Genomic DNA, 62,003 nt, shown 5'->3' on the forward strand with positions numbered 1-62,003 from the left:
CCCACAGAGGCAAACGCGCATCTGGCCTCTGCCACCACACACCACACTGGGGTCACCACCAGCCTCGCTACCCACACTGAGCAAACCCCACAGTCACCTGGGGGTCGCCTCACGCGCAGCAACTCGGTCCTCCACAGCAACAGGGCTACAACCCACAGGGCACCAGGATGCCCAGGGGCACAGAGAGGGTGCTCAGGAAATACCAGCCCCTTCCACAGAGCCAGCATAGGATGAACCCTCTCTCTGTTGTCTGTATCTGCCTGCCCGCTCAGCCCTCTCAGCAAATACGAACGCCAAACATATCAGTGAGTCTCTTAAGAAAGAATGAAGAGGGGTTGGGGTGCGGCTCTGTCAGGAGGGTGCTTGTTTAATACGGACTAAGCCTTGGGGCTGACTCCCGGCACTGCATAAACTAGGTGCCATAGCACGTGCCTATGATCCCAGCATGCAGAAAGTGCAGACAGGAGGCCATCCTGGGCTACATGAGACTCTCAAAATTAATAAATAGGGCCTCTAAAGGTGGCTTGGTTAAGGGCACTTTCTGCTCTTCCAGAAGACCTAAGTTTGATTCCCAGCACCCATGTCAGGCAGCTCACAAACCCCTCTAAGTCCGTGCCATAGGATCTGCTGCCCTCTTCTGGTCTCCTCAGGCAGTGCACTCATGTGCACGCACACACAGATTGGCCTGTGCAAACACCGGACAAAATAAAACAAAATCTTTAAAAATATATATGTAAGTAAATAAAGGAATAAAAAGGCTGCCTTGCTGTATCCCAACCTCTGTTGTCTGTCTACCTCTCCTGATGAAGGATGGGCCCTGATGCTCTGGCCTAAATACAGCAAGTAAGCCCCCCATGGGGAAGAACTAAGCCAGACCATTCCTGAGCTGGAAGAACAGGCAGGCAGCAGGTGCCACTGGTGCTGCCAATCTCTTCAGCAGCCCTTAACCTTGAGGGTCAGATCCAGACCATTAAAGTCAAGCTCAGTTGCCCCAGTTGACACCAGCACTTGCCACCACCTCCTAGTAGTGTCAGGGAGAGGCCAGTTCACGCTGGACCCTTCCCGCCCTGCCCTGAAGCCTGCCCGCCCTGCAGCCCAGGGGCCTAGCTGTGGCAAGCTGAGTCCCACTGTGGCCGGCGTCTCTGAGGATGAAAGATTCCCTGGCTCCTCCAGAAACCAGGGCTAAATATACCCCTCGCCTGCTTTCTAGAGCCTAACTGGAACCAGCTGGGCAAGACTCACCCTTCCTCCTGCAGGACAGGCCATGGGCCATCCCTGGACAGACAGGCATGCCACGCCATGCCACACCTAATCGCCCCAGACCCAAGGAACAGAGTCTGGAAATAGACCGGGAAGAGACCAAACTCTGAAGACCTTTCTTCCTCTAGCATCATCAAAGACAGGGATGAGAGAGTCAATCATGTAAGACCAAGCCCAGCCCATGGCAACGAAACACTTGACAGCCTTGGTTTTCCTACCTTTAAAATGGGAATAAAATAATCCTGACCTCAGAATGTTGTCCACAGTGAATTAACACAGGGAAAGGGCTGGGACAGCTTCCGGCACACAGTAAGTGACAGTGAAGCCTGGTCGTAGGGACTGGGGAGATGGCTCAGGAAGGACAATGCTGGCTGCAGGAACAGAAGGACAGACTTTGGACCTCCAGCACCCCCACAGAAGGCTGGGCATGGCAGCATGCTCTTGGGTTCCTGGGGGGGGGGCGCTGAGTCGGGAGGATCTTGGGGAGACGGTGTGAACAATCAGGGGGTTCAAAAAGTAAGCTGAGGCCGGGAGATGGCTCAGTAGATATCCTTGCAAGCGTGGGCCCTGAGTTTGTCCCTATGAGCCAACTGTGAAGGAAGCAAACTGACTCCAAAAGCTGCTCCGTGGCCTACACACACACTGTGACAGGGAGGTAGCTAAACTCAGACACTGATATCACACACACACACACACACACACACACACACCCCAAAACAAAACAGTAATAATGAAGTTAAAAGTACTTTTTTAAAGGGCCGAACGGCCCAGGCATGGTGGGGTTCACCTTCGATTCTGGTCCTCAGGACACAGAGGCAGGTGGATCTCTGAATCTCTTCGACCGCTGGGGCTAGAGAGGAAGATGTTGAACCCTGGCCTCTGCATGGGCACATGTGAGTGTGCATGCCAGCACAGACATGCGCACCCACATATAAAACAGCAAACGTTACTGAGGACCCTCGGTGCCCTCCCAAGGGCACCGTTGGTGAACCCTTCACCGTTCTGAAGATAATGGGTACCCAACCTTAGACTCAAAGACTGAGGCTCAGCGCTAACTGTTTCAGACCAGCAGGGCAGGGTAGAGGGGTGGGCCACCTTGGCGAAGATCAGTGAGGGGTCCGTGAGCCGGGACACGCCCCCTCCCCCAGCCCTGCTCTGGCCACGTCTTGAGCTCCTTGGACCAGGACCCCGCCCACCTGTGGTCGGCACTGTGGCTGGAGCTCCCACGCCTCGGCTTACTTTAGCGGCTCCAGGCCCGAGGCCCCAGGACAGCCCACTCTCCAGCCTCTTCCAGAGGCCTGAAATGGGAAGGAAGAGAGGCCTAAAAATAGCCCTAATTACAGAGGGACCCTGGATGGGGGGTGGCGGCCACTCTCTGGCTTCTCCTGGGCGCTGCCACAGCCTGCTCAGGATACAGCTGAGGCCCAGGGAAGGACTCCACCCTTGCCCTCTGTCCCCCCAGTCCGCAGGGGCCTCCCAGTGGGACCGAGAGCCAGGAGGTGGGGGTGGGGCGAGCAGGGCTTCGGCAGCCGGGCCTCCTCTGCTTCCCATACGTACCTGAAGGTCACCGAATACCCCCCCCCACACACACACACACAGGGTGTTACAAAGGGACACTGCCCTCACCTGGCCTGATGCCCACCTCCTCCGGGGAGCCTGCCTAGACGCCTTTCCCCAGCTCAGCCATCACGCACCAGCAGACCAAGGGCAGGAGAAGCACCGGCTGATGCTCAGGTTTCTGGATCTGAAGGGGCGGTGGCAGAGGCTTCCTATGAGAGAGATCTGATCTGGGGACCCCCGACACTCAGAAATACCCAGCGTTTTGGAACCCTCAAAGCTTAGATTTAAGTCCCTTCCGCAACACAGGTTCATTTCTCTGTCCTGGACTCACTTGGTAGACCAGGCTGGCTGGCCTGGAACACACAGAGCTCCGCCTGCCTCTGCCTCCCTGAGTGCTGGGATCACAGGCTTGTGCCACCACGCCCTGCTCTTCTTGACTTCTCGACGGGAGTGTCCCAACGGAGCCACCCTGGGCCTGGGAGCTCCTGCCTTCCAGGTGCCTGGAGCTTCAAAGAAGCACAGGACATGGTGGGAGTGCTGTGTGTGAGAGGCTAAGAACGGTGGGTTCACTCCGGGTCCCGCGCTAGAGATGTGCCATGAGAGAACACATGATGCGCTTTCGCCATCTGCTGGCCACAAGTGGCAATGGCGGCCACCTAGTTGGAGGGGGAGTGAGGTGTCTGAAAAGTGGACGCCCAGGAACGCAAGAAAAAGACTGAAGGGGGGGGGGGGAATGTCAAAAGCAAGAGAGGCCTGAAGCCCCAGTGAGAGGCAGGTTCTGTAGAAGACCCTGACCCCTGTCATGTTTCAGTGGCCCAGACAGGATGGAGGAGCAATAGACCGTGGATATTTTCCTGTGGCACCTCAAGGACTCCCAGAGGCCACAAGGCACCCGTAGGGTGGAGATCCAGGTAAAACAAAGTATTACTCCATGATGGGCCACCCGTCCTAGGATGGGCTCAGTGTATCTTCAGCTGCCGGACCCTAGCCTCTCCGGGAGCCCCATCCTCTCCCAGTCCTCCAAAGGCTGGCTGTGGGGCACGTCACAGATACACGAAATCAACGGTCACCCACACAAGAGCTCACGACACACCGACTAGTCCTGGGGGGGGGATCCACGGCATGCACCTGGGTGGCACAAGCCGCCGGGTGCACTGCCACGGGGGGGGGGGGGGGGATTCCCCCTGTTCTTCCCTTCTTCCCGGGGGGGGGGGGGTGGAAGGTGAACTTGTTTACCACTTCTGCTCCGGGCAGTGGAGATGAGCTCAGACTGGCCCTGTGCCTTCCACGGGCAGGGCCAGGCCTGAGTCACGGGGGTCAGATGACTGCTGAGGCTAAATGGGTCCTGTCCTGCAGTCCCAGGAGCCACTGCACACCCCACCCTTCCAGAGCAGTCAGGCACCTCTGGGAGGGCGGGTGGAGAGGGCACAAGGGTCAGGCGACCTCCTCTAGGCTGAGGGCACCAGAGGAGGTGCCCTGCTTCCTCTGTGTCCAGCCTGGCTTGCTTTGCAGAACTGTTCTCAGGCCCCCAGGGGCAGCCTGGCTCAAGCCAGTGCCCTCCTAGAATGCCACAAACTCCCGCAGTTACAAGCCCCAAACATACTTTTGACCTGAATGGGATATGGTGGTCATGTGACTTCTCTCTGGGCCTTAGTCTGCTCCAAGTCCTCCAGGGGGCACATCCCACCTGATTCTCTGCCCTCCACTCCAGTGCCTGCTCCTGGGGCCACAGTGGACAAAACCCCGAGAGAAGCCCTTAGCTCTGTCCTAGGGCTGGTACAGGGGCCTCAAGGAATCTCTGCTCCTCAGAGAACCAAGTCCTGGCTCACTTGGGACAGCCTGAGTAACAAGCTCATCTTCTCAGTGTGTCTTCCCTTCCAAAGTCTGTCCTGGCATCATGGAGCATTTGGTTTCCATAAATAAAATAAAATAAAATAGAACAAAACAAAACAAAAAACGATTCTGGGGCTGGAGAGATGGCTCAGTGGTTAAGAGCACTGGTTGTTATCCCAGAGGGCCCACGTGACAACACGCAACTATCCATGACTACAGCTCCAGAAGGCATGACACCCTCTTCTGGTCTCAGTGGGCACCGCACACTTGTAATACACAAAAATACATACATGAACAGATACACGTGTGATATACAAACATACATGTACATGTACATGCAGGTAACACATCTATACACATAAAATAAAAATAAAAGTTTTTTTTAAAGTCTTTGTTTTCAAATAGTTGTTTTTTGTTTTTTGGTTTTTTGGTTTGTTTTGTTTTGAAGTTTTAAAGGAAGGTTTCATGTAGCCCAGGCTAGCCTCAAATCAAATTCACTGTGTAGTGAAGGATGACCTTGATCCTCCCATCTCCACTTCCTGATGGCTGGGATTACAGACATGCACTTCCTTTTTCCTGTGCTACTAGGAATCAAACCCAGGGCTTGGTATACACTGGCAAACAATCTATCAACTGACCCCCCAAGCAAATGTTGGCTTTTTGTTGTTTGCTTTGTGTTGTTGAATAGTTATACATAGCACAGGCTAGCCTCAAATTCATAACAAGCTTTGTGTCTCAGGTTTCTGAGTCCTGGGATTAACACTCAGCTCTGAAAATGAATTCTCCCCCCACCCTAGCGCCCCCCCTACCAACAGGGTTTCTCCGTGTAGCCTTGGTATGTCCTGGACTAGCTTTGTAGACCAGGCCGGCCTCAAACTCACAGAGATCTGCCTGCCTCTGCTTCCCAAGTTGCTGGCATTAAAGGTGTGCACCACCACGCCTGGCTTGAAAATAAATTCTTAAAGTGGACATGGTGGCACATGCCTGTAATCTGGAAGCAGAGGCAGGTGGATCTCTGTGAGTTCACGGACAGTTCCAGGACAGCCAGAGCTACATATGGAGACCCTGTCTCAAAAATAAATAAACAAACAAGTTCTTATTGTAGCTAAAAGCTTCTAATTCTTTGCTACTCTGTAAAAGCTACAGATTCTGTGGGGATCCTCTTCCCTAAGACTGAGAATCACCCCACTGTTGGTCCTGAACAAGTACCCAGTAAGTATTCATGGCCTTCCGTCTGTCCCGTTTGGAAGGATTTGGGCCCCGCAGGGCTTTTGGCCCCAGTCAGAATGGCCTTCCCAAGGGGCCCCTCAGAAACACCCCTCACCGTGCAACCCCAGGGTTTGCACAGATCCAAACACACAGGTAGCTTCAGTCCAGGTCTTGCCACTAGGCTCACAGGGTGGCCTTACCTAGGCCAATCCTCCACCCCTGGGCATGGCTGTCCTTTTCTGTATGGAGGGACCTTGAAACTCCAGGATACTACAATATGGTAGTAGCAAAACTGTGTATATTACAAAATTGAATAGCTGAGGGAGACTTAGGGGAGACTAGGCCCAGGGTACCTACCCCTGCCCTCTGCCCCACAGCCCTGAGCTGGCACCAACTGCTTCCCACCACACTCTTGGCAATGCCCACTTCCTCTTGGCCTCCCCCAAGCTTTGCTGCTCCCCCACACTCCACCCCCGTCAGCCTCCTGGTTCAAGCCCTGACAGTGCCCCGGCACCCCCATCCGCTCCTCTGATCTTCTACCCTGGCAGCCCCTCTGCCCAGCTTGGCACTGTATCCTTTGCCCTGCTGCCTGCCAAACCCAGGCGAAACCCACTCTCATGCCCAGGCACCGGGGCTTGACTCCCCAATCTTCAAGTCTCAACACTGTCCTTGCCCACCAGCCCTTGGGCACTGGAGACTCACCGACTCCTGTAGAATTCAGCACGGTCATCCCCCTGCCTCAGGGCTAACGACCCCGCAACTCCCCAGCTCCACTGGCTAGTGAGGTCACTGACACTGCCTTAAGTCCTGAGACATCAGCCCCTCCCACCCCTGCTCAGTGCTTGGGGTTTGAACCCATGACCTCAGGCATGCCAGGCAAGCACTGTATCACAGCCACATTTGAAGCTCTCCTCCAGGGTTCTCAAGACTCCCACCGCAGTCCTCTTTTCCAGAATCTGCTCATTGCCCAAGGCACACCAAAGTGTGCTAATGAGAATCACAGCCCAGCTCAGAACACCACAGCTTGGGCTGGTCAGCCAGTCGCCAGAGACGACCCAAGGTCAGTCTCTGGGGCTTACAGGATGGAGGGAGAGAACAAACCCCCACAGTTGTTCCCTGACCACACACGCTGTAGCCTGTCATCCCAGCACTCTGGGAGGCAGAGGCAGGCGGATCTCTGTGAGTTCGAGGCTAGCCTGGTCTACAAAGCGAGTCTGGGACAGGCAAGGCAACACAGACAAATCCTTGTCTCGAATAAAAAATAAAACAAACAGACAAACAAAACAAAAAAAAAATATTTTCCTGGCATCTGAGTGCATCCATTTATAAACGGACATGTTCATCAATGTTATTAAACACATGGAATCACATTACAAGCATCCTACTGTGCCTGGCCCCTTTCTTTTAGTTTTATCTAACTGCTGTGTGTACCTCTTCTTGATCCGTTTCACTCGTTTGTGGTATCCCACAGTCTTCCTCCTCAGTCCACTCATCTACAGTTCTCTGGGTGTCCTCTGCCCCCCCCCCCACGCGTTCCTCACAGAGGTCAAAGGCCACCCTTATTGGTCAGCTCTTGCCTTCCACCCTGATTGAGGCTGGGCATGCCGGGCTTCTGCCCTTGAACGTCTTTAGTACTTCTCCTGTCTCTGACTCCCATCTCCCCTTAGGAGCGTGGGACTCACAGGCTCATGCTAACCCCATCTGGCTTTTATGTGGGTTCTCGGGGTTTGCGCTCAGGTCCTCACACTGAGCCATCTCCCCAGCATTTTGTGTGTGTGTGTGGGGGGGGTGTTCCCTATCAGCCCCACGCACTAGCCTCCGCCCACGCACCTCCTTCTGGACGGTCACAGGCATTTCGGGCTGCTAAACCGTCCAGAGTAACACTCAGGCATCCCATTTCCTTGAGCCAAGCTGCCTTTCATCGTTCCCAGTTCCCGTGTTTCCCATTTCCTGTCTGCCAGACCTCAAGCCCAGGACACCCTCTGTTTTCACGGAGCTCAGCCCTCCCTTCTCTAGCTCAGGACTGGCCTCAACCAGCCCCACTCCGGGTCACCCCTGGGCTATTGCAACGATCCTCTCTCCACCTCACCTTGAAGGCACACACATTCTCTGGACAAAGTTCTACCACACCCGTGGTGGAAGAGCCCTAGCCCAGTTTGGCTGGACGTCCCAGATCCTTGTTTGTGAATTTTTTTTTTTTTAAGAGAGGCTCAGCTGGGCATGGTAGAACATACTTAAAGTCCTAGTGATAGAGAGACAGAAACAGAAAGATTCAGAGTTCAAGGCCAGCCTGGGGTCTGTAGAGATGACCCAGCAATTACGAGCACGGGCTGCACTTCCAAAGGACTATGGTTGGATTCTCAGCACCAACATGGTGGCCCACAACCTTCTGCAGTTTCAGTCCCAGGACACCTGATACTTGTTCTGGCCTCCGTGTGCATACAGGTGCTGCACAGGGACGCAGGGGAAACACCCGTACACGGAAAATAAAATACAATTTTTCTAAAAGGTAAGACAGATTTAGACTTTGTAGTCTCTTAAGGACTGAGCAGAGATGGGATGTGAAATGACCCTTGGCTGTCTGCATCTTCGGGGGTCAGAACTGTAGGAACAGGGATCAGACCCACCAGGAGTGGCAGAGCCTAGGTCCCAGCGCCAGGCCTGGTAGGCCCAGGGAACGCCGGCCCTCTTGACTTTGACTTCCACATCCCTCTCTGCCCTCATCCTAAGTGCTCGAACATTGGGCCAGAAATGGAGTTCTCTCCTAACCCCAAGGTGTCCCCAGTTGCCCCACAGAAGGGTTTGGCAGATCCAGGAAGGGGACCAGGAGGACATGGGAGTCTTTCACATCCAGCTGTGGTGGCTCAGGAGTCTGTGTAGTGGTCCAGGAAAGCAGGACAATATATGTCCTGCAAGGATAGCCCCAGGTGCTCCCTGAGTCAGCCAGCCAGACTCCCACTCCAAGATACTGTTTCTACACTGGAGTCTTTTTTTTCAGGGGAGAGCGGCAGGCTGCTCTGCAGACAGTGGGAATCGGAGGCTCCATTCGGTAGACCAGAGGCAATCTCCTCCAGCACTGAGAGCAGGCTCCAGGAAGAGAGGGCTGGTTTTAAACACAGCTTCCCTCCCCCGGCTAACGGGGTCAGACCGGAGGGTTTCCTGCTTGCAGGCCCTGGAGAGGTGAGCAGTTTCCTCGGTTCTCCCCCAGGCAAGGGGCAGTTCTAGAACCCAAAACTCCTGATACGCAACTTCACCGGTCTCCCTGGGCCCACCCTTTAAGATCTAGGATGCTAAATGTTCTCTAAGGAAGAGACTCCACACAGCAAGATCCAGCCTGAGAGCAGGCACCCAGTCGCCATCCTTAAGCAACTGGATGGTGAAACATCGGGGGACTGCCCCATGGCTTTCCTTAATCCGGGCTTTCCCAGGGAATGTAGATAGAGGCTGTTGTTTAATTATATTATTAACGGCAATAATTGCTGCCATTTATTATATGCCGACAGGGAGCTAAACAAAGGCTGCACAGAGTTTTCTTATCTTCTTAGCCCCTACAATCAATCAATCTCCTTTCTCTTTCTCCCCTCCCCCCCCACCTGAGCCTGTGTTTTTGATAAGGTAGGGAAGGGACTGGTGATGGGGTGCTGGAGAACAGGGGTGCTCTCCTGATCATTCTCAAAACTCTGATCTGGGGGCTGGAGAGATGGCTCAGCAGTCAAGAACACTGATTGTTCTTCCGGAGGACCCTGGTTCCGTTTCCAGAATCCGTATTGTGGCTCGCAACCTAACTCCGGGCCCAAGGAATGCGACGCCCTCTTCTGGCCTCCACAGGCAGAGAACACTTGCAGGACAGAGGCAAACATGGAGACAAAACGCCATACACATAAAATAAAAGGTTAAAAGAACAAACAAAACAAAACAACTCTGATCTGCTAGCAGTAGACTTGGCAACACTTTCAGGCCCTTTCTAGACTCTAGACCCTTCCAGAAAATGGGGGTGGCAGGAATAGAGGCCAACAGCCTAACAAGGCTAGAGATGCCAAGAACACAGAGATTTGGGTTAAAGCCTTCCAAAAGTGGGTAAGTATCTGCCCACCCGAACTCTGGGCGCAAGGACCAGATCACGTCCCAGTGTGGCCAGAGATGGGGCATTCTGCCCATCTCGCTCTTGCTCTTCTGTGGATGCCCTGCTGTGTCAAGGTGAGTGAGTGAGTGTTCAGTAAGTCCACGGCCAATCTTCGAAGGGGAGCAGTAAGGTAACCGTGAGCAAGAGTGACATGTCCAAGCTATTGCAATAGGAGTCTAAGCAGAGAGTTTGTGTTTGTCGGCCTAGGTCTGGGTTCGGGGGAGTAACCTGGGCCACTTCCCTTCCAAATGGAAGGAACCCATTGTCCCTCCATGCAAAGAACTGCTCATCAGAGCCCATTAACGCAGCTACTGACAAGCTGCGGTGACTGGTCGGAAGTTTCCACGTGGGGGCGCTGGAAGGGCGTGAGAAGGCCGGAAGCAGGGTCCGGCAGCATCCTTCAAGCGTTCTCTAACCGCTGGCCTTCTTCGCAAGTGTCCCTACGAGGCAGCCGAGACCTCTCACCCGAGCCCCTCCCAGCCCCGCTACTCATTCCTCCCCTGTTCCGGTTCCTTCGTCTAGGAAGGAAAGGAACAAAACAAGCCACATGAGGTTCGAATCCAGACTCCGCCACCCATGGCGCCTGGCCTCCAGGAGCCTGTCTGTGCCACCGGGCCCACGGTCCCCCTCCTCTGGCCGAGTGGGCGCTCGGAAGCGTCGGCTTCCTGCCCGCAGCTCGCCCGCGGGATCTAGGGTTTCCCTTTTCTCCCTCGGCTTTTTCTTTTTCTTTTTTTTTTTTTTTTTTCATCCCTCCGCGCTTGCATCTTTTCCTTCCCGGCTCCGCAATCCTGGCCAAACCGCAGCCTTTAGCAATCCTTCGCGCCCACCCGGCGCCCAGCGGACCTCACCGCTGCCGCAACCCGCCCCGCGGCCAGAGCGCCGCCCGGCACCGGGTCGCCCACGCGCGGTCGTTCCGGAGCGGAACCTGCGCTAGTGGGTCGGCGAGGGCTGCTGCCGGCCTCGGCCGATAGGGGGCGCTTTCCAGCTCACCCGGCCAGGAGGGGCACTACCCAGCTCGGCCGCTGGAGGGCGCTGCTCTCCCGGGCGTGCTCGACCTCCGTGGCTAATGCCGGGGCCCCGCCCACTCCTGGGTCCACCCCAGACCGGAACCTTCCAGGGCCCCGCCCACCCCGCGTCTTCCCGGGAACCTCGCCCTACCAGGCCCGCTCGGGGCTCTGCTGTGACTTTGTCCCTTCGGCGCTCTAACCCAGCCACCTCCCGGGCCTCAACGCTGCAAGCGAAGGGACTCACCGGCCAGGACCTCGCCCGGGTGGCCGAGGGCACCGGGCGGGGCTGCGAAGCGGGTCGCCGGGCCTTCCAGCCTGTGCCTGACCGCAAACCGAGGGCGACGCTGCAAATAGCCGCGGTTTGCAGCTGGTGCCCTGCCTCCCTCTGGGCCTTCCGGGCCTTTGGGGTTTCTCTCTCTTCCCTCCGCCTTTTCATCTGCCCCGTGCCTCCCGCCGCGTCCACACAGTGCGCCCACCACATCCTGCCCCACATGCACTGTGGTTCCCTTGCAGGCGACGTGGGGAGCCTCAAGACCAGTGCCGAGGTCCAGGCTTCCCCTGTGCCTGTGAACAACTTAACCGGTCATTCTTGAACTGCTTGCCCTACCCTGGCAAGTTTGCAGACGGGTAAACCGAGGCTTACGGACTAAAGTCATTCTGTTCGCGCCTGCACTGTGGAAGGCCACCTCCCGCTGGGATCAATGCTGGGGTTCCCCCGGCCAGCCTGCAAACTCCAGTGATACTGGGGTTCAGCATACTTAAGAACAAGCCTGAGCTGCCTGTTTCCACATCTGCAAAATGAAGTGGGCAAAAGTGATACCCATGAGGAAGAATTTGTTAAGGAGGTTGATGGAAAGCCCAAAACGAGGGTGGGGCCATGAGAGAGTTGAGTAAAAGACAGGTTGAGTTCCTCCCTGTGGCGGGCTGAACCAAGAAATCTGCATTTTAGCTTGTGCTGGCATTCTGAGACAATTCCCATTGCAACCCACCAGAGGTTTCCGGTGTTGGGGTCAGGCACAGTGTCCTCCTCATCCTCCCATCCAGTCCCAATATTAGTAACAAGTTAGCCAGGCATGGTGTCATGTGCCTTTAATCCCAGCACTAGGGAGACAGAGGCAGGTGGCTCTTTGTGAGTTTGAGCCAGCCTGGTCTACAGAGCTAGCTCCAGGACAGCCAGAGCTACACAGAGAAACTGTTACCTCAAAAAAAAAAAAAAAAAGTAACATTAACAATAGTTGATGGACGTTAAATATTTACCACTCCACATTTTGCTGTCATCCTCAGCCCTTGCAGAAGGTCGTTATTGGCCTCGTGTTACCTGGGAAGGTTCTAAGGTGTTAAGTAACAGCCAGAGGTCACATAGTATTCAATAATGAAGCTACAACTGGATCTCTGGTCACCGACCACAGGGCCCTCGTTCTAGGCTGTCAGGTGGATGGGTGGTAGGGCAGAGGGAGAAGCTGAACAGACAGGAAATGAACATAGCCAGCAGTTGAGAGTGACACAGGGCCTACAAGCAGAGAGGTCAAGTGTGGTTCAGTGTTAGAAGGAAAATCACTGATGGTCAGTGGCTGACATTTGGGCTCTGAAGCCATTTTCTGGCAAACTCCAGTTTCCTCTCGCAAGAGGCCTCGCTCCTTTAAGGGCTGGCACCTCATGGGACATGCAGTGTGTTCTAAGCACAGACGGAGACCGAGTTTGGGCAGAGTACAGAGGAAGAAGAGATGGGATGGGAGTGGCTGATCAGCAGTGACCCACTGCTGAACCTCAGAAAGCACAGGAAGAAAGCACCGTACAGCCCCTCTTGCAGCAGGAGAGAGAGTCCCCGGGGTTGTCCCTGGCGAGCTGTAATCTCCAGGCCGCACATACTGTGCCATTGTGCACCTGTCCCAGGAGGGAACTCAGCCAAAGGTAAGGCTGGTGTTGCATCAGCGTTAAGCCTTGGGATCAAGTGTTGGGAGGGGTGGGGACGGGGAGGTCTAGGCTCTTGATGTCAATGGCTCCATCAGCCCGGGAGAGAGGCTGTTACATGAAGCCGCCCAGAGGTGGGATAAACCGCACAGGAAGGAAGCAGAGACGCTAGAAGACCTGGAGAACAAGGGGAGGTTTCCCACCCACATTGGAGCGGCCCTGGGTGCGGACCTGAGCCTGCGGGAGGAGGAGGCCGAGTCAGGCTGAGAGGAGCTCCCTGGACAGAGGGGCGCTCCCTCACCATGCTGCCCCTTCTTGCCCTGTGTCTCCTGATCGGGCCATGGGTGTGCAGTGCAGTGGGAGACACAGAGGAAGCAGAGTCCTGGGTGACCGTGACCCCGAAGGTACCTTTCTGAGATGGTGACACACAGTGGAGGGCTGGGAGACCCCTTCTGAGGCTGCCAGGAGGGCAGAGGGCACTGCCCTAAGCAGTTTGACTGCAAGGTAGGCTCGTTAACTCCCTTGCATGGGGAGGCTCGAGGTCATGGGTCCCAATCTGTCCAACCACCAGAGGGAAGCGCGGCTTGTGCAAGTGAGGGCAATAATGTGTGCTGTGTGTATGGGAAGACTTAGTGGGAACCATCGTGTTCCCAAGACTGTCCCGGCTGCCTCAGAGACGATAACCCACTTCAGCCTCACGGACAAAAACACCATCGTCATCCCCATTTCACAGCTGAGAAAACCAGGGCACGGAGAGGTCAAGTAGCTTGTCCAAGGTGCGCTGCTTCAAAAGCACAGCTTTTTCCGCCTTAGCTATGTTCTGACTCTATGCATCTGTGCGTAAGAGAGTTTCCAGAATTTCTTCTCGAGGGACCAGCTGGAACAGGGTCACTATTTTGTCACGCGTAATGAAACACTTTAGTCTCCTGACGAGCACTGAGCACTGGTGTTTGACTGCGTTGGTGTCTACCCCACCCCACCCCACCCCCGAATGCCGCCACTGGAAAGAAATCTCAAAGCTGGAGCTCCAACCCTATTCTGAGCTCCAATACCTCTGACCTAGGCCAAGACTCTGACCTTGAAGCCCCCAAGCTCTCATCAGGGAACCACAAGAAGAGACTGGCATTCAGAAAAGCTTGCACAGGAGGGTAACTGGAGCCTGTCTCCTCACGGTCCCAGGATGGAAAGGACACTCAGCTGATTTTGATGTATTTCGCTGGGTCATGTGAGGTCCCTGGAAGCTCTTGGAATTGAGGGGTTAGGGATGGGGCTCAGTTGGCAAAGAGCTCGAGTAGCCTATGTGAAGCCCTGGGTTCAATCCCCAACGTCACATGAAACTGCGAGGTGATGCGTGCCTGTAGTCCCGGCCCCTCGGCATTCAGGAGGTAGAGGCAGGGAGATCAGAAGTTCAGGGTCATTCTTGGTTGCACAGGGAGTTCAAGGCTGGCGTAGGGAGGAGGGCAGAACTAAAAATGGGACCCCAGGAAAAGCTGTGCCCAGACAGCCTCTTGGAGGATGGGAGGCTCCCCTCTAGTTTAGGGAAATGTGGACAGAGGGACAAGCCAGCAGGCTTGGCAGACCCTGGGCTCAAGTCTCAGCTTGTCCGTCGACTCCTGTCATTCTTGGCCTCAGTTTCCTTAAACCTGCATGATGGAGGGAGACAGAAAACGGCCCCTAGCTCATTCTGGAGCTATGACACATTCTTTGTTTGAAGTCAGTGACAGACACGCAATGTGTGAAAAGTCCTGTTGGGCTGGAGGGATCTCTGGATACGGCCACATGGACGTGCCATCAGCGTCATACAGCTGGTGTTGGTTTCTACCTGTAGTCAGTGAGCGCACCCTTCAGGAGTGACTCTTGAATCTTGTCCCCTCCTCTCCCAAGACAGGAGGCTTGCAATAGGAAAGAAGAGGCTAGGCTAGAAGAGGGGAAGTACCGACATGCTCTGCGAGTTGCTAAGTGTCACTACAAACGACCGACCGTGCTGATAGCTCCCAGTTCCCAGGCTGTCCCACCTGCAGTCATCACCTCTGGGCTTCCTGGGTAAACTAGAATGGTCTTCCTACTGCCTTCTCTCCCCCTAGCAGAAACCTGGTGGATAGAAGCGGCTGCTCCATTTAATCCGTAAAAGACCGCTCTTTCCAGTTTGCACTTGAAGGATGCCCTTTATTAAGGCAAAGTGGTTTTCATGAGCTTTTCAAAGATAGGCCTAAATCTCCAAGGAGACTTTTCTCTGGTTTCTGGCTAGGCTGGGCGACTCCAGCTGGCGACAGCTGCCCCAGCCACTGACGTCCTAGAGAGACAGATTAGAAGACCAAATTAGGCCAAGGCTTAGAAAACAGTCTACCCCAATCACAAAAATAGGGTGCGACCAGCCCCAAACAGCATGTGGGTCTTCTGAGACTCCCAGCTGGATCCCTAGGCTCCCCAGATCCTGCACAGGCATTAGCGAGAGTTCCTGATCTGACCCAGCTCCCAGCCTCACTGGAGGCTGTGGCCTATCTTCAAGCCTTGTTGGAAAAGGTGGTTCCCACCTGTCTCCGTTCAGAGATGGTCACAGAAAAAAAGGTGATCCCTCAGAGACTCAAGATCAGAGAGGGAGAAGGCTTTGGCCAAGGTCTCAGAGGGAGTGGGGGAAAGAGATTTTGGGTCTACAGCATTTGGGGAAGAATATTGCCAGTTGGGCTGGACGATTAAAATGGCTTTTCCCTGGGTAATAGCTCCACCCAGCCCCCCAGGATGCTGGGCTCTGGGGAGGGTAAGTCTGGGACAACAGGGGAGGGGAGAGAATAGCTATTAGCTCTGTTGCTCTGTCCTATTAAGCGGCAGCCCAACTCTGGTCTTTGTTGGCAATGTGACTCAAGATGAAAAAGAACATTTCTCAAGACTTCTGAATCCTGTTTCAGCTTGTGCGTTACCCTGGTGAAGGTTATTAGCTGCCTCAGTTTCCACATAGGTAAAAATGGGCAAAGGATCACACTCTTTTCGAGACAGTCTCACTGTATATCCCTAGCTGGCCTGGAACCGTATGCATACTAGTCTAATATCTATTTCATTGCAATCCTCCTGCCTCCCCATCTGTGTGTGTGTGGTAGTGTTGGTGGCAGTGTTTTGGCTATGTGGTTCAGGTTGACTTTGTACTCACAATGCTCCTGCCTCAGCCACTCAAGTGCTGGGGCTGCATTCACATGCCAACATAGCCAGTTCCGTAGTCTAATGGTGGTTAATACTGAAATTTTGACTGGAGTATTTGAGAGCCTTCCCTTTGAGCTACATGGCTTGGGTTTAAGTTCTGACTCCATTTCTCACTTAGTTATGTTATTTTTGGACATATTTCATCTCTGTGTACCTGTATGTCTTCATCTGCTAAGTGGTGACAGTAATAGTAATTGGGTACTATTTTCATGAGGTTTGGGTGAGAATTAGTGAGTTACTAAATTAAAGTGCTCAGGGCAGTGCCAGAAACCCAGTCTGTGAGATCGTGTATCATTAATACAGTGTGCTGTTTGGGGTGCCAGGCTGTTGTTGAGATGGCTCTGCACCCCACATCTCCTCCTCTGTGGCACACCCTAACGCTAACTCTCTGCTTCCCCAGGGAATCCCTGTCCCCAGCATCAGGCTCCAGCTTCCGGAGGTGAAGAGAAGCAGGACTCGCCAGTTCTATGGTCTGATGGGGAAGCGGGTGGAGGGTGAGTGTCGAAGGCAGTGGGTGTGGTTCTGAGTGGGTCCTGCCATACTGAGTAGAGGATGCCCGTGGGAGGGTGAGGTACATCCCCCATCAGTCATCACCCAAGCAGGATGCTCCAGGGAGAGCCAATGGCAACAGGTATCTAGGGGCTGTCTGGCATATGAGGGGGGCTGAGGCTTTGCACACTGGTTCCACACCTGGGTGATGGGGAGAATGTTGTGGGGCTGGACAGCAGCCATGAGATAAGGGCAAGGCAGGCTCTCCAGCCAGTTCTGCGCAGATGAGCACAGTTATTGAGGGTACTGAAACAAGGAAGCTGTCCAGCGCAGAGAGAAGTCGGACTGGACAGAGCTCAGGTTCTCTCGGCATGCTCACAGTCATGCTCAGGTGTCGGCATTTGCGCTGTCCATTTGGGGGACACTGGCTGCAGCCATCAAAGTTGGAAATGTATGTGCATTGGACCAATAGTTTCACAATCAGGGAATCTTAAATTTTCATGAGAATGCCATGGGAGCCTTGAGGTGTTCGCACACAGGGTTCATTGTCAAGCTGATCGTTTTCAACGAGATTTTGCAAAACATAAGACCACCAGTGGGGGAAAGGTCAAAATATAGAGCATAAATGGGGGCTGGAGAGATGGCTCAGTGATTAAGAGCACTGTCTGCTCTTCCAGACGTCCTGAGTTCAAGTCCAGGCAACCACATCGTGGCTCATCACAATCAGTTCATATTCTGGCATGCAGGTGTAAATGCAAATAAACACTCAGACATTAAATAACTAAATAAATAGAACATAAATGGGACATGGTGGCACATGCCTATAATCCCTACACTTGGGAGATAGACACAGAATGATTAGAAGTTCAAGGTCATTCTCGGCTACATAGTGAGTTTGAGGCCAGCATGGGTTATATGAGATCCTGTCTTAAAAAACAAAACAACAACAACATAGGGATCAGGGAGATGGCTCAGCACAAACATGAGAGGCTGAATTTAGCACCCAACAGCCACATGAAAAGCTAGGCAGTTCACCTGTAATTCCAGCCCTGGGGAGGTGAAGATGGGACAACATTTGGGACTTGCAGCCAACCAGTGAAACTAAGTCGGTGAGCTTCAGTGAGAAGCCTGCCTCAAAAACCAAGTGGACAGTGATCCAAGAAGACAATCAATATTCACCTCTGGCCTCTATTTACACACACACACACACACACACACACACCACACACACACATTTTGGAGGGGGGAATAACAACTTGAGACCATGTAGAATGAGACATTGAAAACGATGAGGAATTGAGCTAGCCGTGGATCTCAGTGGTAAAAGGGGTGTGCTAGGCCTTTAATCCCCGCCTCCGGCAAAACAAACAAAATGCTTAAGTGGGCTGGGGATGACACCTGCCTTTTATCCTGGCACTCCAGAGGCAGAACTGTCACAAGCTCACTACTTGACTACATGGTGAGACCTTGTCTCAATTTCTTTTTTCCGTGAGCATAGCAGAACCTCACCACGGTCAGCTCTCTAGGGCAATGACACCCCCCATATGCCCAGCAGGTGACTGAGGCTCTGATAGTAAGTGCTTTTCCCAAGGGTGCCTTCCCCAACTGGTGCATAAGCTCCTCTGGGCATGCCCCCACTGTCACGAAAGGACAGTGGGATGGCTAGAGTTCCCATGAAGAACCCTCACACCTCTCCGCAAGCCCCCAGGGAAGGACAGTCTTCATCCCCCTTTCCTTCTCCCAGGAATACGTCCGATCCAGCCAAGGGAGAGAATGGGTGAGTGCTGCCCTGCTTTACCCTCAGCGTCCTCCCTGGGGTGGGGTGCACTGTGCTGGCCATTAGCCACCCTGGAATAAGCAGTGAAGCTCCAGCTGGGGGCGTGCCTGGCTGGCACTGCTGTACCAGGGATGCTGTGACTTGACCAGAAGACAGGCTTTCTGGCTATTTCCCCAGAGGGTGGGATATCCATGCAGGAATGCCTGCAGGGGTAGGAGACGGGGCCAGGGCTGCAGAGTTAAGAAAATGAATCAACCAGAAAGATTAGAGAGCTCAGAGATGCAACCCTTTGCCTCCAGAGGATGTAAGAACTGCAAATCCAGGTAGGCTTTATTCTGCTTAAGCCCTTCATCAGAAAGGCAATCCAAAAAGGAGGTTTGGGTGTGGTAGCTCACATCTGTAATCCCAGCACTTGGAAGGCTGAGGCAGAGGGATTACAGTGGCCAGCCTGGACTACAAAGCAAGAACCTGTCTCAAATGAAACAAAATAAGACAGAAAATAGCAACCTGTTCCCACAACTCCTGAATGCTGTGTGAATCAGGCCTGGCCCCTTCATGCCCTTTGGGGCTGTTACTGATTTCACAGCCCCATCCCTAGCAGCTAATGGACAACTGCAGACAGCTTGTCTCCATGAACTAGGAATGATGCTCTTCTTGGCACACTGCATTGTCCTGCTGTGTCACATAGCTCTTGTTCCCAGCCTGGAAACTCCCCGCAGGAAGAGCCAAGGCCTTGGCCACTTTGCATCCTTAATACTCAGCCTGGTTTCTATACATGGACCAGCAAGAGGAAGGAATCAATGAGTAAGGCCATAGATGAACGAAGGGATCCAGGCATTTCTTCATGCCCCATGATGAGAATGGCTGCATTTGTAGGGCCCTACCGTCCCTGTCCTTCCCCCATGTCCAAGGCAGCCTTCCTTTACTGCTCTTTTACCTCTTCTTTCTCCCTCTCATCAGGATATCAGCTGGGACGAATAGTGCAGGACCTCCTTGGCACCAGTGGTCTGTCCATAGAAGGTAGGCAAGGGCATCATGTGGAAATAGCCAGGCGCTGTACTGCCATCAGATAGAATAGCTGTCTGGCAGAAGGGGCTGTGGGAGGTGAGAGCTGAGGTACAAGGAGAAAAGGCCTCTGATGATTATTTGTGTATGTTTGTGTGTGCTACAGCAGGTGTGTGGGGGTCAAAGGTCAAGTTTCAAGAGTTGGTTTTCTTCTTTCATCATGTGCCAGAGACCCAACTCCGGGTGGTCAGACTTGACAGGCTGAACTGTCTTGCTAGCCCTGATGATCTTGAAAGCTGTATCTTCCCTAGCCCATTCCCTCTTAGTTTCAGTGGGGCCACAAAATATGATGTCCTTATCTTTGTCTATCTGTAAAGTCCTGGTTGTTGATCCCTAGGTCAGGAATTTTGTCTTAAAGAGGCTGTCTTTAACAGCTCTCATTAAGTGAGCAGCCCCATGAGAGAGGATGCCCTAAGCAGCAAACACTACCCCCCCTCCCTGCCCCAAACACTTAAGCAGGAGCTGTATTGTCAACTGGTCCCTAAAGCCAGGGAGGAAAATAAATGATTCAGGCTAGGGGAGGAGCACAGAGCCTGTGAGTCAGAGCAAGGGCAGTGGATGAAGCAGTGATGGGCAGACGCAGGCCACAGGGAGCTCCAGGCTGCTTCCCTATTGTGCTGACTTCTGGCCCCTCCCTCTTTCCTGAAAGAAAGAACAGTGGCTATTGGGAAGACAGGCCACGAATCCTGTTTTCCCAAGACTTTTCTCAAGGCACTTGAGTGTTTCAGAGGAACTCTGGAACTCACCCCAACATTGAGATGAATGCCTTACATGAATGGTGAGGTGGCTGGTTATAGACATTGTTTTCCAGGGACAGCAAGTAATTTGCCCTAGGTCACACAGTGAGCTAGAAACAAAACCAGTTTCCTGGTCAGTGGCAGCTCCATGTGCCCAGGGAGAGCTTTTGGGCTTCAGGATACCATTCCCCTTTCTGTGGAGGATGGCCGAGGGCTGGCTGGGGAGGTGGCAGACGAGCCTGTAATTTAACTGCTCTAGGAACCTGTGGACAGGAGGCACACCACCAGGCTGCAGGGCCCGGAGCAGTAGCCAGAGAAGGCCTCCAGAGTCAAAGAGAAACACCAGACTCCTCTCATCACCAGCAACTCGTAGGGTTGTCCCTAGGCCCAGAAGAGGACGGCCAGGGTTCAAAGTGAGCCTCAAGGAGCACTTCCCAAGTGATGCCACGCCCATCTCTTTCCTGAACATCACAGCCGAAGAGCCTCAAGACCAACAGGCTTGTGTCTTCTGTCCTCAGCTGGGGCATTCATTTCCTGCCACGTCCGCACTGAACTCTGCATTTCTTCCAGGACTCCCAGTATCAGGTATCTATGGCATACACCAGCACCAATGCCTCACAAGCTGGAGTGAGCCAGCTCTCCCTTGCATCCAGGCATTACAGGGTTAGCTTCTCCCCACGCCCAACATACTGTAGCAGGAAGAAGTAGCTTCCTCAGCAACGCAGCGTAGAGGGTGGGATGTCAGAAAAGCAGAGAGCAAGATTACAGGGCTCAAGTCCATCCTCAGGTGGGAAAAGAGCTTGGGGGCCTGGCGAAGAATGGCAATACAAACATGGAAAATGTCCTGGTGGGGAAAGTGCAGCATGCATTTGGGGGTGGGGTCAGGGGCCTTTTCCCCTTTAGATTCCCAGTAATCCTACCAACAGGGGTCACCCTTTGGGCCAATGACATGGCTCAGTGAGTTAAGGTAATTGTTGCCAAGCCTGACAACTTGCAGTCAATCCCTAGGACCCACAACGTGGAAGAAAAAAGTAAAATTCCCCAAGTTGTCATTTGACATGTGTCATGGCATGTGTAAACAAAAAATAAAGTTTTAAAACAAACGTTTTTCAAAGAGGTCACCTCTCTAACCCAGTCCTCCTGAGTGTATAATCTGGTCCCAGGTGACTCATCCATCTTCTTGTATAAGGTGGCCCTTCAACGTCCCCGTTCATAAACCAGGATAGAACTCCAGAGAAAACAGTTCCAGCTGGCCCCATCTAGGAAATCCTTGTGCCTGTGACAAAGGACCTGGTGTTTACAGACATAAGAATCTAGGTACAGCGCTATTTATCTGTAGTGTCAGCCCTCTGGAGGCTGAGGCTTGAGCTCAGGAATTCAGCCTGGATAACATCCTGAAACTATCTCAAGACCAAAAAAAAAAAAAAAAAGTCTTGTTCTAGTGGGATGGCTCAGAGCTTGCTACTCCAGACCCGAGGCAATCCCTCAGACCCATCTGATGAAAGGGAGAACGGACTCCCAAAACTTATCCTCTGAATTCTATGCTTGGTGCGGTGTTCACACGTGTCTGCGCACACACAGGCACAGGTAGGCGTTTGGATGACAGCAGAGGCTACTGAACAGAGACCGAGTCAAGTCAGTCTTTACTTTGTTCCTCCCTCCTTTCTTCTTGAGACAGGGTAACCCAGGATGGCTCTGAACCTGCAAGCCTCCTGCAAGCTGAGCCTCCTGAGTGCTAGGATTCTGCACCCCACCCCCAGGCAGCCTGCAATTACTACAGTGAGCCTGCTCTACGGTGACTCTTCCTGCTTACCGAGATCCAAGCCAATCTCGAGCCTTTCTTCTCCCATGAGGATGAACATGGGAGTGGGGGACAGAATGGACTCCCTCCTTGGAGTCTGTCCTTACAGCAGACTCTCCCAGCTGATACACTTCATCTGCCCACCTCCCAATCCACAGAGCATCAAGGTGCCTTTCACCCCCAGGTCCATCCAGATTGTGGTCCCGGGGTGGTTCCCTGCAGTCAGGCCAGTCAAGACTCAGCAAGGGAGGCGACTTTTATTCTTTTGCTTCAAGCTTGGGAGGTTTAGGAAAAAATAAAATTCACTGACTGGTCCAAGTGCGCTCGATGGGAGCTCAGATGCCGCTGGGGATTTGAAAGCCCTGCCAGCTTTTACGAGAGGCAATAGGTATGCGTTCCGGAAGCCCCCTTCTGGGCACCTGTCAAACCCACCACGTTCCCCCAAGCTCCCATCTCTGCACACATACTAGCTCCTTTCCACTGATTTTTAGTGCATGGCCTGGCCAGTTTCTCTAACAGTTGCTACTCAGGAATCATCAGCTGCCTCCTCAGCGTTCACTTGTTGTCACTCTGCTAAGTGGTTAAGATAACGATGGTGCTCTAAATGCTTAGCTGGTCTTTCAGGAAGGCGGGGTTCCTCAGTCACTGCCTAACTCCAGCTGCAATGGCAGTGTTGAGGTCTTTGGAGAGTATTCTGAAAGACTCGGAATGTCATTTTCAAGGAGTATGTCTCCAGGGAGCTACACAGTACAGCTAACTGAAATAGTGGCCATCCGGAGTAGACAAAAGTTCTGAAACTCGGAGTGTCTCAACTAAATGTGCTGACAGATACCTGAAATCCCAGCATTCAAAGGTGGAGGCAGGTGTTGTTCCAGAGCCTGGGGTTTGCTTCTTCCCCTCAGGGCATCCAGTCACTGATGTGTCCAGATGCAGCTGGACTTAAAGGAATGAAGTTTAGCCAGGTGGGTGGGTTAGCAGGATCTTGATTCTGCATTGAATCCAGGGTCGTGGGGGTGGGTTAACGGGACAGACAGGCGCTCGACACAGGTCTGACACAGCCTTCTTCCACGCTCTTACAGTGATACTGCTATCTTTATTTGGGCGAGGGTGGTAGAAATAAGGGTTCTAATAACCTTAGGAGGTAGGGGTTTTTGGGTGAAGTGAGGTTTTATATCATTGCCTGGGGCTGCGGTGCTGGGAATGGTTCATTTGCATGGAGAGGAATTCCAGGTGCTAGCTGGACATGTTTTTATGAGGAAACCTGAAACCCAGTCACCAGGGTACTTCACTAGCTTAAAGGATGACAGAGGTGGAGGGTTGCAAGACTACTGTGGACCAGAACATTCAGGCCCAGAACAGAGGAATCGGTCCTTGATCCTTACCCCTGCTGGTCTCAAGATGAGATGTCAGGCTTCAGAGAGTCTCTGCCTCACTCTTGCTCCAGGCCTGTTCTCCTGTCCTCAAGTTCAGGCAGGGGGATCAGGAATTCAAGGTCAACCTTGATTTCCTGCATTAGAATGGGAGTTAGAACCCCAAGAGGGTACCTCAGTTGTCTCCATTCTTTACACTGCAGGCCAGCTTCTGCTTCTGGTCCACAAGCATCAATCCATCACTTCTGTAACCTTTCTTTCATTTTCATATTTTTATTTATGTGCACTGGTATTTTGCCTGCATGTCTGTCTGTGTGACAATGCCAGATTCTCTAGAATTGGTGTTATAAACAGTTGTGAGCTGCCACGGGGATACTAGGAATTGCTCTGGAAGAGCAACTAGTGCTCTTAATCATTGAACCATCTCTCTAGTTCCATCTTTTTGTTGTTGTTTTGGTTTTTTTGAGACAGGGTTTCTCTGTATAGTTTTGGCTGTCTTGGACTCACTCTGTACACCATGCTAGTCTGGAACTCAGCGATCCGCCTGCCTCTACCTCCCTGAGTGTTGGGATTACAGGCGTTCACCACCATGTTCAACAGCTTTTGTAACTTTCTATGACTCAAAATCCGAAGTCTGGTCCACACTTAAGGAAGAAAGGGAACCACCACAAGGGGCCTCACTCACATAGAGGGATGCAGCAGGATCTAGAGGGCTCATACTGTAAAATACGAGACAAATCTCCAACAACTTGAGACACAGTGTTAGCGTTTTCCAGAAATAGCCCCTATTGGAACGTGACTTGCCAAGAATAAAGTTATTTCTCTCTAAAACAAAACGCATGGGAGGCACCAAGGAGCCAAAGTGGCCAATAGGCCAGGTTATTTTCTTTACTTCTAGGCACAAGTAAACAAAGCCAGGCGTCCAAACAAATGCCAGAAGGCATTGCACAAGAGGGAAGGAACAAAGTGACTCTTCGCCCAGGGGGTACATTTTCCTCGCCGGTGAGTCTTGTTTCTGGTTTAGTGACATTCGCTGGAATTGCTGAAGATACCACAAAGGAAGTGAGCAATTACACTGCCCCCCATCAGTCTGGGAGAGGCAGTCATTTGCAAGCCTGTGGCCAAAAGACCTGAAGTAAAACCAGTTGCCATCCAATTCCTAGCACACACCACATCCTATTATTAGCAGAGGTGTTCTCATCTTCTAGTCTCAAGACACACACCCTACGAGGGCCAGCAGCTAGTGGGCCAGACCTCACTCAGTACTTCACCACTCCTCAAAGTGGGTTACAAAAACTAGTTCAGAGTCCTGAGCAGAGCAAAGCAGGCAGAATTGTTTCCTGCTTTACCACTGAGGCTTCTCAAATCAGAATGTGGGAAGCACCACTGTGCTCTACGCAAAGTGTATACTACACTGCTAAAAACTACTCAGCAGGACTCGGGACTCTCACGAGAAATGGGAAAACAACAAAGACCTAGGTGACCAGGCTGCACCACCACATGGCTTTTGGAGGCAAGAGAACCAAAGCTCGCTCTCATTCACTACCTGAAAGTTCTCACTAGGTTAAGGAGCACTCTTGCAAAAGAAGTCTCTAAAACAGTGGTTATCAAACCTTTCTAATGCTGAGACACTTTAATATAGTTCCCTGTGTTGTGGTGACCCCAACCATTAAGATTATTTTCACAGATTATTTTCGTGGCAGATGCCTATAATCCCAGTACTCTGGGAGTCGGAGAGGCAGGTGGATCTCTGGGAGTTTGAGGCCAGCCTGGTCTACAAAGTGAATCCAGGACAGCCAAGGCTACACAGAGAAACCCTGTCTTGAAACTGTAATTTTGCTGTTACGAATCACAATGTAAAAGTTTTCCAATGGTACTAGGCAACCCGCGTGACAGGGTTGTGACCCACAGGCTGAGAACCGCTGCTCCAGAAACATGCCTGTTTCTAACAAGTGTCTCTACCTAGAAGAGAAAGGATGATTAAACACTAGGAACTGAAGCCGAGGAGGGCAATGGCGGAGGTGCTACAGATTCTCAAATGGGACAGAGTACAATGGGCGTTCTGGCTTCTTGGCTCACGTGTTGCAGTAGGCTACAGGTTTCCTTCTGTGTGACCCGTGTGTGCAGACTACATATACTAATACAAGGGTCCAGGGAAGTAGTGCTGAGCACACATGCTGCCGCCCCACATGGGCCTCTGCTGAGTGGCTCTCGGGAACCAGACCCACGAACAACTACAGAATATTGCTTCAAACTTCTCCTCTAGGTAGGAAGGGCAAGTGAGTTGTCAAGGGAGGCAAATACTTCCATACCAGTCAGAGTGTCAACTTTAGTGCTGACCAGTATTAGAGACAGCATCAGGGCTGTGCAACATTTCTCTCTCAGCACTCATGTCCTCAGGGTCCATGTCACCTACCTTCAATTTTCAAACTGTGAAAGAAAAAAACTTCCCTTTGCCACAAATGTTTACAACAGACTTGAACAAACCCTGTCCTAAGATGAATAGAAAGGGAGGTTATTTTTCTCCATTCTATTTCCCACCTGGAGTAAGAGGCCCTGCCAGTGAGCAACCCCCTACCCCCACCCCCGCAAACAGCACTCTTTTGACCATACAGATGGCAGTGTCCAATCTCCCTATCCCTGCCAAGCAAACACAAGCAAAATGCAGCTACTTCCAGATGCACAATCTGGCCTGACATGTTTAGAGATGGCATGGCTTTCACTGGTGAACGTACTTGGAGAAAAAGAATACAAGCGTCCATGGTTTTCCCCACCCACCTTAACTTCCCATCGGTTCCTTGATTCCCCCAAACCAGAGGCAGATGAATTGAAGACTGAGTAATAGTAGCTAGTCCCTGTTGTGCATAACTAGTTCCTGGAGCCAAAGGAGGCAGATTCAATTTGTTCTACCAATTATGAGTTGAGAGAAGACACCCAGTCAATAATCCGCTTCACGGGGGGAAAATAATCCACAGCTACAAACCCCACTAACACTTCACCAAACCATTAACCACAGATAAGTCGCACCACTTTCACATATAAACGAGTCTCAGACCAGTAAGCCATGAGCAGAGAACATGCTTTATTGAGTAGATATAGAAGAGCACATTCTACCACCTGTGGGGAAGGGCTTGGCATCTGTAAACGGCCTTTAGCCCTTCAGAAAAACCCCAGGGAAGCGGCTTTTGGATACATTTTAACAGTGACACTGAAACTGGAGGGGAGCTGCCACAGAACATGCTTAAAATCAGCTCCCTCCAACCCACAGTGAATATTAGTAGTGTACAGAGATGACAAGAGAAAGGCACAAATGACCAGAGTTAGGATTGTGGTGAGGGTGCCACGTGAAGACAGCAGTGCTGGAGGAGAACAAGTTGGGAAGGGTGACATGTCAGACATCAAAAGCTGCCCCAAGATAGCAGGTTATATAACGGGACAGGGAGAAATTAGAGGGAACATTTCTTCCTTCACTTAACACCACCAAAAATAGGAAACCAGAAACAGGATGATGGTGGCAAGTCCCAAAAGGGAAATGGAGCTCTTGGAGGGGCAGAAGCACTTCAGCCTGTTGGAGGGGGAGGCACTGTCGAAAAGGGACGCAAACCCTAGCAGTGTGGCCACTCTGTCTTGCTGAGTCATGGGCCAAGAAACAAGTCATTTTCAACCATTTTCCACTTCTCCCAGGAAGCTCTGGACAAAATCAGTGCAACTTATGTGGAAGTACAGCTACCTTATACCAAACTGGCAAAAAGGCAGGCAGAAAGATCTGCAGTGTGATTTATCAATTAACATGTGACATGAACAAATCTGAAAATATTTCGGCAATTGCCAACATAAAAGGGGGCAGAAAATAAAAAGCAAGGTGGGGCCACTCTCTGCTGTGGCAGAAGGATTATCTCCTTCTAGTGAGATGCTGCCCTAGAACCCACCAGTGAATACAAAGGAAAACATGGAGTCGCCACCTTACTCTCCACCCATCTCACTCAGATGGACAATGTGCTGTGGACCCCTGGGAAATGTCAGAAGTTCCTAGCTCTGGTCAGCCTGAGCTTGTCAAAAGGCAAGTCTTTTGACAAAAATGGAGAAAAATAAGTGACTATGAGATGAAATCCAGGGTGAAGAGATGCCTCCCAGTAGACACACATACACTCACAGGTACTGTCTCTTGCCCACCCCTTCACAAAGAATGAGTGAGGAGTACCTGGAAAGGGCCCTTGGATAGCAACCATGTTTGGCGGTCTGGTACCCAGGCAGAAAAGCACGAGCACGAAGTTCAGGACACAACAAACCTCACGGGGCTAAAGAAGACGAGGAGAGAACCAGTGACTGGACAGGTACAGTACCATAACACAACTCCTTGGGTCAGTGCTATGCGGGATCTGTACTCAGCCTGATACAGATCCGTCCAGGCAACCTCACTGAGGCCGAAACAACAGTTCCTCAGAACTAGTGTCTGCAGTGTACATGAAGGTCGGAGCCAGGACAGTCCTGAGGGGGTGGCCTTCCCAAAGGATACTGTACTTGCCAATCACAAGAGCAACAGAAATGACAGACAGATCCCTAGGGTACGGATTCCTACTGCTGGGGCTCGCTGGCTCGGAATGACAGGTCACCTAAGTGCCCTTGGGAGGGGTCCATTTTAAACAGCTTGGATCCATGGTTTTATTGGAGTTGGACCTTTTGGCCTCTTTGGCTATCCATTCATCTATCAGGTCCTGTGAAGAATAAGGGAGCAACTATTACATACATGAACTAACACGCTTTAAGACAGATCCCAAAATGACTATAAACAGGATTCATCCCAGGCCTAATAATATATTAAAGGTACGAGATGATATTATCTTTGAATCTGCAGACTCTTTTCTCTCTAATCTATACCTAGTCTGCCTTCAGTGAGAACTGAAAATCATTATTCATTTATGCTTATGACATGTAACTAAAAATGCAAAATGGGCCTGAGCTGAGGAGGCATTCAACAAAACAATTCCAAACCAGTTGCAAGAGTCCCAGAACTTGCAGCTATGGGCAGAAGTGTAATGCCACACAAAGCTGCTTAGCTTGTGTCATCCAGATCTGACAGAGCTTACCAAAAGCTCTGATAAGGACAAGGGAAAAGATAAGCTTAGCAACAAAGGCTTGTGGACTTTGCTGCCAGCTGGAATGGGCCTAGAAGGAGCTTCCAGTTAAATCCTCTAAGGGCAGTTAACTGTGGGTGTGCGGTCCCACTGGGCTTTGCCAGGCTTCAAGAACAACACAGGTAGTCGAGGAAAATCTCACCTGTCTCTTTAAAACTAGGTGCTTGCCTTTCCAATACTTGAGCATCTGAAGGGCTTGCAGAGTACTGACAATGTCCACGGGATTCACAGCTGTTTCCTGGCTGATTTCTGTAACAGAGGAGCCACTGAGATCCCAGCGGAAGCAGAGACTCCCATACCCCATGTCTCCCAAGGCCTCTTTCATGCCTGTTTCCAGAGGCCAAATCTGTAGTACTTGGGCCAACCTGTTCAGAATGTTTCACCAGTCCAAGTAACTACAAAAAACAAATTTAATGGTAAGAAGCTACTCTCGGCCCCTTAGAAATCAAGGTCAAATATGGAACCCCTAAATTCTTCCCGAGAAAGGAGAAGATGGCTTTCCTAAAATTCACATATTTCTTCTTGAAGTCTTTCTCCTTGATTTTTAAAGAAATGAGAAGCCAGACATAGTGGTGCACACCTTTAATCCCAGCACTTGGGAAGCAGGGATGGGTGGATCTCTGTGAGTTCAAGGCCAGCCAGGTCTACAGAGAAAAACCCTGTCTCAAAAAACAAATCAACAAAGAAATGATATATATGTATGTATGTGTGTGTGCACTTCATGTGTATGGGTGTTTTGCCTGGATGTCTATGCACCATGTGTGCCTGAACTAGAGCTACACATGGTTGCAAACTACAATACAGGTGCCTGTAACTTGAAGCCAGGTCTTCTGGAAGAACAGCCAATGCTCTTGGTTTTTATAAGCTCTTCCTCTTGTTTTTTAATAAGAATTAAGTGTAAACAACTCCAGACAGGAAAAACCACTTTATAACCATTCCCAGGACCCAATGTTCTGGGATGTTCAGGCCTGCAGTGGCGGTCTCTGCAATGTTTCGTGGTCACAGTCAGATTAAACAGAATGGGGCCACTGTAACTGAGTGCAACCTACCTTTGATGGAAATCTCCTTGCCCTGGAAGTTGTGCAGGTACCGAAGAAGCACTTCCTTCCAGTAGCTGCGGTAGCTTATGAGCCCCAGGTCTGACAGTGGGCGCTCTGGAGAGCCGACTTTCTCTTCCACTTTGGAAAGTAAATAACCTACCAAGAAAAACACAGACCTGGATCTTGTTTTTATTTGGAGAGAGGGACCCTAAAACTGTATTTCCTTATTTTGTGTGCGTGTTGGCATGGAGATCAAAGAACAACTTGCAGAAATTAGTTCTTTCTACCATGTGGGTTCTGGGAATTGAACTCAAGACCTTATCCTGGCAGCAAGTGTCTTTACCCACTGAGCTATCTCAGCTCTTGGGTGAGGGGGCTCTGTTGATACAAGATCTCACTAGGTTGTGCTGGTTGGTCTATAATACACTATAGACCAGGCCAGCCTTGAATATGCAGTGGAAATTTCCCCACTGTTTCTGTCTCTCTAGTGTTGGGAAACCCAGCCAGACTTTTTAAAACAACACCAAACCTCATCCTAACAACAAAAACCAGTGTACAGACACAGAAGATTTAAGAAGGACGCCTTCCTTGTAGTACTGAAGAGCCAACTATTCAACAGAGCATGTGCTGTGTGGCTATTAAGGACAGACTGGTTTTGTATAAACAGGAGTGGAAGAATGTGTTCACAGTGTGTCTTATAACAGGCACACAGAAGCAACCCTCGAAGCCATGAGAAGGACCTCTAGCACTGGTTCTCTGGAGGTATTTGCTAAAAAAAGACTTAAAAAACATTTACTTGTATTTTATGTCTGCCCACATGTATGCATTTATGTATGTGTACGATGTGTGGAGGCCAGAAGAGGGTGTCAGGTTCCCTGGAACCGGGGTCACAGCTGGTTGTGAGGCTGCCATGTGGATACAGGAGCCTGAAACCTGGCTTCTCTGAAAGAGCAGTTAAGTCTTCACTGAGCCATCTGTTCCACACCCCCACTCTACTTTGACTAATTCAATGATGGTGGATGCTGACTATGACACTCTTGTTTGCCACAGTGGTTATGCTTCTGCAGCCACTGGGAATGCCAACTTATGGAATACTGACGTAGCAAATACAGGAGTGAAGCTTGCTTCTTGAGAGCTTTTGGCCAGAGAATCATCAACTTTTCTCTGTGTAACGTCCTTTTCTAAATTTCTGTTTAAAAACATCTCACAACACATTCTGTTGATTCAGACACTGTACTCACAGCCCACAGAACTGTAATTCATGTCGGCAGAGAGCTTGTCAGCACAATGCTGATAGCCATTCTAAATCAACAGTTTACGGCAGTGGTTCTTAACCTTCCTAATGCTGACCCTTTCAATACAGTTCATGTTGTAGCGACCCCAAACCATAAAATTAATTTTTCGCTTGCTATTTCATAACTGTAATTTTGCTACTGTTCGGAATCGTAGTGTAAATAACTGATGTGACTCCCATAGGTTGAGAACCAGGTTTAAGCACTTGCCAACAAGCTGATGTTATAGTTCACATCCAGAACCCACAGAGGTGGGAGAACACTTCTGCAATTTGTCCTCTAGTCTCCACAAAATAACACACAAATGTAGTTAGAACTACCGCCCAGTCCATCTGCGAGTTACACGTTAGTGGGTACACAAATTCAAACCTGATACCCATGATTAATGAGGAGAGGATATAATACCCAAAGCCTGAGTCAGGTACATGGATTACCTCCATAAGTGCTTACATAAATGAAATCCCAAGCATCAAAGGAGAGTTTTAAGCCTTGGGCACACAACTGTGCTGTCTCAGTCTCAAATGGTGTAAGCCCACAGAGCTTACTTTATTATTCTCTGCATCTCCTACTAATCCATTAGCAACTCAAGGTTCTGTAGTCATTGATTAAGTGTTCATAGTTCCCCTTTTTGTTCATTCACTAACTAGCTGTCACTGCATGTTAGGAATTGTCAAGACAACAGGACAAAAAACATCCCCAGGGTCCTGGCCTTGAGGAGCTGATGCTCAGCAACATTACTTACTGAAATCAATGAGCATCTTGCCATAGCCCTGTCTCATATACTGAGGCATGGTGAGGATGCAGGATACATTGTAGTTGAGAAATGAATTCTTCTCCTAAAATCAAGAACAGAACAGCAGATAATGAGGCACTGAAACCAGAAGTTTCACCACCAACATCCCAATCCTACACACAAAACGAATCTATAGCAGCGGTTCTCAACCTTCCTAATACTGTGACCCTTTAACAAAGTTCGTGTTGTGATGACCAACCATAAAATTATTTTCGTTGCTACTTCATAACTGAGTTCTGCTAGTTATGAATTGTAAATATCTGTTTTCTGATGGTCTTAGGCAACCCCTGTGAAAGGGTCATTTGAGCCCCACCTCTAAAGGGGTCGAAACCAACAGTTGAGAACCACTGGATTCTAAGGCTGCTTGCAAAATTTTTACTACTAGGAAGAGGCCCAACAGCTGTTACCACTTCATAATGACCAAGCTGTTAACTTGAGGTTCTCTCTAGCTGAGACCTCTAGTGCCAATTTTGGGCTAAAAACTCCAAGAGCATGCTAAAGCCAAGATTGCTGAGTCAACCTACAAGGGCACTCTTTAAGAAGCACTGTTTCAGAAGGCAGCTTGCCTATTAGAAAGATAGGAACCAACAGAACTCCCCCTAGAAGGTCAAAATATAACCAAATCACATATCACATGACTTTATAAATATCCAGACTAAAATTAATCCCAGCACTCCTGAGTTGGAGGCAGCTGGATCTCTGAGTTCGAGAGTTGCCTGGTCTACATAGCAAGTTCCAGGACAGCCAGGGATACACAGAGAATCCCTGACTCAGAAAAAAAAAAAAAAAAAAAAAAAAAAGTGTGTATATGTATGTGTGTGTGTGTGTATATATATATATATACACACACACACACATACATATGTACGTACGTATATAAAATCTTCAGAATCAAAAGGGCCAGGAAGGGTCAATAAAATATGCACAGACTACCAATGTTTTTTCTTGAAAACTGTGAGGACTGCCCTGGTCACAGAACTGTTATATACTACAAGACACTGCCCTGTACAGTTTAAGTGCTGAATTGTATAGTACATTGTATTTTAAGTTGTTACATTACAATAAAAACCCATAACCATAGCTGTGGTGACCTTTAATGCCAGCACAGGGGAGGCAAAAGCAGATGGATCTCTGTGAGCTAGTTATAGGCTAGCCAGGACCAACAGGGAGACCCTGCTTCAACAAAACAAAAGATACCCATAAGCTAGATTTGGCCTTGCATCTTTTAAAGTAAACAGGTACCACCACTGAAGAAATTCACTGTGCTAGAGTGAACCCAGCTGGAGAAGAAGCAACCATAATATGTTCCTGATTTTAACCTAACATGGAGGAAGGCAAAGCCCGAAGAGTTGGCTCGACTACAAGATGTGCTTTAAATTCATAGGAAGAGTCCACGCCAGAAATTAATAGCTCCAACCCACAAGCCCAGAAAATACAGAGTAAACTTCTAATGACAGTGTGAGGCAGGTGTCCCGGAACAAGTCTGTAATCCCAATCTTAGAGGTTGAGACAGGAAGCCTCTCCCAGGTTTGATGCTGGCCTAGCCTGCATGATTCCAGGTGAGCCTGGATATCAGATCCTGAACTGAATATTTTCATGAACTATCTATGGTAGCTGTTCACTTTGCTTTTTTTGCTTATAGGAAGGCTATCACTGTCATCTGCTTCTCCATCAGAGATCTGAGCCCTCTGATGCCAACACCCATAACGCTGTTGTAGTTGTTAAGCTTCTAAAACACCAGATCCTGCTGACCTTAGAAAAATAGCCAATCAGGTGACAGCCAGTATTGTCTGCTTCTGTCATAACGTAGAACAGGAAAGGTTCTACATCATAGTATAACGTCTTATGATCCAGAAAAAGCTTCGCCAAAAGGCAGAGGTTTTGGCAGTAGATCTGGAAGCAGAAAAAGGAGTTTGTGAAGGCCAGTGAACTTCTAAACTCACCCAAACCAAAGCCTAAAAAGAATGGCTATACCAGCACTATTCACAAAACAGAATTAATTTCTACCTCCCTCACAAATGTTTTGTGAAGACAAAACATTCCTTTGGAACCCTATTAAAGCTCACCACTATCACCTCTTTTTCAAGCCACCACTTTTTACCTTATTTTTCTTGCCATCTACTTCAAACACAGAGATGGAGCCTTTGCGATAAATCTCATCACCAGGGGGGTGTTTCCACACACACTTGGCCTACAAGAGAATGGAGTTCAAATGAAGCAGTAAGGTTTTTCCGAAACCCTGTTCCTTTACTGGGAAAAGGAATTGCAGGTTAAATGTGGTTAAACTGAGTTAATGGACAGTTGAACACACTTGAGGACAGTGAAATCAACTGTTTTTAGAAAAGTTAAAGCCTTCTTAAGCTGTTGCAATACATCCATGGCATTTCTATGGCTGTTTGGAGCTCAAGTTTTCTGGATTATTTCTGACATTATCTCAGCCCAAGATATTGAATCACCCACTACGTAAAAGCTAGATAAATAAGAATATCCTTGCTTACAATAAAATGTCTCATGCTAACAGGAAGTTCTTAATCGGCTTAATCTGGCAGCTTAGTGTTGCTAAATAAGTTACGCTCTCCTTTACCAGTCACTTCCCATTACCATCCTACTTTCATCATCTGTTTGCAGACTGGAAAACAGACCCACAATGGTGAAGATCACAGCCACTCACTTTCTGCCCACCTCCTGCCATATGCTAGATAAAGAGAAAATCCTTCTATGGCTTCTTTTAAAGACAGGAGACCTGGCTTAGCAACAGGAAGCTGGAAGGCACTTGGTTCCAAAATAACCTTTTTCCTTATTCTCAAAATGTTCAATTCATGGTGCTGGAGTAGTACCCAGCATCTTGGGCAACAAGCCAAGTTCTCTACCACTAAATTAACCTGGACCTGCAGTGAGAAGCTGAAGCAGGTATAGGTGTTTGTTGCCAAGTCTGATGACTCACACTCAATGCTGGGAACCTACATAGTAGAAGGAAAGAACTAACTCCCACAGGTTCTCTCATCTTCACACATATGCCATTGTGTCTATGCACATGCACGCACACACAGATACCAAGTTTACACATATAAAAAAATTCTCATTAAACAATTCACTACATCTTTTTAACAACTTAAGCATAAACTTCCATTGGACCTAGTGGTTGGTCCACGCTGGTCACGCCAGCACTCAAGAAACAGGAAAACAACTCTAAGTGTGGGGCTAGCCTAGGCTAGAGACCCTATCTGAAACAAACAAAAACCACACAGTCATCCTCCAAGAATTATGTTCCAGGTTTGGAAACACTGCTCAGTGGTGAGTGTGAGGCTGTGTATGTGTGTGCCTGTATGTATATGTGTGTGTACCTGTGTGTGCGTATATATATGCATGCACATCTTTTCCTATTTTAATCCAAAGAATGTTCAGAATATAAACTACCAACCCATTCTGTTACTTTCATCATCCATTACAGGTAGATTTCTCTATATATTCACTCAACACACATTTCACAGATATCTACCATCTAAAATATAAGCCATACTGTCCTATCCACTAAAATATGTTTTCATTGAGTTCGGTACAAACACAAACTGTAGGAAGAAACAGAAGATGTTTGTGGACAGGATGTAATCAAGATGCCATGCAGCACCAGCTCTCGCAGAGGGTTATCCCGAAATGTAACTTTCAGTTCCTTGTATCTCTACCCATTGCTTTGGATACTTGGGAGATGTCATCTCTAGGACACAACTGGGAAATTGTGTAAAATTACCCTCATGGCCATGGTCACAGCAATGGAACTCAAGAGAACATACCATGTGTCGGCGGAGTATTGTCTGGCTCTTCATGTATTTTAAGCAGAATTCACACATGTAGAGACGTCCTAGCCGTGCATATTCTTCAGGATAGGGAGAATGGTACCAAGTATCCAACTCGTAACGGCCAAAAGCAATTGTTTTAATCATGTTGCTTCCCTCTGTAATTTGGCCTTGAAGCCTTAACTTCTCCTATCACCAAGAAGAAACCAAAACAAATAAGAATTAGAATCCCTTATCTTTGGTTTTAAAATTAATTTTTATCTATGTGTATAGATGATTTTACACACACACACACACACACACACACACACACACACACACACACACCCCACATGCATTATCTAGTGCCTACAGAAAGGAAAGGGCACCAGATGTCCTAAAATTAGACTTATAGGTGGCTATGAGCCACCCTGTGGGTGCTGGGAACTCTATGTGGGTTCTCTACCAAAAAAAAACCAGCAAATATTTAATTGTTAAGTCATGTCCAGCCCCTATTATTCTTGTTTTTGGAAGCCTCTACCAGGCCGGCATGTAAGCTATAAAAATAATCAGCTAGATTTGGCCTCTATCAATGAGATGGCCACTAAGGAGAGTCAGCAGAGCATGGAAAAATCAGGCAAGTTCACACAAAACATGCCAGCCATACTGCCCAGGTATCTTTTAAAAAAAAAAAAAGAAAAAAGAAAAGGTTTCTTATATTTTGGCTCAGCCTCAAATGAGGATATAATGAAGATGACCTTGAATTCCTGACTTTTCTGCCTTCATTTCCAGACGCTTCAGTTACAAGCAGGCACCACAGCAGATTTATGTGGTGTTGGAGATGGACCCCAGGGTGTCCTGGACCCCAGGTAAGCACACTGCCAAAAGAACTACAGTACTAGCCCATTTCTGGCTTTGTTTTTAATTTTTTTAATATATGTGCATGTAAATGTGGAGGATATTCAGGCTTGAACTCAGGCTTGTCAGCAGGTGGCCTCCTGGTCCTCCTTCCTCCACCTCACTAGGGCTAGATTACAAGTGCACACTAGGCAATTACTTTTTGTAGTAGCCAGCTGGGGCAATGACCTTCATGATGACAAAGAAAAGCAGGAGGCAACCAATAAATATTCCAGACTGGAGCAGTCACCAAACCCTGCCTCCTGCGACTGATGTAATTAATAAAAGGAATGAGGGGAGGAGATGAAATCAACACTACTGTTTTTCTAGACCAGCAACAGGTGTATAACAAGACTGTATTAGAAGCGAACAAAAAAGAGCATTTCTGCCTGGATATCACACACACCTATAGTCTCAGTGGAAGGACGATATGAACCCAGTATGAACCAAAAGTTCCAATCTTGCTTAGGCAACAAAATGAAACCCGCTTGTCAAAAATAAATACATTCAATTAAATATCTGATTGTAGTCTTCCTTTTCATTTTTCTTCACTGTTATTTTCATTCTTTTAGGGTAAATGATTGAAATAAAAAGAAACCTTACAAAAAGAATGGTGCTGCAGGGGCCCCCAAGTCCTGAGGATCTCAGAATTGTATATTTCACCCAAGAGACAAAAGGGTACCTAGAGCTTAACCACCCCCTACCTCAAGCCAAACTGGATGAGGGAGATAGAGAAGGGAAGGGGATGAGAAGAGGGTGATGTTTTCCATGTAAATGGGAAGGAAGACTATCTCTAAAGATAGCTAGGGTGAAAGGGAAAAGATTTCATCAGTAATGTACTCAATTCCCATCAGACTGGTTGATAATCACTCTTCTTGGAAGTTCTAAGGGCTTTTCACAAGGGTCCTCCCCCCATTGTGGGGGTCTGATACTTACCAAATCCTCAGAAGCCCGGGCTTGCGCTCTACGGAAAAGATCTAAGTCATATTCACTTGTCAGGTTTTCCAAGAGAGGCTCCCGAGTATTCCCATAGGTCTGTCTGTGTTCCTAGGAAAAATAACCAGGGGTTGAGACTGTCTGTGTAGAACTTGGTTAATTTCATCCCAAAGGCTACAAAGCTGAACCAGATGCCATTTACAGAGTACCTATCACTGGGTCTGGAGGACTGAGCTCAGGCACAACTGCAGCAGGTCAGTGCCAGAGCCTGCCCCCTGCTCGCCCTATGAATCTGAGCAACATAAAGGCCAACAGCTCCCACAAGGCACTACAGATCCTAGAATCCTAGAGCTGGCTGAAGGGACTCTGGCCAGCTCAAGCTAGGCAAGCATGGCTCTGACAGGTCTTGCCCTTCTCCCTCATTCTCTCTGCCTTGCTAGAAATCACTAGATTATACTCCCAAAGCTAGCCAGGAAAATCTATTCCCTTATTTGGTTACTTCCTCTTCCTGAGGCTGACTACCAAAGTCCACCTATCAAAGTACTTAAGTCCAGCAATCAAAAGCCCCCTTTGGTTCACTTAATTTAGCATGCCCAATCAAAATGTACTACCACATTCTAGCCCTCTAACAAAGCCCTCCCCCTTGTTCTTTTCTTAAAAATTACACCTGCAAGGCCATTTGCTGCTGTTTTTCTGCCTGAGTCAGAGAGCAGCCACTTTAATTTTTCTTCCCCACTTAATAAAGGATCTCTCTGAGAAAAAAGGTGCTTGGGTATAGTTTGTGCCTAATCCAGGTCTCTGTGTGTGGTGGCGGTCTCCTCCACTGATGACACTCCTGGACAAAGAAGCACATTCTCCAAGCCTTGGTGCTTGAAGATGTTGCCTGGAAGGAAAACGTTAAGCAAGGGAAGGCAGTTGGACTAGTGGGCCTCTGGAAGCTGCTTCTGACATCACTTCACTGTCTGTCTGACTTGTAAGGCTCCCATGTTACAACCCCAGACAAGTACACAAGGAAAGCAGCTCCTGGAATGTTTAACAGTGCCTTATTAAACATCAAGAAAAAATAAAACAATTAAAAACATAAAAGGAATCCAGTTTTCAGTAACTTTCAAATCTTACCAAGCTAGTCACTTCAAGTTTCCTTTCCATGAAAGGAAGGTTGAGGAGGAGGGAGACTTTTCTTTAAAACTGATTCTAGCCCTTCCCTCTCTACTCTAGGCTCCACCTCCCCAAGAAGAGAAGACAATGGGAGAGTAGAAGACTCATCCCAGGAAGATTCAACACTTAACACACATCAGCATCTAAGGAAAACACTCATCCTATGAACATTTCCTATGGCTAATATAGTTCAATCTTTTTGAAATTTGGACTCTGGGACCTAAAATTGAGGTTCTAAGAATTACTGATTTCTTCCACTTCTACAAAAGATAACACACCTTCTCCATTTCTTACATTTTGAGAAAGGATCTCATGTAGCCCCTGCCTCCACTTCCCAATGCTGGGACTACAGGCATGCTAAACCACACTGCTGGGGAATCAATGTGCATGTTCTGCATACAGGCACCCAACTGAACAACTTCTCCAGACAAAAACAAACTAGACAGGGGTAGGGTCACAGGCCTGTAATCCCAGCACTTGGGAGGTATAGAATCAACTTTAGAACAGCCCTAGTGACATATTAGCAAATTCAAGGCCAACCTCTGCCACATGAGACCCTATTTGAAAAGGCAAAAAATAAGCAACAAGAAAAATATCTATCTTGCATTTTAAATCAGGAAGAACCCAAATAACCTATCTCAAGCTAGTGAAAAGCAGATGTCTGCAAGGTTAAACAGCTCAAGAGCTTTTATATGAGATGCTCGTTCTCCCTGTGTTAACTGGAAGGTCTGTTACCTTTTCTAAGCCCTTTCCCAGAGTGAACAGAGAGTGCATCCCAGCCTCTCAGTGAATGACACCCTTGTGTTTCCACAACTATACTATCAACAATGAATAGGCAGGGGCACACTTGCACCCACCACCGGGGACCTCCAACCAGTCCATGAAACCAGCAGACTGGCACTGCATGTATTTAGCTAGATTCTCAGTAAGTTCAGCCAGAACTTAAAAATTGTTCATTTATTGCCTGTTCTAATGACAGAGCAGAATAGCATTAAAATTCTATGAAGAAAAGATACTCAGACCAAAAGACACACATCAACACGTAACATAATATATACCTACATCTCAGATGGGTGATCTTTATAGGGAATATCCTCTACGTTTGGTCTCTCTTCCATCCCAACCACCCCCAAGACAGGGTCTCATTGTCTAATCTAGCATGGCTCTTAGGTCTCAGTTTGTGGCCCATGCTGGCCTCAAGCTCATGGCCTCCCTGCAGGTGAGTCACCATTTCTGACAGGCCTTTCTTCTCTTTTGTTTTTGAAACAGGGTCTTGCAATGTTAGCTACCAGGCACAGACTACCATGGCTGGCTTTATTTCAGTAGAAAACATATACTAATACATTTCCAGGAAAAGTAAATCTTTACCTAAAAAGCTGTATTTTATGCAAAAAAGGTTTGAAGACTTGTTAAAGTCTTGACCTTTAATGAGGACACTGGTTCAAGATCATTACGTGAAAAAAAGGACAACTAGGTAGTATGGTATAATGATGAAAATAACAAATTATGTAGTTAAAATATAAAAAGCTAAAAACTTGATAAACGCTATTTTTAGGTAGATTAATCTTATCTTCTGTATATTCCTAATTTTTCCTTATTAGTATAAAACGTATTATATTCAAAGTTAGTGCTCTGATGTTTAGCTCTGCCCCTAGTCCCTGAATATTTAGACAGCCATTTGTTCTAGTAGGCAAATTTGCCTCCTTCCCCTGGGACTGAAAAATGAACCAAGACCCTTTACACATGCTACTACTGATGTATAAAACCAGGCCTTTACTTTTCATTCACAACAGGGGCTTTGCTAAGCTGCTGAGGCTGGCCAGGAACTCACTTGGCAGCTAGGGAGGCCTGGATCTCATACCCTCTTGCCTCACTCAGCCTTCAGAGCAGCTGGGATTACAGAGCCACACCAACAGGATCTCTTTAACTGTATGTAATCACTTAAAACTTTAGTGAAGGAGTTTTGCCAACTGAGCTACATCCCCAGGTCCAGAGGATTGAATTCTCAGAAAACAAAAACTACTCTATTTCACCTGTACAATCCCCCTGGTCTCCACTCAACAGCTCCAACTTGGGGAGGGTACTAGGACATTAAGAGTCCCCCAGAACTCACTGGATAGATACTCTTGTAGAAAATAGCTAAGTAATCTGAAAGGCAGACACTCAGACTGGGGAGTTCAGTCTCATTAAGTACTGGAGTTTTCCTCACCATATATTTCTCTTTCTGCTCTTTGCTTAGTCCAGAATTTCTTTTCTTCCTGAGTTCAGCCACTTTTTCCTTATACCGAAGCTGTCTCTCTGTCGGTGCCTGAAAGAAAAACAAAACAAAACTGAGAAACTACCTAGAAAATTCATTAATGTAAACTTCAAAATATCACATCTTTTTAAATTTTTCTTTTCTTTTCTTTTCTTTCTTTTTTAATAAGACAGGTTCTCTATAACCCAAGCTGGCCTCCAACCTGGAATTTCTGCTCTTGCTTCTACCTCCTAATTCCATCTTGCTGGAATTACAAATCCAAACTGCCAAGTTTTTTTTTTTTTTTTTTTTTAAAGAGTCTTCTCTATATAGTCCTGGCTGGCAATCCTTCTTTCTCTTAAGAGTGCTGAAATTATAAGCATGGGCTACCATACTGAGTTTAACAAACAAACAAACAAAAAAAACCGGAAAGAAAAAAAATGCCAGAAACAATACTGCCACACAGCTAGCTAATAATATTAATTTTATGATTCTAAAGTAGATTCTTTTACCATCCAAACCACAGTTCTTACTTTGTTAAGTTGTAAGAAATAAGTTCTCATTCCCCTTTCAGGAATGCAGACTTATTTTCACTAGTATGAATGAAGACTGAAAGTCACAATGGAGGAGGGAGGAGCATTATGATTCATGTTTATAATCCCAGCAGAAGCAAAAAGATTGCTACAAATTACAGGCCAGATCGATAAAAGCTCTATAACAAGAATTCCCCCCCCCCACACACACACACAAATGCTGGGTGATTGTGGTACACACCTTTAATTCCAGCACTCAGGAGGCAGAGACAGGTGGGTCTCTGTGAGTTGGAGGCCAGCCTGGTCCACAGAGCGAGTTCCAGGACTGCCAGAGTTACACAGAGAAACCCTGTCTTGGGGGAGAGAAGGACGGGGGCAAAAATAAAAATCTATGACAGGATAGAAAAGTATAAGGAATTAATTACAGATTCCAGACTGCTTTTGCCTACCAAGCCCTAAGGTGAGATACTACACGTTAGATGACTGTCCCCACAGGTAGGCATTACTCACTCCTTCATATTAATAAAGAAATGAAGTTTACCATCTGGCCTGCCCAGGACACACAGCTAATAGGAGAACAGGAGTTTTCAGATCCAGATGTTTGGCTCCTTACCACGGTGCCTCCTCGGCTAGTCACCTATCACCTAACTGCAGACACAGACACTAGACGACAGAGCTATGACTAATACTTTACAAAGGCCGACATCTGGGGGAAAGTACACAAGAGGAGTACACAGGAAGATTTACTAATTATGGGAGAAGGTCTTGGAAGAATTCCTGTAAGAGCTAAGACTTGCTCAAGGCCTTGAAGGATATGTATGTAATCTCTTCTTGGTAATGATATAGAGTTCTCAGAAAGATCAAAGTCATTTAAGAAGAAGGAAGGAGTTAAAGGCAATCCATGCAGCCTGAATGTCCAGAGACGATGATGAGGTCAGAACAAGGATGCTTTCTGCAAACCACAGAAAAACTGAAGTGGAAAGTAGCTCAGCTGACAAGTGTCAAATACTGAGAAAATGCCACTGGTGATATAAAAAATATGCCAGCAAAGTCAAAGGTGTTTAAAAGCCAACGACAACAGGTTAAAATAAAGCTTCAAAATGAGAAAATGGACACACAATGTAACCTTTCAAATAACCAGAATATTTTATACTATTACTTACTACTGTTACTATAATTACAAATAGCTTGATCCCACCACTTACGAGATAGCAATGTTTGCTTTATGAAAAATTAACAGTTGAAACCAAACATCATTTCAAGTTGATGTCTGGAAGACCAGTGATTCTGATGTGTCATGGGAAACAAGAGGCATGGATTTGCCTATAAAGACAGTTACGGAACAAAGGAGATGCAAGGCAGACCTCAAACTGTGGCTGGCCAGAGCTTTCACAAGGCCCATACCTGGTGCCTGGTTGCATGCCTGTTGTTGTCATCTTGCCTGTGGGACAGCATCCTTTCTTCTATCTGCTTATCCCGGCTCTGTGCTCTCACCTGCAACCATCAACAATGTCAATAAATCCACCTGCTTCTAAGACTACATTTACTTAAAGTATAAGAATTTGTGATAATCCTTTGTGTTTGCACGATACTTTGAAAGTATAAGTATTCTTATTGATTATTGCTATCTCTATTAGAAAAAAAATGAGGCCTCACACGGTGCTTTCTCAACCACTAAATGAATAAATAGCAAAGAAATGAAACGATCACAGTTAAATGTTGTAAAGTTAAGACTTTTGATAAAAATGACTGTGGCCTGGAGTTCTTCCACTATGCTGGGAAACTATGAAGAAATACATAGAATAAGGAAATATGAAGAAAACATCAGAAAAATCTGAGTTTAGGATGGGCACAGTGATTCTGCCTGTAGTTAGTAGACAGATTGATGCAGCTTAGGAGTTCAAAACCAGCCTATGCAGCATAGGGAAATAAGACCCCACCACAAGGGCTGGGAAGGAAGGGGGAAACCTGAATTCACATCTATAGGGAAACAGACTGTAGATATAAAACCTCAGACAAATCACATCACTCTCATTAGTTTCCATTTCACCCTTTGGGAACTGACACACCTGCCTGGTGGGCTGCACCACTGAGAGGACCAATATTTCTCACATCTGCTCCACTGTAAGAAATGGTACCACCTCAACGGCTGATCAATTCAAAACTTGGACATAATCCTTCATTTTTATCCCATCTCCACACTGAGCCCATCCATCTTCTACTGGCTTGCTCTCCTTCAAACCACATCCTGAATCCAATCATTTCTTAGGACATTTTACAGACACCATGCTGGGCCAAGCCCTCATTTACTGCAAGAACTTCTGAAAGGCTTCCAGCACACCTATCCTGCATCATCTCTTTCTTCTCCTGTCATTCTCCTCAGGCTAAATCGTTGTTTCAGTGACACATCCTTCCTCTGCCTGGACCCTCCACATGACTCCAACTGCCATGAGAATAAAACATAAACCTTGTGCCAAGGCCTATGGGCCTTTAGGATCTGACTCTGCTTCTTCATTTCCAATCATGCTCCCATCACACAACCTACCTTCAAACCCAACAGTCTGTCCCCAGCTCATGGTCACTGCACTTGCTATTCTTTCTCCTTGGCTATCTCCACTCTTTGGTTTTTACCTGTTGTTACTTTGACACCATCCACATTCTAGATCATACCCCAAACTCAAGGAGGGCTTCTCGGACCTCTAGCAAAAGCACTATGTTTTTCCCACCTTGAAAACAGACTCTTTCTCCTTTGGTTTATCATTACATAAACTTATATTTACTTATTAATTTACAGGTTTCCCCATGGGAAAGCAAATCCCTTGACGGCAGGTGTTTTTGGCTTTGATTTTTATCTTAGTCACTGAATCTCAGCTGTCCATAAAGTTACACACAGCCACACAATACGCCAAGAAAGGCAAGAGCGATCATGCACAAGCAGGGAGTTTAAAGCACTTTCACCAGGCTAGAGAAGCAGCTCAATAGTGGTGCGCTTGCCTAATATCTACAAAGGCTCTGCTTCCCAGTGGCCTCCTCCAAGCACATGGTCCAGTAGCAAAAAGATGAATAACGCTAGCCTCATTTCTCCTGGAGAGGAGACAGAGGAAAAATTTACAACAGAAATGGTTCCCTTTATTTAGGATTTCTTCCCCTGGTCTGAAGTTTTCCTGAAATTTCTGAAATAAATCGCTGAAGGGACTGAAGGTGTAGATTTTGCTTCAAGTCATACTCTCCAAAGCCACGCTTTAGGAAGAGAGATGCAAGACAAAGCGCTATCAGATGGCTGTGTTTAAGGACAAACAGCAGAGGAACATTATGAAAACACCATCACAGTTATTTTCAGTGTGAGTGTCTGGGCAGCTTCTGAATGGGGTGCTGACACAGCCATGCTTGCTCTTACCCACCTGCAGACAGTGGAAGACAGCAGGAAGAGCCCACACAGAAGGCAAGCTGTCTTATACAGACAGATGTGGAATTAAGGCAAAGAGCAGGGTCTTTAGCAGAAATATACATGTAAGCATTTCAAGTTTTACTTGGTGAAAATTTAAACATGTAAAGAGACACTCCCCCAACTCCACCCTTAGACGTTGTAAAAAGAACAAGTTCCTGAAGCAAGGAGAACAGGAAATTGAATTCTTTTCCAAATGAGACCTGCTCATACAAGCATAAACCTGTGACCCCCAGGCCTTGTGAGCAAAAGAACAACGAATAGCAACTAACACTTTGCTGTAGTCAAAGTATTTAGTTTGGATAACTTGTCCAAAGACTACCTGAGCTGTCTAATTACTACTTGCAAGTCTTGCTTCCCCATAATTAGCTGTGATTCCATCCTCGGTAGTAGTAACTCAGGCAGGAATGCACAAAAGAGGAACTCAGGCTCCAGTCTCAAACACATCACCCAAGTCCGGAAGGTTATTTAGGAACTGTGTTTTTGAAGAATTTAAAAGAACTAGCCAAGAACAGATGTGAATGATAAAAGCCAAGAACACAGTATCTGCAGAAATGAACTGAAGAACAACATTTGAAAAAGCAAAACAACTTCATGTATTTGTTAAGAGAACCTAAGGTGGAACAGTGGGGTCAACTATCTATGTGAGTTCTACCTGAGTAGAAAAGATCCGTCCCTGGCAGGATCAAGTCTTACCAAGGAAATGAATGCAATAGCTGTGAAGTTCCCGGTATTCTAGAGATAAACCTCCCTACTAATTTCCTCTTGAACACCCACTACATATTACAATTCTTTTGTTTGTTCATGTAGTTAGCTTTTGTTTTTAAAAAAAAAAAAAACAAAAACTTTTTTTTCATTGCTTCCTCCACTGACAGGTAAGGACAAAACCTTGTTCCCCTTGTTCGCTGATGTACCCCAAGTGCGCAGCACATGGCAGGTCGAGCAGCAAGCACCCGGGAGCACACCCTGGGTAGAGAAACACACAGTTACCTTGCATTCATCAGCCGAGAGGTTGTGATAGAGCGGGCATCCTGAGATGGAGAAATGTCTCTCGTGTTTCCCTGTAAGATGTCCTGTTAAAGGAGGGAAAACTTAATTTCCAGGAAGAACATGCACACTTAGGAACTGAAATTATTCTCAACAACAAATGTTTGTAGTGTTCCATTTTATTAAATAAATGTTACCAAATTTAAGTGCTATCAAGATCACGACTTGTATCCACCATGTATTACTTTCTTCCACAGAGCAGATCTGGCAGTCTTTGAGTACACTTTGGTTTGCTTTCTGAGGCAGTCACTGTGCAGTTCTGGCTGCTTGGAACTCACTATGCAGACAAAACTGGCCTCTGCTTCCCGAGTGGGATACACTGTACACATTCCATATCAAGCGCAGTCCCTTCTTATTAGAAGTATTATCAAATCCCCAAATGACAGAGTCCTACAGCTACAACACATAACATTATAAATAGGAACACTTTCTTTTGGTGGAATTAAACCCCTTAGGTAGCTGGGCGGTGGTGTCACGCCTTTAATCCCAGCACTCAGGAGGCAGAGCCAGGCAGATCTCTGAGTGAGGGCAGCCTGGTCTACAGAGTGAGTCCAGGACAACCAGAGCTACATAGAGAAATCCTGTCTCTAAAAACAAAATAGCAAGCAAGCAAAAAAATAAACAACTTTGTTAAATTAATCCAGTTTTAAGAAATTTGAAAAAAAGTATACTATTCTTTCTACTATGCAAAACTATCCTATATTTAACTCCTTTCAAAAATCAAAATTCATTAAAAGTGAAGAAAATTGCCATTTCTTCAATATAGAAACATATTCTGATAATTCTGAATGAGATTCAACATGCTTTTTTCAAAGGATGAATATTTCAAGATTTGAACTTGTACAACTAAACTCTAAGACGGGGCAAGTAGCATTAGGCCTTCTTAATAAAAAAAAAAAAAAAACAAAAAACACTAGGATGACACAGGAAGCTTGTTCTAACTAAAGGGCAGTCTTTCTAGTCTTCCTCCCTCTTCCTGCTCTTTCTCCTTTTTTTTTTTTTTTAAACATTGCTAATGGGACTGTAACCCAGGGCCTAAGCCATGCTAGACAAGCACTCTCCTACAGAGCTACATTTCTATCCATTCTTCCAGTTTTCAGATAGATGGCTTTTTCTTTGTTTTCTTCTTTTGAGACAGGGTTTTACTGTGTGGCCTTGGCTGGCCTGGAACTCACTCTGGCCTCAAACTCACAAAGTTCTGCCTGCCTCTGGCCCCCAAGTGCTGGGATTAAAGGCCTGTACCACTACCACCTGGCTAGAATTATTATTGTTGTCATTACTAACTCATGTGTGCTGAAGAAGACAACTTTTGGAAATTGTTTAACTTCTACCTTCTTTTTGTTTGTTTATAATTTATTAAAACTTGCTATTATAAAGAACCTGAATACAGAAGAACATCACACAAGGAATAACTAGACATCTCAATGAACTTCTATATAGTTAGAATAACCATTCTGAAGCTGTGTAACTTCACATTGAGTTTTACACTTTTGTTATTAAATATATGCCCTTAACATCAAACAAAACAACAAAAATCCCACGACAGAGTTAAAAGTAGAAAATTAGTTTTATGTCCTCTTTAATGACTTAAGTGCCCATTACTTACATTCAGTTCTTCAGTTGCCCTTTCTATTTGTTCTTACATGTTATTTTGTGCCCATATGTACATTTGTTTACATGTACAGTATGTGTATAGATTCTATAATGAAAGAGAACTTGCACTTTTGTTTTTTCTTTTTTGCCTTCCACCTTGAGACAGGATCTCGTTGTGGGTGCCCTTGTGGCGGCATTCCTGGCTCTGTCAGCTTCCACCAACAATTCTACCTCTGCCTCCCATTTCAGGGTAGTAGGACACTGGGCTTATCAGAGACACTTTATAAGGTTTCCATCATTAGGCTTGCTTTTAAGGCAAGCACATTCACCCACAGAACCATCTTTCTGGACCCCTTAGGCTCGCTCTATCTACCTACCTACCTACCTACCTACCTACCTACCTACCTACCTATCGATCAACAGGGTCTCACTGTGTCAGCTTTCCGGGGATTTAAGTTTGACAATGTGAGTTCGATACCTGGAACCCACATAAAGGTGACAGAGAGAACTGCCTCCAAAAGTAAGTCCTCTGTCCTCCACACTCATGCTGTGACAAGTGCTCCCACCTCTACACACATAATAAACTTTAAAAATACAGAAAGCTGAACATTGTTTCTTTGCCATATCTCTTCCAAGAGGATTATAAAATGCCAATGATTCAAAGAGGTAGAGAGACAACACTGTTAAGGTGAGAAGATAAACCAGTAAGGCTAAACTGCAGGCCTACAAAAACCTTCACCTCCTGAGGACACGCACTGTCCTTGCGCTTGCCTCAGGCATCTGCACATATATACATCACACAATTTTTTCCAGAAGGTTCACTGCTCTTTCACAGTGAAAACATGATTTTGGAGGGTTAAAGAGACATTAGAATTTTCAAAATTAAACAGCAGGGTGGTGTGGTTGAATTTGGGAGGGGTTGGGGGAAAAGATAATCAAAATACACAGCATGAAATTCTCAAAAATAAATAAAAAACATAAAGAAATATAATCCACAGAGTAAGCTTTGAAGAATGAAACTAATCCAAGCATGAAGGAGTGGTATTTTATTTATGACATGCAGGCTGTCAGTTCTCTAGGACTGTATTTTAGTCAGGCGTGGTGGACATACCTGCAATACTTGTACTTGAGAGACTGAAACAATTTCTCTGGGGGCGGGAAAGAGGACTGTGACTCAGAAATTGAGTACTTGTTGCTCCTCTAAAGGACCCAGGTTTGGATCCCAGTACCCACAACCACCAATCAGAACTCCAGTTCTGATCCCACAACCTTTTTGACCTCCTCAGGCACCAGATACAAATGTGCTATGCATATATACAAGCTGGCAAACCACTAATAAACATACAAAAACAAACATCTTAAGTAAGTCTTAATATAAATTTGAGACCAACTTGGGCTACACAGTGATTATCAAGCCAGTCAGGGCCACATAGCAAAAACCTATCTCAAAACAAATTAAGATAAAAGGAAACAAATTACAACTTTAGAGAACCACATACTTACAGTCACATACTGCCTAATGTTGAGTAAATAACGGCCCTTTAAACATAAAAATAGCAGACCACACAGATAAGGGTTCTATAATAGAGTGGGGCTAAAAAGTTTCTATTAGTTTGTGATACTGCAGTTGTACAACTGCTCACGGATTTGTGCTCACTCTGACAGAAACAAACCTACTGTGCAGATCATAGAAAAATACAGCACACACAATTCTATAGAGCACACAATGAGTGACAATATAATATAAGCAACTATGTTATCGGTTTAGGGTATTTGTCAAATTTTTCATTGTTCTCTTATTTATTTAGAGATAGACTCACTAGACAGCCCAAACTGGCCTTGAACTCAAGCCCTTCTATCTAGGCCTCCTGAGTGCTGAAGTTAAAGGTACCTGAAACCACAATCCCCACCTCATCATTATTTCAGTGTACTCCTTCTAGTTAATAAAAAAGGTCACAGTAAAGCAGCATCCAAGTTACACTAGCAACTGTCACATACATTTCGAGTTCATCAACTCTCTAAACTGGACCACGTTCTCCTTGTGTCTGACTTATCTCAGACTGCTTTGTACAGTGGGGTGTGCCATAAATAAATGCAGACGAACATACATTCACCAGCCTAAGTGTATTGTAGGCTCTATCATCTGAGTTTGTGAAAATATATCCTTGCTTTAAATTAAGTAACATGAGGCCATTTCTTAGAGAAAACTGTTCAGTGATCAAACACCAAGTATAAAGTGCTGTGTCGCTACTGTGCAAGCCTGCTTTCACAGAGTGCATGTTTACAATCTGAAGGCTGTGGCCACTTTGTTAAGTCTACTGGTATCAACTTCCCAAATGCTTCTAAATCATTAGCATCTTTAACAAAGCATTTTAGAAAGTATTTACCTTTAAAACAATAAACAACTAGCTGGACATGATAGCACGTGGGAGGCGAGGCAGGCAGATCTCTGCAAGTTCGAGGCCAGCTTGGTCTACAAAGCAAGTCCAGGACACCCTGTCTCGAAACACAAAACAAAACAAAACGACCACAATGCTGTTGGCACACTTTATAGACCACAGTATAAGCATAAAGGTAAGTTTTATATGCCCTGTAAACCAAAAAAAAAAAAAAAAAAAAATTATACTGAAAGACACCTTATCTATCAATCAGGACCTTCCAACTTCAGACAAAAGTTCCCGCTTAACAACTGCATCTCCGCTCACTCAAGCAGCACAAATAAGCTTGAAGTCACTGTAAGAATCTCTAAAGTGATTCACTCACTCTTAGGGAAACAACATAGTTATCAGAAGAGTTTATCCTACTTATACTAACTAACTACACAAAACCATAAGAATTTGACAAACTCCTGGTCAAAAAAGGCCAGGTCTCACACAAACTCTCTTGGATTTACAGCCTCTTAAGAACTGTTTTCTTTAGTGGCATGGCCATTCTTCCAATATTAGGCACTATCTTATACTGTATCAGTACTTATGAGCATCAACCATGTGCCACATGATGAGGCATTTCAAGAGAACTTGTTTTCCTGTGTTTGCTTCTGCTGAGGGAAGGTGGGAATTTTTCACGGTGAAAAGCATGTTGAATACAGTGAATGGTTCATCTTGTTACATCTCCCTGCAACTAGGTCTGTTATTATTCACAGACAATAGGCCAAGAATAGTTCTTACTCATGCTTGCTGAGTTCCCGACCACTAAAGGGTCCACAGCAGTCAGGAAGCTGGGGCACTTACCTAGAGAGTTGCAGCCTGGCGTGGGACACTTCATATTGAAATTGTAGCTCTCATGAAATCGACGGCGCTTGGGCCGGTGAGAGAGATCACTGCCTGAGTCCTTCAGAGACATGTCCTTGGCAATGCTCTCATCATGAGACGCGTTGGGGCTGGAGATGTCTATGTCAGACTCAGAAGAAGGTGCGTTTCCAGTTGGAGTTCGAGGTGGTGACTCATCATGATCAGCTGTAGTTTTTGTTTCTACAGAAAAAGAAATTGGTGGGTTCCTTTATTTTCAGATTGCCTAGATAGAAGAGTTTATGGACTTTGCAGTTCTCTTTCTACAATTGTCTTTTTTACTTTTTTAAAGACAAGGAGTCACGTAGCCCAAGCTCTCTAGATAGCTAAGAACGACCTCCTCTACCTGCCTCCACTTCCCTAGTCTGAGCTTATGCCTGGTTTTACGCAGCTAGGTAACAAAATCTGGGGCTCACACAGGCTACACCAGCAGTCTACAAATGAGCTACATCTACAGTCTTCTCAGACCTAACCAGTAATTTTTAGCTACTTATCTGCTATAAGACAATGCAACCATCACTTTGGTATAACTTTGAAGTCTGACTGAATAAAAATCTGGGGTTCACCTACTCCATGTTACTTCTCCACGGTTCTCCTAAGCTCTTAATGTGAGTAATCAAAATCAAAATATAAACAAAGTCTTTGAAAAACTACCAAAAGGACCCGAGTATGATAAACTGTGTTTTCTGCCATTCCAAGTGTTGTTTAGTAGTGAAACTTAAAATTATGCCAAAAAAATTCACCAAAATGTATTTATTCCTTATTGAAAAAAACAAGTTAATAAATAATCAACCTGTTTTCCTGAAGACACACAAGACAGAAAATAAATGAGCTGGGTGTGGTGGTAGCCTCCTTTAATCCCAGCACTCAGGAGGCAGAGGTGGGTGTTCTCCAGTTCAGGCCAGCCTGAACTATAGAGCAAGGCTACAGACAGAGGCCCTGTCTCAAAACCAACACCCACTTTAAAAAAAGAAAAAAGAAAGAGAGAGAGAGAAAGAAGAAAGAAGAAAGAAAGAGAGAAAGAGAGAAACGGATTTAAAATTTTTTTCTTAAGGGCTAAGAGCCACCTCTGTATGTGTCTTGTCAACATGCCTGCTACCTGAAGTCTCTGCTTCAGGAGTCTCACGGTCCTGAAATGCACCTTTTCTTTTCTTTTCTTATTTAAAAAAAAAAAAAAAAAAAAGGCAGGTTCTCACTATGTGTCCCTGGCTGGCTCGGAATTCTCTATGTAAGGCAGGTGGGCCCTAAACACATAGGGATCTGCCTGCCTCTACCTCCCAAATGCTTGGATTAAAGATATTTAGCAGCAGAATTTTTTCTTTTTAAGATTTTATTTTTAATTATGTGAATGCAGGTATACTGTGGGTGGGTGTTGGCAGAGGCCAGAAGAGGCTGTCAGGTCTGGAGCTGGAGTTACAGGTGGCTGTGAGCCAGCGGGCGTCTGCTGGGGACTTCACTCGGGTCCTCGACAAGATGAGGCAGTGCGTGTGCTGGGCATGGCGGCGTACGCCTTTAACCCCACCATTTGGGAGGCAGAGGCATCCGATTTGTAAATGCACGGCCCGCCTGGTCTACACAATGAATTGAATTCCAGGGCAGCTAGGAATACAGAGAGAAACCCTGCTCCCTTACCCCTGGGGTACGGGGGGGGGGGGGGGGGAGAGCAGTGCATGCTCTTAACTAAGACATCTCTCCAGCCCCAGAAACCGCACGTTCTTAAAGTCTAAAAACCAGATGCCTGCAGGGTTGGACACAGTAAATCATTTCACTGTCTATCCAGAGGTGACAACTACTATTCAACTCCAGTCAAAAATTACTATGTGAGTAAATGGCCATCCAGTATTTCCACATCTGTCCTGTTTTAAAACTTAACTACTGGGAAGTTAGTGGAACACGCCTTTAATCCCAGCACCCGAGGCAGAAACAGGTGGATCTCTGTGAGTTTCAGGCCAGCCTAGTCTGAAGAATGAGTCCAGGATAGCCAGGGCTCTGTTACACAGAGAAACCCTGTCTCAAAAAAACAAAACAAAACAAATTAACTACTGATATATGAATTGAAAGCCAGCCGGATACAGATGGTGAGTCCCAGGCTAGCCAGAGCTATGTAGAGAGCCTGTTACCAAAAAACCCAAAACAACAACAACAAAACACAACCAAAAAATGAAGTTCTGGGACTGAAGAGATGGTTCCTTGTTTAAGAACACTGGCTATTCTTACAGAGGACCAGAGTTTGATTACTAGTACCCAAATAGCAGCTCACAATTTTAACTTCTGTTCCAGGAGATCTTATACCCTCTCCTGGCCTCCATGTGTACCAGGAACAAATGTAGTTCACAGACTTAAATGTACACCAGATACCAATACACATAAAATAAATAAAAACTTAAAACTTAGTGCAGCTTTTTATATGAAAATCTTTGTATTTCTAAGTATTACCAAGAAAGTTAAAAACAACAACTGAAACTGCACAGACCATTTGAAACCAATCATGTTGCCTGACTGAAGAATCTCAGTAGCTTCTAAGAACTACTCTAACGCTTTTTGCTCTAGGCTCTTGAAGCACTGGGTCACAAACCTCAATAACGTAACACTGCCTACTACTAAAGGTCACGCCTAGCCAGCAGTCTGGAGGTGAAGTGGACTAGCCATCATGGCTCTAATTAAATCTGGGTCAAACATTCTTCATGTGAAGGTTCAGAAGGTTCTGCTTCCTTCTTTTATTACATATCCAATCTAACACACTCCAGCTTCTTGGACCCTAACACTCTAGCAACCAAAATATACTGTGCAAGACAGTAAGAAACCAGATAAGTAGAGCACTCTGGAGGCTGAAGCAAGAAGATCACAAGTTTGAGGCTACATTCTGAGAGCCCTGTTTGAAAACCTACAAGCAACACACAAAACCAAACCAACCAAACAAAAAAGTATCACGTGACTAGTGTTTGCTTACCTAAACTCTTGACAATCTCTCTGCAGTGCCAAAGCCTCCCGTAAAAGAAAGTGAACAGAACCTCTGTACGGTACCCGTCACACAGGCCTACTTACCTCTATCTGAAAAATCAACCACCTGTTCCGTTTCAGAGCCAGAAGAGCGAGTCTGCCGGAGAGGGTACTTTTTTGGAGTCACTGGGGTGGGCTGCTGCTGACTACGGGTCACTCTTCTAGTAGAATAGGCAGGTTCCTCAGTGCCGAAAGATGGCAAATTTCGAACAGGGCTGGAATCTGACCCCAGTTTTAGAAGGTCATAAAATAAAGAAGAAAATCTATTTTATTCTCATCCACAAGATTAATCAGAACGAAGTTCCTTCTCTTCACAAGACCTTAGAATACACTGATCTCCCTAATTAATATATGACAAAGGAGCTCATGCTGTTATGATACCATAGCAGCAGGGCAGGCTCTGTAGTGAAGGCTGAGCGCCCTTAGATTCCACTCTACCATAGCAACCATTTGTGGAATCTTGGGGAAGTTAATGTCTCCAAGCTTGCTTCTTCACCCCAAGAAAAATACTCACTCACCTTAGCTTGGGAAAAAAAGAAAAAAGAAAAACACTGGTAGTATATTCCTCAAGCTTACTATGAAAAGGTTTTTTGGTGTTCCTAGACACGGTTTCTCTGTGTAGCCTTGGCTGTCCTAGAACTTACTCTATAGACCAGGCTGGCCTCACACTCAGAGATCCATCTGCCTCTGTCTCTAGTGCTGGAACTAAAGGTGTGTACCAGCACTGCCCAGCAGGAGAAAAGTTCTTCCCCAGTACTAACTACACTGCCTGTTTCACCCCTTGCTATAACCCATCATATACAGATGTCTTAAAACTGCAAAATAGTACATAAATACTGGCTATCCTTGTACCTTCTGTGAAGTCATAATGAATTCTAAAAGGTCAAACATTTTTAAGACAGACCTAGTGATACAAGTTCTCCTACTACTTGGGAGTCTGAGACAGGAGGATAGTAACTTCCAGGCCAGCCTGATCTACCTACTTTGTCTGTCTCAAAACAAACAAATAAAACAAATTTTTAAGGTTTCTTTTTTAAGCTTTATTTTTATGTGTATGAGCAGAGAAAGGCATTAGGTCCTCTGAAACTGGAGTTACCAATGGTGTGAGCCACCATGTGTGTGCTAAGAGTCAAACTCAGGCACTCCGCAAAAGCAACTAAGTGCTCTTGAACTGCTGGGCCATAGCTCCTGCCCTTAAGTTCTTCCCATTGAGAAACCTACTCTGTAACCTTCATAGACCTTTCATATCTCTAACCTGATGCCTCTTAAAGAAAATAAACTAAAAGCTGAAACTGAAGAGTATTTTAAATAACAGTGTCCTATGACAATGTGTAAGTTGAAGCTCTCAGGCTGTCAGAACAGGTAAGTTAGTACCGGGCCAGGTCCCCAGGTCTCTATACTTTCGGGGGCTCTTTTCACAAGGCTGTCTATTCTTCACACTAGGGAGTGAGGCCTTACCTGGTGACCTATGCTCAAGAGTTGTGCAGCTCCGTGGCCATGAAATAAAATAACTACAGAAACCCCCAAGCTCATATGTCTAGCCGTTTTAAATATGCGTCATCTTTAGGGCATAGTTAATTAGAGTGTCTAAGAACCATTGTGACTCTTTACATATATAACTTCTTTTGCCTAAAACAGTTTTCAAACCTTTAAATCTGTAACATCCTACTAGACTCCTACCACCCTGTTCTAGGAGGCCTTCCCACAACGATGTGGCTGTCTCACCTCTAGGCTTCCATAGATTCTTTAGAAATCACTTTATTTGTGTGTGTACATGCATATATATCCATCAAGCTGTATTTACATATAAACATCTATCTATATAAATATGTATTCTCTTTTTGTTTGTTTGTTTTGTTTTGTTGCGAGTTGTTAAGTCTCATTCAATATGTAGCTCTGGCCAGCCCTGAACTCTCCATGTACTTAGGCTGGCCTTGAATTGAGAGATCTGCATGCCTCAAGTGCTAGGGCTAATGGTGTGCACCCCCCCCCCGACCCCTATTATAATTTACCCTATCACTGCAGACTGATAATCACCTTTGTGTATTAGCTGAAGCCTTTCTTCCACACTGAACAGAACTATGAGGGGCAAAAGGTTACCCTCTAACTAAGCCCAAGTGACAAAGAACACTAGAGAGACTCCCCCCCCCACTCCCCGCTACCAAAGCAAAATTCTGGGTATTTATTAAGTTATATCTATCAAACTGTGACTGCATTCTAAAATCAAACATGCTTTTACAAGCTTTAAGCCACACTAACACATTCAATAGGCATTTTAAGCACTTAAGCCATTGAATTTATAAAGCGGTGGGATAACACTACCATTTTATGATGACTGACAGCACCACAGAGTTGTAAAAAAAATACTCAGGGCACCTCTGTCTCACACGTACGTAAGCCCCAGCCTATAAACAGAGCATGGTACCTGACAGAAACCATTCTGAAGACAGGGTATTTCTGCATCTGCCTTACACTCCGACACATTCTAGAATCTACACCAGAGGTTCTCAACCTGTGGGTCATAATCCCTTTAAGGGTGAGGTGTCAAATGACCTTTTCATAAGGGTCACAATCAGATAGCCTGATTTACAAATATTTATCAAATATTTACATTATGATTTATAACACTAGTTATGAATTACAGTTATGAAGTAGCAACAAAAATAATGTTATGGTTGGGGGTCACCACAACATGAACTGTTATCAAACAGACACAGCCTTAGGGAGAATGAGAACCACTGATCTACACCAAGCCAAAGGACCATTTTCTTTATGAGTTAGCACAATGACACCAATCTGTACTGATCTGTCCACTGTGAGGAACAGTTAGGAAAAAAAAGAAGACTTTTACCTTGAGAACTCTGGCTTAGCCTGGCTGAAGAGCGGGTGACTCGGGCAGATCGGCGCGATGTGCCATCGCTCTCTGAACTGTCTGTGTGCTCGAGATCTGTAGAAAAATCGGAATCTTCGGTTCCATCTGAACTACTGCCTGCATTTCTCTGTAATACCATAGATCCAGACATTAGCACGAAAGCATTTACTGTGGGTTTCTATTAGCACTGGAAGTAAAATGAACCAGATGCTGAAGTACCAAGTTCCAACACAAGAAAAGAACTCTGCCACAGGCACTTCCTCTCCCTGCTGCTCAGAGGGAGCCCTTCATTTCAGATATTTTAGTGGAACAACCTACAACTAAGACACCTGTATTAAACAAACTTGAAAGAGAAGCAATTCTTACTGTATTATCATTAACTTTGAGACAATTCAGAGTTACAACTTTCATAAAAGATAAGCATAAATTGGAAATAAAAGCACCCAACCCAACAACAAAACACTCAAATCAAAATAGTCTGGCTAGCATAACCATGTCAGAAAAGAAAAGAAGAAAAGGGAGAGAGAGAAAGAGAGAGTGAAAGAGAGCATGCAAGCAGAGATGGCGAGATGACCCAGTGGCTAAGAGAACACTGCTCTGGCAGAGGACCTAAATTCAATTTCCAGCACCCACATGGTGGCTCACAACTGCCTATAACTCCAGCTCTAGGGGGAGCCAATGCCTCCTCAGGCACCTGTACTCATACATACTTACACATAATTAAAAATAATATATCTAAGTATTTTATAAAAACAAGAAAAAGTCCAAGGTAGCATACAAAATGTTAAGGCTAGGTCCCATTTAATTTCAGGGTAAATTTTATTCAAACTCCAGATCAACAAAAATCACATTAGCTGGTAGGTAGAAAGATCTCTGTGAGTTCCAGGCCAGCCTGGTCTACATGAGTTTTCACAACAGCCAAAGCTACATAGACAGACCCTGACTCAAAAACAAAATATGGTCTTATGGTTGAAGAGATGGTTCAGTGGTTAAGAGCACTTGCTGCTCTTGCAGAGATCCCGAGTTCAATTCCCAGCAACCACATGGTGGCTCATAACTCCCTGGAACTCCAGTTCTAGGTGACCCAAAAATCTCTTCAGGCATCTATGGGCACCTAGCTAAAAAGTGGTTAAATCAATACACATGCATATATACACAAATACATTATACATGCAAAAATTTAAAACAAACATGTTATAGTCTAGAACTCTAATCCAAAAATAATTTAACCAGAAAAAGATACAAATTATTTTCTTAGCCATCTGTCCTTGAAGTTTCTCCACATGGATGTTAAGTGCTGGGAAAGGAATTTATACTAAAGACTCATAAGTATTCAAAACCAGGTTTTAAAAAAGTTAGATTTATTTTATTCTATATGTATGAACGTTTTGCCTGCATGTCTATTTCTCACATAGATGCCCTCAGCGGTCAAGGGAGGTTATCAAATCACCTGGAACTGGAGTCACAAATGGTTGTGAGCCAAGATGTGGGTGCCTCCAACTCTGCAGGAGCAACAAGTGCTCTAAACTGTTGAGCTACCTCTCCAGCCCGATATGCCAGGTTTTAGCAAAGTCACATCACATCCTAGTCATAACAGCCTCCTGAGCAGTCATTAGCCATGAAGATTACTTTTATCAATTAAGCATTTACACTATGCCCCTTTCTAAGCCAAAAATAGAACAGCATTTGCTGAAACTTAAGCATGTCCCCAAACTGAAGTCCTAATATTTTTGGCAGGGGCGGGAAGTGGGATGCAGTAGGGACCGAACTCAGGGTTTCAAGGTACTATCTACACACCACAGCTCCAGGTCCCAATTCTTTATTCCAAGAATAAAATGCCTGGGGCCAAATATGCTTGGAGTTAATAATTCTTTAATTCTTGAAAAGAATACATATATCCTGCAAATAACACCTCATACCAAACACATTAATATTTCTATAGAAAATAGAAATTTAGTGTAACATTAAATGAGACATTAAAAAAAATAGCCTAAGGGGCTGGAGAGATGGCTCAGCAGTTAAGAGCACTGGCTGCCCTTCCAGAGGTCCTGAGTTCAATTCCCAGCACCCACATGGTGGCTCCCAACCATCTATAATGAGATCTAGTACCCTCTTCTGGCATGCAGGCAGAACATTGTATATATAATAAATAAGTAAGTCTTCAAAAAAATAGCCTAAGGATACTTTAGAACAGATTTGCCAACAAACAAGTTAGTAACATATTTACATTTGGGGTCTTGTTTTTGAGACAGGATTTTGCTATGTAGCTCAGGCTGGCCTGTAATTTACTATATAGCCTAGGCTAGCCTTGAGCGCCTCCTAGGTGATCCTCCTGCCTCAGCCTCCAGAGTGCTAGGTGTGTACCATTATATCCAGCAAGAGCTTACATTTTCATCTTTTTTTTTTTCTTTCTTCCTTTTTGAGACAGAACCTCTCAGTATAGTAGAGCAGGTACCTCAAGCTACAGAGATCCACTTCCCAAGTGCTGGAATTAAAGGCTTGTACAATAACATCCTGTAAGAATTTACATTTTCCAGGACTCTGATTATTTGGAAACTGCTATACCGAGACAGGACCTATTCCAACATACCAGTACATCTCTTGCATTTGGTATGCCTGGATATAAATATTACCTGTCAACTCTGATTACTGTAAGAGACATTAATATAAATATTTAACTTGAAAAACCTTCATGATGAATGATTTCTGCAAAAATATGAATACCCACCGTCCATCCATTAAAACATTTCATTCAAAACCTGACCACAAGTAAGTAAGTCACAGAGCATCACTCAAAGGTCACCTCATCCAATAACCTGGATGGGAATTCATGACCTAGCAATCTTCCCGGTTTAAGTCTGAAAATTGGCTCTTCACCTGTTTATTTCCCGAGCCCACCACTTCCTTACAGTGGACACAGTTTCAAGCAGAGGTTTTACTGCAGCCTTCTTTGTCTGTGTTCTCCACTCAACTGTGATAACCCTTTAAAGCAGTGATCACACATAATTTTCAAATCCCTAGAAACTAGCATGTAGCAATAGGTCACTAAATATTTGTTCAACTGTATTACATTTGCCTGATTAGTGTCTTAGACCCAGTTTAGCTGTCCTCCGTATATTCAGTTTTAACATGTAAAGAGCAGGGTCCCGGATGAGGAGATGGTTTATCCAGGCAGAGCAAAGCATAAACGCCTTGGTACAAATCCCCAGCATGCATTTAAAACAACAAAACAAAACTACTCGATCCTGGAACCCTAGCGCTGGAAAGACAAGACAGGTGGATCCAGAGAGCTTGCTGGTCAGATAACACAGGTTCTGGTTCAGTGAGGCCCTCCTGGCAGTAAGGAAAAAGCAATAGAGGAAGACGTCCTGCTCAAGCCTTGTCAGTCACCCGTGCCCACACGTTCAAGGATCATAGCTTTCCTATTTCTAGATTGAAAAGACTTCTATTCCCAGAAGTTTTGTGTTTTTTCCAAAATGCATTTTCCAGGCAATGTCAAACTGAACAAGTAAGTGGAAGACATTGTCTGAGATGCAACAGGCCTGCGAGCTATCCCTTGGGAGTGGGCGCTGGTTTCTCTATCACCCATTCTTCAGCTTTGTTATACCTCCCACCTGGAACGGAAAGTGGTCTCCCCCAACTCGCCTCTGCACCTATCGCCGTCTCTATCCGGAAGGGCGGGGCGGTGGGCGACCCAATCCAGGCCTTGCTAAGCCGCACCCGCCACAAGGAGATACGGAGAAGCTGGGCCAATGAAGCGAAGGGAGAGCATTCTCCACAACCAGTCGCCGAGCACCAGGACCAGACCCAGACACCGCCCACGCACGCGGGGAGGTGACCGTTGGGCCCAAATAGGCGGCGTCACCACCCAATCAATATGCTTTAAGACGTTTCAGCGGCCAATTAACAAGAAGAACGCCTCCGATCCAGGCAAGCAGAGGGCGGGAATAGTTACAGGCATAGGCCGAGGCCAGGGTAGGGCCCGCATTTTTCTGCCTGGTACCAAGAGGAGACAGGATGGCTAGGCTAGGTTCGGGGGAGCGGGAAGTTGGAACCCAACCACTGCGAGGCATGGCAAACTGCGTCACGTTGCTCAATCGACTCTCCTTAGAAACCCGCCATCCCTTCTCTGCCAGTTCTCACCTTCCTTCGCGGCATTGCCGGCGGCTGCAGCCCGACGGTTCCGACTCGGGCGGCGGCAGCAGCAGCAGCAGGAACGGTGGCTCCGGAGGGCTCCGTGGCGGCCTCTGTAGCAGTCCCAAACCCTGCGGACGATCCCAAGTGCCTCCTGCCTCTAAGCGTCTAGAGGCTTCTGCGCAGGCGCCGCGGGCTGAAGCGCTCTTTCCTTCACTTCCGGCTGAGGCTCGCGTCACCGGAAGTGTAGGCCAGAGAGCACACTGGGAGGCTCGCAGCTTTCAGTGAGGCTGGTGAGCGCCATTTTGGAGTTGGGCAGAAAGCCACGCCAATTGTGAAACCTTGGAACAGCTAGTTCTAGTTAGGCGTGTGGCATCGTTTGTCGAACTAGGTAGCCATGATTGTTTAGGGCAGAAGTCTGACACTTGAAGTTAACCGTTTTCATCTTTACCTCGGGCAAAGTCTCACTTCCTGGTCATTTTCATGTCTGGCGTGGAGGAAGGAAAACCCCAGAATCCGTCAGGTTATCGGGTTTTAACCCTTTCGTTTCCTAATCGGTCAAAGGACGTTTCCGTTTATCGCGTAAACTCAGTGTTGGGAGATATTTTGCGCAAGGAACTGTTTTAAGAGCGATTCTGCTGAGACGAGACGAGACGAGGGAAGGGGCTACCGCCGGGATACAAAGTGAATAAATTTTAATAAATGATAATAAAAAAGTGAGGGGGAAAAAAAAAAAGAGCAATTCTGTGTTCCGGAATGGTGTGAATGGGGCTTGATTAAAGGGTTGACAGTGTTTTGTCGATCATGAAGTTTCCTGTCTGGTAGAGGAGACATCGCCCTTGCCTTAAGAGAACCGCCAAGTAAGTTACGTCCACGTTACAGGATGAGGCAGAGCCATTCGCCGAAAACCGCGGCGCTAAAGAATTCCCAGTTTAGGTCTGCTGAAACGCCCCCGGCTTACCAGCAGATAACTGTGCTTTGGTTTTTGAGAGCTTTGGAAGACTGGAAGAAGAGTCATTAAGAAAAGCGTGGAACCGGGTGTGGCGGCTCAGGCTTTTTGAGGGAGGCAGATTTTTTGAGTTCAAGACCTGTCTGGTCTACACAGCGAATTCCAGGCCAGATGCTGTCTCAAAAAAGAAAAAGCTGGAAATTGGTTAGCAAGTCTTGGAGATTTTTGTTTGCTTGCTTGTTTTGGGTTGGTAGTTTGTTTGTTTGTTTGCTTGCTTTTTGAGACACGGTTTCTCTGTATACCCTTGGCTGTCCTGGACTCGCTTTGTAGACCAGGCTGGCCTCGAACTCACAACGATGCCTCTGCCTCCTTGAGCGCCCACCCAGCTGGCCTTGAAGTTTTAACCACTGGTTACTTGAGAGAAACAAAGCTTGACCAGGAATGACTCGTTGGGATCCAAGCAAGCTTAATTACGAAGTTAGGATTTTTTTGTTCCAGATGTGTGTGTGTGTGTGTGTGTGTGTGTGTGTGTGTGTGTGTGTGTGT

The 62,003-nt window shown here is 46.7% G+C and overlaps 2 protein-coding genes across 4 annotated transcripts; one reads left to right on the forward strand and one right to left on the reverse strand.

The window, feature by feature from the left end:
• The first annotated feature begins 13,079 nt into the window (after window positions 1-13,079).
• Window positions 13,080-20,586, forward strand: Tac4 (tachykinin precursor 4). Its single transcript, XM_055620416.1, is given in 6 exon segments — window positions 13,080-13,307; window positions 16,499-16,592; window positions 18,332-18,364; window positions 19,325-19,384; window positions 20,426-20,496; window positions 20,498-20,586. Coding segments are annotated over 6 exon segments (402 nt in total). The 5' UTR covers window positions 13,080-13,205; the 3' UTR covers window positions 20,540-20,586.
• Window positions 20,587-26,399: 5,813 nt separating this feature from the next.
• Window positions 26,400-60,720, reverse strand: Kat7 (lysine acetyltransferase 7). Of its 3 annotated transcripts, none has more exons than XM_055620058.1 (15): window positions 60,518-60,720; window positions 56,354-56,501; window positions 53,548-53,724; window positions 50,446-50,685; window positions 45,566-45,648; window positions 42,535-42,624; window positions 40,571-40,669; window positions 37,204-37,314; window positions 35,389-35,580; window positions 33,699-33,788; window positions 33,350-33,490; window positions 31,547-31,640; window positions 29,522-29,668; window positions 28,615-28,721; window positions 26,400-28,052 (listed from the first exon to the last, which is right to left on the reverse strand). In XM_055620058.1, the coding sequence occupies exons 1-15, from the start codon at window positions 60,530-60,532 to the stop codon at window positions 27,951-27,953; spliced, it is 1,836 nt and encodes a 611-aa protein (XP_055476033.1). In that variant the 5' UTR covers window positions 60,533-60,720; the 3' UTR covers window positions 26,400-27,950. The 3 variants fall into 3 exon arrangements, with proteins under 3 accessions (XP_055476033.1, XP_055476035.1, XP_055476034.1); XM_055620060.1 differs by having other exon boundaries at window positions 56,354-56,449; window positions 60,518-60,654; XM_055620059.1 differs by lacking the exon at window positions 42,535-42,624.
• Between the last annotated feature and the right edge of the window lie 1,283 nt (window positions 60,721-62,003).

This window comes from Psammomys obesus, unplaced genomic scaffold, assembly GCF_907164565.1.
Source record: "Psammomys obesus unplaced genomic scaffold, mPsaObe1.curated_primary_1811, whole genome shotgun sequence".
NCBI classification, from domain to species: domain Eukaryota; kingdom Metazoa; phylum Chordata; class Mammalia; order Rodentia; family Muridae; genus Psammomys; species Psammomys obesus.

What these genes read in the sequence shown, in the direction of transcription:
- Kat7 (XM_055620058.1), bottom strand. An exon ending in TGATTGGCTATTTTTCTAAG is followed by an intron (nt 31,641 to 33,349) that starts GTCAGCAGGATC and finishes TCTTGATTTTAG; the next exon opens with GAGAAGAATTCATTTCTCAA. An exon ending in CAAGATGCTCATTGATTTCA is followed by an intron (nt 29,669 to 31,546) that starts GTAAGTAATGTT and finishes TTTTCTTGGTAG; the next exon opens with GTTATTTACTTTCCAAAGTG.